The 57764-nt window shown below is 47.8% G+C and overlaps 1 protein-coding gene across 1 annotated transcript; it reads right to left on the reverse strand.

Annotated features, from left to right (window-relative positions):
- Positions 1-1356: 1356 nt before the first annotated feature.
- VSIG10 (V-set and immunoglobulin domain containing 10) lies at positions 1357-49577 on the reverse strand. Its single transcript, XM_025403664.1, has 9 exons — positions 49165-49577; positions 40662-40943; positions 20289-20591; positions 17677-17937; positions 11800-12093; positions 9737-9847; positions 9430-9445; positions 6475-6683; positions 1357-4445 (listed from the first exon to the last, which is right to left on the reverse strand). The coding sequence occupies exons 1-9, from the start codon at positions 49241-49243 to the stop codon at positions 4390-4392; spliced, it is 1611 nt and encodes a 536-aa protein (XP_025259449.1). The 5' UTR covers positions 49244-49577; the 3' UTR covers positions 1357-4389.
- Between the last annotated feature and the right edge of the window lie 8187 nt (positions 49578-57764).

Here is a 57764-nt window from a genome sequence, read left to right on the forward strand (position 1 = left end):
GCAGGAGTCATCATGGAGGCTTTTCCTGCCTGAAAGACCGCATTTCTTAGTTGTGCGGTCCCCAGTAGTGTCAGTGGCTTGGGGATTTCTTACTGAGCTCAGCTCATTGTCCTCAAAATGCTTCCCTTTAGCCCCGACTCGAGCGCTTCCCTTTCCTGCTTTGGGTCCAAGCTCTTCCCGCGGTTCTTGGTGTCAGCTTCATTCAAGTCACTCTGGCGCTTCGCATTCCTTTCTCCCCGCCTTTCTTCACTTCCCTCCAAGTGCCCTCTCCATTTCCCGGTCACTGGTCCCAGAGCTCCGGATCGCAGTGGTTCCATTTTAAACTTCTTTGCTTTCTAACGCAACCTATGTTTTCTGCGGTAACTGAGGTTCCCGGGTTCTTTTTCGCCATGGTCTCTCCGTTTTAATGTTTTGGGTTTTTTACCCAGGCCCCTGTTTTATGAGCCCTGGGTACTTCCTTCTTGTGTCCCGTTTGGCCTCCTGGGTTACACTCCTGTTCACCCCACTTGGCCGGTTTTTTTTTTTTTTTTAACCTGCCGATTTCTCAGTCTCCCCATTTTCCGCTGGCTACCTGTCCCTTCCTCGCCGCCCATTTTAACTTTAGCATGCCCCGTTCTCACCCTTCATTTTCCACTGGGTATTTTTTATGCTTCCTAATTTTAAAAACGGACCAGCACACCCCTTCCTCTGGGTCTCCACTTTTTATCTCTGGCACCAGTGTCGGCCTCCTCCACCTCTGCTCCCATTTGATCGCTAATTTCCTGCCTCCTGAGGACCCCCGTTTTATTGTCCAGCCTCCCCCCTCCCACTTTTCTCTAATTTTCTGAGTCTCCATTTTTTGTCTTCCAAATTCCTTCGATTCCTGGAGTCTTTACAGGCCTCATTTTTATGTACACATCATGGAAAAGAATAAAAGGGTAAGGGCGCAGGGCACGATGGCTTATGCCTGTAATCCCAGCACTTTGGGAGGCCTAGGCGGGCAGAACACCTGAGGTCAGGAGTTTGAGACCAGCCTGGCCGATATGGCCAAACCCAATCTCTACTAAAAATACAAAAATTAGCTGGGCATGGTGGCTGGCGCCTGTAAACCCAGCTATTTGGGAGACTGAGGCAGGAAAATCACTTGAACCCAGGAGGCGGAGGTTGCAGTGAGCTGAGATCTTGCCATTGCACTCCAGCCTGGGCGACAGAGCAAGACTCTGTCTCGAGGAAAAAAAAAAAAAAAGCGGGGCTGAGGTGAGAAGAAGAATATTGTTACCAATTTTTAAAAAGCTAGTAAAAAAAAATTTTTGTCAAGTTCGTTTTTCCAAGTCTTTCAATTTACTAAGCAGGTCTCAATCAAGATCACAAAAGCACTTACTTAAAAATAGCTTTATTCCATTATCTTTTAAAAAATGCATATGATAACCTCAGAATTAATTTCTCCCAATCTCCCCCCACCACATCTTAAAATGTAAATAATGGAGAAGGAGCTGCTTTTTTTTCTTTGCAGCAGTTCCTGGCCAGTCCCAACGTGAGAAATATCAGTTGGCCCTTATTGCATCATAATACATTTTACCTAGTAAGGATGATTTTCTAAGTCTCAGTGCATGGGTTATTGCAATTTTCCATCTTGTGTTTTCCTGCGGCAGTTATGGGGCTTGTATGTGCTTGTGAGAATTGGAGCCAATATCAAAGCCACAGAATTGTGGAGGCTCCCTTCCCGGGGTCCACCAGGTTTTGAGAAAAACAAGAAAAAGGTCAGTTGCAATGGACCTGAAGTGTTTATCTTCCTGGTCCTGATAAATAGATCTCACAGTCTCTACGTTAACAATACATGCAGATAAGATTTTTTTTTAAAAGCACAGTGTAACAACTCGGACTTTGCCACACAAACTGTAATCCACTGTCAACAAGCTTGTGGATTTGGGCACGGATCGTCTTAAAGAAGCCTGAATTCTTCAAAAATCCTTAAAACTTGAAGACCTGGATTTTACCTGATCCAGGATATTAATGTGCACACAGGACTCAGATATGTGACGGCAGTCACAGCTCAGCTGGTCAAAGGTTTATAGTGTTTGGCACCAGGACCATGAAGCTCCCATTTGATAGTGGAAAAACCCTCAAATATTTCCTATCAACAGATGTGTGTGCAAGAGAAGAGGAAGTTGTGGAAAATATCCCAGTGATCTTACAAAACATTCTCTGTGTTCCCAGTTAGGGTTTTTTTTTTTTTTTCACCTCAACAGTTTTTGTGTTTTCTTTTTTTAATCTTGTTGCCTCTGAGTAGTAGACTCTTCAATTCTGGAATTTGGTTGCCGAAGACTCTAAAGGAGAGACTCACTCAGTATTCAGGGACTTTGGAAGCAAGCTGAGTATCTCATTCTAAAATGACACTGATTTACACTGTTGAGAATGGTCAAGTATGTGGGTGCCTTGCAGCAAAAGACAAAAAGCCAAAAGCCAGTAGAACTGCAATTCACAGCTATTCCTGAGGGGTGCACATTGCAGCCCACTCTTGAGCTCCCCAATGTTCTGAGCAGGGGACAGGGCATACTTCTAGTGATTTGCTTAGTTTAGTCCCTTCATCCAAGAAAACAGACCTTCCCCAACCACACCTGCAGGGTTACTTCAGACAACCAGCTTCTCATTTTAGAGTCCCAGTTCCTAGAATTAGAGAAAGGAAGTTCCCCTTTAAGCCCTAGGTCCGGCCCACTAGAGCAGATACGCAACATTAAAGAGTGCAAATTCAAGTAAGTTCTTCATATTTAGCAAACATCCACTGCACCTTTATAAGATCCTTGACTAAGAAATTTATATGAAATCAGAAAACTTAAATATTGAAACTATACAAGGATCTACTGGAAGCATCAGCAGGCTAAACTCATCACATGGTATTTTCATTCCAAATTTAGTGTTATTGATCAGTGTACCCTCAGAATATCCTTAAGCAGCAGGAAGGAAACAAGTTTTCCTCTTCCCATTTCCAAGATTGAGAAACAGTCCAGATGAGCTGGTTTGCCCAAGCAGTTCTTATCACCAGATACTCCATTATTAAACATGTCTCCTGCCTTCTTTGAAAGCAACAGGAGAAATGAAGCATAGGAAAGTCTGCAAGCTAATAGTGTATCACCTAGGAGGCTTGTATATAAATATGAAGCTCTGCAAAATGTGGTTATAATGAAAGGCACTTGCTATTACCAGCTCCCTAACTCTTTTTAAAAGAATTCTATATCCAGGGAAATAAAAATGGTTAAGACAGTGCTGATTTGCTTAGTTTAGTTCCTTCATCCAAGAAAACAGACCTTCCCCAACCACACCTGCAGGGTTACTTCAGACAACCAGCTTCTCATTTTAGAGTCCCAGTTCCCAGAACTGGAGAAAGGAAGTTCCCCTTTAAGCCCTAGGTCCTGCCCACTAGAGCAGATACGCAATATTAAATAGTACAAATTCAAGTCAGATTTTCATATTTAGCAGGTGATCTTACAAAGATGTTTTTCAATAAATGGATTACGTTTTTCAATGAATGGATCTTACAAAGATGTTTTTCAATAAATGGAAGGAAAGATGTGTGTGCTTGGTTTTTTTGCTGAGACCCAAATGTTGCTAGTGCAAGCACCCACCAGGGGTACAGGTCGAGTCAAAGCTGAATGAAGAGCTCATCTTCAATGTAGCTTTCCAAGCTTTCCAAACGAGACAACAATAAGTGAGCAATTTCCTCATCTATTTTATAGGTGAGGAAATTGAGGCCAAGAGACAGGTAAAGAATTGTGCCCTAGCCCATGAAAGAAGGAAGCAACAGAGCCCAGATTCGACTTCAGGTGTTTCTAACTCCAAAGCCTGAACCAAACTGCCTTCCTCTGATTGGCATTGGTACCTGGAACTTCACCTGTTCCAAGGAATTGATATTTGCGTGGTGGCACGGCTGAGGCAGGAGAATCGGTTGAATACGGGAGGTGGAGGTTGTGGTGAGCCGAGATTGTGCCATTGCACTCCAGCCCGGGCAATAAAGGGAGACTCGGTCTCAAAAAAAAAAAAAAAAAGTGTTAAAAGGCACCAAGACCCAGCGCTTCCCTGACCTCTGCTCCCTCCAAATAAGCATCTATCACAGTAAATCAACCTGGATAAAGCCAGGATTCACAGCAGAAGTGGCACCTCAGACACCAAAGCAGCCTTCCTTCTCAAAGCTTTTAAACATCATTGGGAAAACTTAGAGCAAATCAAACCAACGTTTTTCAATAAATGGAAGGAAAGATGTGTGTGCTTGGTTTTGTTTTTTGCTGAGACCCAAATGTTGCTAGTGCAAGCCCCGGCCAGGGGTGCAGGTCGAGTCAAAGCTGAATGAAGAGCTCATCTTCAGTGTAGCTTTCCAAGCTTTCAGAGCAAGACAACCATGGACCATCCTCTTCTTCAGACTGGCCTGTCTTCTTCTTGAACAATGTCACTTTGCTCCTCACTGCTGTCATCTGCACAGGGGGGAAATAAACCCAATGCTTTGTAATCAGAGTGTGATTCTATTTCAACCATCAGTCATCAATCATCTCAGTGATTTCTAGTCCTTTCCTGGTGAGTCACAGAATGGGATCTCATGGAGAGGAAGGTGGGGTAGGGTGTGTTTTCCCCTTTTCACCTGTTTTCTACACTCAAAACCTCTAGGCATGCTTGATACCAGCCATCCTTCATGTCCTCTGCTCACGCCCCTGCCCTCACCTGAAACACCCTGTCTCCTTTCTGCTTATTCCAACTCAGCCGTCCTAAAGCCTTGCTTCATGTCCACCTCTTCCATAAAGCTTCCCCTGACCAGTGCACCCCTCCAGGCTCTTATCTTTCTCTGAGGTCCTATAATTTTTGGTTCAGTGGCACGATCTCAGCTCACTGCAGCCTCAACTTCCTAGGCTCAGGGGATTCTCCCACTTCAGCCTCCCAAGTAGCTGGGGCTACAGGTACATGCCACCATACCCAGCTAATTTTTTGTACTCTTAGTAGAGACCGGTTTTGCCATGTTGCTGAGGCTGGTCTCAAACTCCTGGGCTCCAGTGATCCGCCCACTTTGGCCTCCCAAAGTGCTAGGATTACAGGCATGAGCCACCGCGCCTATAATTTTTAAATATTGTCCATCAGGCAATTAATCAAATATCTTTCTGCAGCAGCTCTTCTACTGCTCTCTCAAAGTGCTGGTTCAGTCTTGCTCCTGTTTCCATTTCCCCTGTGCATTTTAGTTTGTTCACCTAAACTGGTTTTTTTTGTTTTGTTTTGTTTTGAGACAGAGTCTCACTCTATCACCCAGGCTGAAGTGCAGTGGCTCAATCTCGGCTCACTGCAGCCTCCGTTTCCCGGGTTCAAGTGATTCTCCTGCCTCGGCCTCCGAAGTAGCTGGGATTACATGCACCTACTATGCCCAGCTAATTTTTGTATTTTTAGTAGAGATGGGGGGGTCTCACCATGTTGGCCAGGCTGGTCTCAAACTCCTGACCTCAAATGATACACCTACCTCAGCCTCCCAAAATGTTGGGATTATAGGCGTGAGCCACTGCACCCAGCCTGAACTGGTCTTGTAAAGCCCCTGCATGAAGACGCTAACAGTTTCTCTTTTCTATTCTCCCACAATGCCAATATTGTGCCTACCCTAGACCAGGACCTTGATAAGAGTGTGTCAATTTGATTTTCATGTTGGTAGTTGACAGTAGTCTCAGGTTCTAGACTAAAGTTTAGCTATCTTCCCCAGCCTTTAAAAAACCAAACTCGGCCGGGCGCGGTGGCTCAAGCCTGTAATCCCAGCACTTTGGGAGGCCGAGACGGGTGGATCACGAGGTCAGGAGATCGAGACTATCCTGGCTAACACGGTGAAACCCCGTCTCTACTAAAAAATACAAAAAACTAGCCGGGCGATGTGGCGGACGCCTGTAGTCCCAGCTACTCGGGAGGCTGAGGCAGGAGAATGGCGTGAACCCGGGAGGTGGAGCTTGCAGTGAGCTGAGATCCGGCCACTGCACTCCAGCCTGGGCGACAGAGCGAGACTCCGTCTCAAAAAAAAAAAAAAAAAAAAAAAACCAAACTCACCCCTTAGAGATTTCCTGCTGAGAAGCTCACTGCAGTTCAGAGGTTTGTGGGCTTTTTTGTTTTGTTTTGTTTTTTTGTTTGTTTTTTGAGACAGGTGTCCCACTGCTGCCCAGACTGGAGTGCAGTGGCGTGATCATAGCTCACTGCAGCCTGGACCTCCTACGCTCAAGCAATCCTCCAGCCTCAGCCTCCCAAGTAGCTGGGATCACAAGTGCACACTACCATGCCTGGCTAATTTTTCTTTCTTTCTTTCTTTCTTTTTTTTTTTTTTTTTTTTTGTAGGGACAGAGTGTCACTATGTTGCCCAGGCTAGTCTCGAACTTCTGGGCTCAAGTGATCTTCCCACCTTGGCCTCCCAAAATGCTGGGATTATAGGCATGAGCCAACATGCCTTTGTTTGTTTTCTGTTTATTTGTTTAAGGAAAAAGAGCTTACCTTGTAGATCCTGGAATCCATTTCCCATCTGTTCTATGTTCCCATTCACCAAGGCGGTCACTCTGTGAATGTGGTCCTGCTTAGGTATTTCTTTTGGCAACTCCTCTCTCTCATGTGCTTCCTCCTGTTCCTCTACTGCAGCATCTTCCTCCTCCTCCTCCTCCTCTTCTGAATCCACCAAAACCATGACATCATCCATGTTTTGTCCCCTAATTTCCAAAGGGAAAAAATAATCAAGAAGATTTCCTATTTTTCCCAACTTTAGCCCTCACTGAATAGGAAACACTAGATTTTTTGCGACCCCATTAGTAATATGGAAAATTCCTCAGGCACTCAGCTTGGTGAAGTAATGAGATGATGGTGTGGTAACCAAAGAGAGAGATGCTGCCACAAATTGCTTCAGATGATGGTATCTCGTGCTGGGTTTGTTTTATTACTCCCTTGCTCCTCGGGCAGGTGACCATGTCCCAGGCATCTACCATTTCATGTCCCCTTACAGCAGGTAGACAAATGTTTTTCCTTTTCTGAAATGCCCTCATTCTGCTCTACTTACCAAAATCTGTCCCCCTCTTCATTTTGGAAGACACAGGTAAAGTCCTCTCTCTCCCGCTAAAGACCTAAATTAATGATTCCATTTAGAGTCCACACTGTAGCTTATTTACTGTCAGCTCACTAGCTCTGCCTACCCAGCCAGACTTTGCATTTCGGACTATACATTTCTTTTTCTTTTTTCTTTTTCAAGATGGAGTCTTGCTCTGTTGCCCAGGCTGGAGTGCAGTGGCGCGATATTGGCCCACTGCAACCTCCACCTCCTGGGTGCAAGCAATTCTCCTGCCTCTGCCACCCAAGTAGCTGAGACTAAAGGCGTGCGCCACCACATCTGGCTAATTTTTGTATTTTTAGTAGAGACGTGGTTTCAGCATGTTGGCTAGGCTAGTCTCTAATGCCTGGCCTCAAGTGATCCACCCACCTTGGCCTCCCAGAGTGCTGGGATTATAGGGCATGAGCCACTGTGCCCGGCCTGGACTGTGCATTTCTTCTTTTTTCTTTTTTTGAGACAGAGTTTCGTTCTTGTTGCCCAGGCTGAAGTGCAATGGCACAATCTTAGCTCACTGCAACCTCCGCCTCCCAGGTTCAAGTAATTCTCCTGCTTCAACCTCCCGAGTAGCTGGGATTACAGGCATGCGCCACCACACCTGGCTGATTTTTTGTATTTTTAATAGAGATGGGGTTTCTCCATGTTGGTCAGGCTGGTCTGGAACTCCCAACCTCAGGTGATCCACCCACCTCAGCCTCCCAAAGTGCTGGGATTACAGGCATGAGCCACCGCACCCGGCAAAACAAACTTTTTCTTTTTCAGACGGAGTTTCACTCTTGCTGCCCAGGCTAGAGTGCAGTGGCGCGATGTCGGCTCACCACAACCTCCGCCCCCTGGGTTCAAGTGATTTTCCTGCCTCAGCCTCCTGAGTAGCTGGGATTACAGGCATGTGCCACCATGCCCGGCTAATTTTGTATTTTTAGTAGAAACGGGGTTTCTCCATGTTGGTCAGGCTAGTCTCAAATTCCCGACCTCAGGTGATCTGCCCGCCTTGGCTTCCCAAAGTGCTGGGATTACAGGCGTGAGTCACTGTACCCAGCCTGGACTATGCATTTCTTAAGGAAGAAAGAATGAAAGTCACAGGTCAGTCACCTGCCCGAGGAGCTGTGTTACATTCTCATTTAATCTTCACAAACCCCTTGGTGAAACAGATCAGGAGACGAAGGCTCAGAGAGGGTCAGGGATTTTCTATCGGTACAGGGCTTGGGAATGGCACAGCTGTCATTTGAACCCAGGTCCAATGGTCTCAATGCCTTTTCCTCCTATACCACACTGATGCCTCCGGTGAGAAACAAGCCCAGGGAATGACAGACTTACTGAGAGAATGGCCCTCCAATACAGGGCAGTAAAGGTAATGTTTTGCTACGAAAGATGGTCCCAGAACAATAACACCCTGTTGTTATGAATAGGTAAAGAACTGTTTTTCCATAGGATCATAGAGAAGAGTACTCTGCTCCCACCCAGAATCTCCTTAGGAAATGTAATATACAAGTTCCATTTGGTTGCTTTGCCCCTACTGGGGTTTCCTTTTGGGAGGGGGTTCTAGGCATGCTCATAGTAGTCTTCCAAAACACTGTAAAACTGGCTGGGTGCAGTGGCTCACGCCTGCAATCCCAGCACTTTGGGAGGCCGAGGCGGGCGGATCACTTGAGGCCAGGAGTTCAAGACTAGCCTGGCCAACATGGTGAAACCCCGTCTCTACTAAAAATACAAAAATTAGCCAGGCGTGGTGGTGCGCACCTGTAATTCCAGCTACTCAGAAGGCTGAGGCAGAAGAATGGCCTCAACCCAGGAGGCAGGGACTGTGGTGAGCCGACATCGCGCCATCGCACTCCAGCCTGAGCAAGAGAGCAAGATTCTGTCTCAAAAAACAAAAAACAAACAAAACAAAACAAAAAACTCTAAGACCATGATTGATTCTTTCTTTTAGCTCTTTTTAGAAAATTAAATAAAACAAATGCATGAATGACTGGCTCAAAATGTACACATTGTCTTTCTGTCTCAATGACAGACCTGCAATGTGTCCAGCCCTGAGGTTTGGCGTCGTAAAAGAACACAGACTTTGGAATTGATTAGACCTGGACCTGAAGGAAGGCACTGCTGCTTTCTTCCAGAATGAGCTTGCAGAAATTACTTCATTGAGCCTCCATCCCCTTATCTGGAAAATGGAGACGTCACCACCACCGTGAGGAGATGATGATAGGGTTTATAAGAATACCTGATAAAACCCCTACACCAGTTCTAGTACATTGTAGGTCCTCAGTGGTAGTTGCTATTATTGTTCTTATGAAAGGAAGGGAATAAAACAGAAGTGAAGACAGATGGTGGGAATGGGTTTGAGTCTAGGGAACACTCACCTGAAAGTGTTTCCTACTGAAGAGAGAAAGGAAAAACCATTAATATCCAGTAACATCCACTTCAACCTCACAGGTTCTTATTCAGGCTAACATTTACTAGAGGAACGAATAAGAAAACTGACTCAATGTAACAGGTGATAGGGTGTCCCGGGATGGTACCTAGATGACTTATTACTGTACATCTCGACCCAACGAAGAAGCCCAGAGAACAGAACTTCAGGTGGGCACATGACAGGGGCCATCCTTCCCCAACCCGCACCTTTTCAAAAGCCTGGAAGAGAAGCTAAGGGACCCAGGGAGCTCTTACCTTTCCAGCAGAACACAGGGCTATAATACAACAGAAGCCCTGAGATAATGGCCAGTCCCAGCAGAAGGAGACTCACAATGGTTCCCACAATCCCCCCGATATTTACAGGTTCTGTAAAGACAAATCACACCGTTGATTCTTCCATCAGATATGTGTGCAATCAGAACACCACCTTCCTTTCTCTGCGTGGATCCAGTTCTTGTCTTATCTTGATTGCTGACCTTGGGTACGGCTGATGACCTGTCTGTCACGCCAGATAAATATTTTATCACCCAACCTCAGAGAGTTTGTGGGGATGAGATGGAGCAGGGAATGTGAAAAAACAATGGAAAGTTAAAATCTCTCTGTCTACCAAACATTGAGACTATTTATAAGGCCATGGTAAGTAAGAGTGTGAGAGTTATCAATGCCATGATAAACAGAGTGATCAATGGAACAGAACAGAGAATCCAGGAACAGGTCCACACGTAAATATACTTGATATATGACAGGGTATTGAGCAAAGGAAGCACTATTTAAGAATTGGTACTAGAGCCTGGGCATGGTGGCTCACGCCTGTAACCCCAGCACTTTGGGAGGCTGAGGAGGGCGGATCACCTGAAGTCAGGAGTTTGAGACCAGCCTGACCAACATGGTAAAACCCCATCTCTACTAAAAATACAAAATTAGCCAAGTGTGGTGGTGCATGCCTGTAATCCCAGCTCCTCGGGAGGCTGAGGCATGAGAATCGCATAAACCCGGTAGGTGGGGGTTGTGGTGAGCCAAGATTGCGCCATTGCACTCCAGCCTGGACAACAAGAGTGAAATTCCGTCTCAGAAAAAGAAAGAAAGGGGAGGGAAGGTGTGGGAAGGGAAGGGCAAGGAAAGAAAAGAAGGAAGGCAGGAAAGGGAAAAGGGAGATGAAAAGGGGAAAGGCAGAAGGGAAGGGAAGAAAGAAAGAGGCCAGGTGTGGTGGCTCATGCCTGTAATCTCAACACTTTGGGAGGCTGAGATGGGAGGATCACTTGAGCCCAGGAGTTCAAGGCCAACCTGGTCAACATGGAGAGACCCCCATCTCTATAAAAAATAAAATAAAAATAGACATCTATAGTAAAAATTAGAATTCAGGACCGTGGTTACCTTTCAAGAGGGGCCCAGGATGAGACTAGGCCTACAGGGAGGGTTCCCAGGTAAAATTCAGTATGCCCAGTGAAATTTGGATTTCAGATAAACAATGAATAGTTTTTCAGTGTAAGTATGTCCCATGAAATATCTGGAACACACTTATACTAAAAAAAAAAAAAAAAATTATTTTTCTAAACTCAAATTTAACCAGGCATCCTGTTTTTAAAGTTCTATTGTTATTTTCTTCTTTTCGAGATGGAGTCTTGCTCTGCCACCCAAGCTGGAGTGCAGTGGCACAATCTTGGCTCACTGCAGCCTTCACCTCCCAGAGTCCAGTGATTCTGCCTCAGCCTTCTGAGTAACTGGGATTATAGGCACCTGCCACCATGCCCAGTTAATGGTCTCTAACTCCCAACCTTAGGTGATCTGCCTATCTCAGCCTCCCAAGTAATTTTGTTTTTTTACTAGCGATGGGGTTTCACCATATTGGCCAGGCTGGTCTCGAACTCCTGGCCTTAACTGATCCACCCGCCTTGGCCTCCCAAAGTGCTGGGATTACAGGCGTGAGCCACCGCGCCCAGTCCTATTGTTGTTTCCAAATCTGGCCCTGAGACATACCAGTAACCTAATGCATGTTGGTACTATTCTATATCCTAAATGGGATGACAGTTTCTTAGGTGTTCCTTTTGCTGTTATGCTTCACAACTGATACACACTAGATATCTATTCTTTGGTGTGTATAGATAGTATGTAATTTTTGCTACCTATGTAAATATTAGTGAGTTTGGGGTTGGATAATAATGTATTCCAGCCACCTTGTCAAGTCATAAGCAAGCGGATATGCCTTCTCCCAGTTGGCAGTGACCCACGTGCAGGGAGGCACCAGGCTGTCCCCATGCTGGTGCTGGGTGCTCTGAAGCTCTGAACCCTCCTCCTTCAGGCTCAGTTCCACCACTCACCTTTCACACTCAGCCAGATTTCCACCTCCCTCACCCCTACAGGGCTGTCAGCCCGGCAGACGTAGTAGCCCTCATCCAGGTCCTGGGAACAGTTGTGGATGGTGAGGGTGGAGTCCTGGCCGTCCTGGGTAATGAGATGGCGGCTGCTGGGCTGGATGACCACCTCAGGCTGGGTAAGGTTCCTCAGCCACAGGATCTTGGCAGGGGGGTAGGCCCCAGACACCTGACAGGTAAGTGTCACATTGCCTCCAACGAAGCAAGTCTTCATGGGCTCAGAGAGAAGGGAGGGACCCCCTGGTGATCAGAAGGTAAAGAAAGACAAATGTTAGAGATTCAAGTCATGAACTGAGATCTGCAAGAAAAATACAGTAGTCTTCTTTTTTTTTTTTTGAGATGGAGTTTTTGCTCTGTTGCCCAGGCTGGAGGGCAGTGGCGCGATCTTAGCTCACTGAAACCTCTGCCTCCCTCTCGGGTTCAAGCAATTCTCCTGCCTCAGCCTCCCGAGCTGGGATTACAGGCGTGTGCCACCACACGTGGCTAATTTTTGTATTTTTAGTAGAGACAGGGTTTCACCATGTTGCCCAGGCTGGTCTCAAACTCTCAAGCTCAGGTGATCTGCCCATCTCAGCCTCTCCCAAAGTGCTGGGATTATAGGCGTGAGCCACCGCATCCGGCCCCAGTCCCCTTTATCCGTGATTTTACTTTCTGAGGTTTCAGTTACCATGGTCAACTACAGTGCAAAAATATTAAATGGAAAATTCCAGAAATAAACTTTTTTTTTTTTTTTTTTTTTTTTGAGATGGAGTCTCACTTTGTCACCCAGGCTGGAGTGCAGTGGCGCAATCTTGGCTCACTGCAATCTCTGCCTCCTGAGTTCAAGAGATTCTCCTGCCTCAGCCTCCCGAGTAGCTGGGATTACAGGCGTGAGCTACCACGCCCGGCTAATTTTTGTATTTTTAGTAGAGACGGGGTTTCACCATATTGGCCAGGCTAATTTCAAACACCTGCCTCAGCCTCCCAAAGTGTTGGGATTACAGGTGTGAGCCATCATGCCCGGCCAATTCATAAACTTTTTATCTTTTTCTTCTCTTGCAGTACTTTTAATATTCACAATTTCCTAAGTTTTAAACTGCACACTGTTCTGAGTCGTGTGATGAAATCTTGCACCATCCTGAATGAGCCTTTCTTCATCACAAGAAGAAGGCTGAGTAGATATTTTGAGAGAAAGATCACATTTGCATAATTTTTATTACCGTATATTGTTATACTTGTCTATTTTTTATTAGTTACTATTGTTAATCTCTTATTGTGCCTAATGTATAAATTAACCTTATCATAAGTATTTATGTATAGGAAAAAGCATAGTACATATAGGGTTCAGTGCTACCTATGGTTTCAGGCATCCACTGGGGATCTTGGAACATATCCCTTATAGATAAGGGAGGAACACTACCTTTCCTTCCTAATGAAGCAACTCCAGAAATTGTTTCTTTTTTCTTTTTTTTTCTGAGACAAGGTCTTGCTCTGTTGCCCAGGCTGGAGTGCAGTGGCATGATCTTGGCTCACTGCAACCTCCGCCTCCCAGATTCAAGCAATTCTCATGCCTCAGCCTCCCAAGTAGCTGGGATTACAGGTGCCCACCACCACGCCCAGCTAATTTTTGTACTTTTAGTAGAAACAGGGTTTCACCATGTTGGTCAGGCTGGTCTCGAACTCCTGACCTCAAATGATCTGTCCACCTTGGCCTCCCAAAGTGCTGGGATTACAGGCATAAGCCACCGCACCTGGCCAACTCCAGAAATTTCTGTACCACACCTGGTGTTACATAATAATAAGCCTAACATTAACTAAGCATTTACTGTGGGCAAGGCACTGTTACACATATTAACCCAATTCACTCTCACAGCAACCCTGTTATTATGCCCATTTTGCAGATAAGGAAACTGAGGCACAGAGAAAGTTAAGTAATTTGCTCAATGCTACAGAACTAAATAGGAAATGCAGCTATGATACAGAGTGATCAACTGTCTGCCCAGGATGTGGAGTTTTCCCAGGATGTGGAGTTTTCAGTCCTAAAACCAGGAGAGTTCTGGGCAAACCAGGATAAACGGGTTCCTGTATCCACAAGCTTTCCTTCTATGCTATATACTACTACATACAAAAACTGTACTGATCATATAAAAAATGGACACATATCTAACAAGGATTTCAAGGGGACAAGAGGGCAGCTGTATTTGTTTCCAATTGCTGATGTAACAGATTGTGACAAACTTAGTAGCTTGAAGCACATTTATTCTCTTACAGTTCTGGAGGTCAGGAGTCTGGAATGATCTTACATCAAGGTTAACATCAAGGTGTTGGCAGAGCTGGTTCCTTCTGGACGCTCTAGAGCAAGCTTGTGCGACCTGCAGCCTGTGGGCCAAATTCAGCCCAGGATGGCTTTGAATGTGAGGACATGTTTGCTTCTCTGTGGTGGTAGATATCATGAAAATTATGCACGGACCCTTTTTTTTTTTCCGCTCATCACCTGTCGTTAGTGTTAGTGTTTGTGTGAAATGCACTCCCATCATCCAATTACCTCCCACCAGGTCCCTCCGCCAATATTGGGAGTTACAATTCAACATGAGATTTGGGTGGGGACACAAAGCCAAACCATATCATGAGGTTTCGCTGTGTTGCCCAGGCTGGTCTCAAACTCCTAGGCCCAAGCAATCTGCCTGTCCTCGGCCTCCCAAAGTGCTGGGATTATAGGCATGAGCCACCATGCCTGACTGATCCTGGCGCTTCTCATCTCCCTTAACTTTGCCCATCCCCCCACTTTTTTTTGAGACAGAGTTTCACTCTGTCACCCAGGCCTGGAGTGCAGTGGCACAATATTGACTCACTGCAGCCTCAACCTCCTAGATCGGCCGCCCCAGTAGCTGGGATTATAGGTGCACACCACCATGCCCAGCTACCTTATTTATTTTTTATTTTTTGTAGAAACAAGGTCTGTGTTACCCAGGCTGGTCTCAAATTTGTAGCCTCAAGCTATCCTCCCACCTCTGACTCCCAAAGTGCTGGGATTACAGGCATGAGCCACCACGCTGGGCCTTCTCTCTTCTTACAAAGAAATACACCAGTCATTGAATTACAGCCCGCTCTAATCCAGTATGACCTTATCTTAACTTGATGCCATCTGCAAAGACTCTTTCCGAATAAAGTCATATCTACAGGTATTAGGGTTTGGACTTGAACATACCTATTTGGGGGACACAACTGAACCCCCAACCTCCATCCAGCTTTATCAGTATTTTACACACAACGCCCCGGTCACACGGGTCTTCTCTCGGGTCCTCAAATGCCAAATTTGTTTCCACCTCAGGGCCTCTGCGTTTGCTATTGCCTCTGCCAGGAACATTCAGACCACGGTCTTCACCTAGCCAGCTCCTTCTCATTCTAAGGATAGATTACCACCTCAAGGAGACCTCCCTGCCACCCTAGGAAAAGTGTCCCTCTTCTTATAAAGATCTCTCTTTTATACATACCATTTTATTATCCTCATAATTATTATCATATCTGGACCTATCTTACTTGTTTTTGTACTTTCTGTCTTCCTTCTACCTCCATGCCACCCAGGATATAAGCTCTGTGAAAGAGGAATGGTTATGGTTTTAAAAATATGTACAGACATTCTCTGACACTCCTCCCTTCAAAAAGTGGTGACTAATTCTCCCCAGTTCTCTTGAATGTGGGCTGGACTCATTTCTAATACACAGAGTGTGCAGAAGGGATCCCATGTAACTCCTGAGGCTAGGTCATAGAAAGGATAGCATCGGCTTGACTCACTCCGTCTTGAATCATTTGCTCTGGGGGAAGCCAGCCGCCATGTTGGCAGGAAATTCAAGGAGCCTTATGGAGAATCCCACATGGAGAAGAAATAGTTGCCAGGGATGGGAGTGAGGACTTCAAAAGTGATTTCAGCCCCCCAACCTTCAAATCTTCCGGCTGACACCCCAGACATATAGAGCCAAGACAAACCATCCCCAATGCCCACTGTCCCCTGTCTGAATTCCTGACCCACAGAAATCGTCAGATAATAAATGGTCATTCTTGTTTTAAGCCACTATGTTTGAGAGTAATTTGTTACACAACTAGATGCTATAGTTTGAATGTTTGTCCCCTCCAAATCTTATGTTTAAATTTGATCCTCAATGTTGGAGGTAAGGCCTAATGGAAGGTATTTGGATAAGTGAATTCTCATTCTATTAGCTTGGTGCAAAAGTAATTATAATTTTTGTCATTATTTCCTTTTATTTTTCTTTTATTTTTTTGAGATGGAGTCTTGTTCTGTCGCCCAGGCTGGGGTGCAGTGGTGTGATCTTGGCTCACTGAAAGCTCTGCCTCCTGGGTTCATGCCATTCTCCTGCCTCAGCCTCCTGCGTAGCTGGGACTACAGGCACCTGCCACCACGCCTAGCTATTTTTTTTTTTTTTTTTTTTTTTTGTATTTTTAGTAGAGACAGGGTTTCACTGTGTTGGACAGGATAGTCTCGATCTCCTGACCTCATGATCCGCCCGCTTCGGCCTCCCAAGGTGCTGGGATTACAGGCATGAGCCACCATGCCCGGCCTGTCATTACTTTCAATAGCAAAACCACAGTTACTTTTGCACCAATCTAATATTAGTGCTGGTTGTTTTTTTTTTTTTTTTTTTTTTTTTTTGAGATGGCATCTCACTCTGTCACCCAGGCTGGAGTGCAGTGGCACAATTTTGTTCACCGTAACCTCCGCTTCCTGGTTTCAAGCAATTCTCCTGCCTCAGCCTCCCGAGTAGCTGGGACTACAGGCACGCACCACCATGCCTGATTAATTTTTGTATTTTTAGTAGAGATGGGGTTTCATGATGTGGCCAGGCTGGTCTCAGACTCCTGACCTCAAGTGATCTACCAGCCTTGGCCTCCCAAAGTGCTAAGATTATAGGTGTGAGCTACTGCACCCAGCAAGCACTGGTTGTTAAAAAGAGCCTGGCACCTCCCTTCTCTCTTGGTTCCTCTCTCACTATGGATCTCTGCACAAGCTGGCTCCCCTTTTCCTTCTGTCATGAGCAGTAGCGGCCTGATGCTCTCACCAGAAGCCAAGCAGATGCTGGTGCCATGTTTCTTGCACAGCCTATGAAACTATGAGCAAATGAACTAATTTTCGGCGAGGCCCAGTGGCTCACACCTGCAATCCCAGCACTTTAGGAGGCTGAGGCAGGTGGATCACTTGAGGTCAGGAGTTCGAGACTAGCCTGGCCAACATGATGAAACCCCATTTCTACTAAAAATACAAAAATTAGCCAGGCATGGTGGTGCATGCCTTTAGTCCCAGCTACTCAGGTGGCTGAGGCAGGAGAATCACTTGAACCTGGGAGATGGAGGTTGCAGTGAGTCAAGATTGTGCCACCGCACTCCAGTCTGGGCAACAGAGCAAGACTCTGTCTCAAAAAAACAAAAACAAACAAACAAACAAACAAACAATTTTCTTTATAAACTACCCAGCCTCAGGTATTCCTTTACAGCAACAGTAAATGGACAGACACAAAAGATGATGAACCTCATCTGTCTTGTTCACTGCTCCACCCTCAGCACGTAGAAACTGTACCTGGCACATAGCACGTGCCCAATTAGTATTTGTCAAGCGGAAAATAGCTTGGACTAGAACGAAGAAGCTTGAGCAAAGCATCTCTAAAGTTTGAAAGGAATAAAACACAAAGAAAAAGAAAGGAAGAAAGGGAAGGAATTCAGTCCACTCTGACATCCTGGGATTTCTTCCTCAGAAGAACTCTCAAATGCTTCTCCCAGGAGAAAGGAAGGCAGGTGAACTCCCAACCCCAAGACAAAGCAAAACAGACTCACTGATCTGCACCACGCAGCTGGCGCCCGACTCTGGCCCGACTATGTGGCTTGTAACACACTTGAACTTCTTGCCATCCGACAGCTGGGACTCGCTCAGCATTTCCACCCCCAGCTTTGACTTGCCCACGATTACACCTCCTGGCTCTTCTATCCACAGGAAGTCAGGGTCAGGGTATCCCCCATCCCAGCGACAGGTGAGCTGCAGCATGAACGATCCTGATGCCATCTGTGCCCAGCACTGGGGAGCTGATGGAGGGGGGTCTGCAAAACACCAGAGGAGAGCATGGGCTGAATCACAGACTCTAGGATCAGCCACTTGGCTGACTCTAAGGATGGCAGAACCAGGGTCTCAGAGAGACATCAACCCCCGTTAGTGTCAGTGTCCAATAGCTCCTAGCACAAATTCATGCCTGACAACACTCAGGTTTCCTCTGTTGGGTGTTAAATCTCTGAGGACCTGGGTCTCATTCGCCTTTGTATTTCTTTCTTTTTTTTTTTTTTTGAGACAGAGTTTCACTCTTGTCGCCCAGGCTGGAGTGCAGTGGCACGATCTCGGCTCACTGCAACCTCTGCCTCCCAGGTTCAAGCAATTCTCCTGCCTCAGCCTCCCAAGTAGCTGGGATTACAGGCATGCGCCACTGTGCCCCGCTAATATTTGTATTTTTAGTAGAGACAGGGTTTTGCCATGTTGGTCAGGCTGTTCTTGAACTCCTGACTTCAGGTGATCCACCTGCCTCAGCCTTCCAAAGTGTTGGGATTACAGGCGTGAGCCACTGCGCCCAGCCTCGCCTTTGCATTTCTTATTTATTTTTTAATCTATTTTTTTTTTTAAATACAGACAGGGTTTTGCCATGTTGGCCAGGATGGTCTGAACTCCTGGCTGGCCTCAGATGATCCACCTGCCTCAGCCTCCCGAAGTGCTGAGATTACAGATGTGACTACCACGCCCAGCCCCACTCTGCATTTCTACAGTGGTTTTTGTCCAAGATATTTGTGTATGGGAGTGTTTGGTTGGTGTTTCCACCCCTGAGATAAAGGTTCATGGACCACTTGTTCACAACAGTGCTAGAGGGCCTGGTGCCTGTGACAGTCACACTGGGTCCACAAAAAGAATGTATATAGATGGATAGATGAACACATAAATTGTGGTCCATCCATGCAAGGAATGGACGATTATTCAGCCATTAAAAGGAATGCATTACTGATACATGCCTCAACATAGATGAACCTCAAAAACATGACGACAGGTGAAAGAAGTCAGACACAAAAAGCCCCACATTGCATGATCCATTCATATGAAGTGTCCAGAACAGGCCAACCCACAGGGACAGAATGCAGATTGGGGGTTCTCCAGGTCTGGGGAAAAGAGGGAATGAGGGTGACTGCTTATTGGGTACAGGATTTCCATTTGGGATGACAAAAATGCTTTGCAGGGCCAGCTGTGGTGGCTCACGCCAGTAATCCCAATACTTTAGGAGGCCGAGGTGAGCAGATCACTTGAGCTCAGGAGTTTGAGATTAGCCTGGGCAACATGGGAAGACCCTGTCTCTACCAAAAATACAAAAATTAGTCGGGTATGGTGGCACATGCCTGTGGTCCCAGCTGCTCTGGAGGCTGAGGTGGGAGAACTGAATGGCTTGAATCCGGAAGGTGCAGGCTGCAGTGAGCAGAGATCGCGCCACTGCACTCCAGCCTGGGCGACAGAACGAGACTCGGTCTCAAAAAAAAAAAAAAAAGAAAATGTTTTGGAACCTGACACAGGTGATGGTTGCATAAAAGCACTGAATGCCACTGAATTATACATTTTTCTTTTTACTTTTTTTTGAGACAGAGTCTCACCCTGTTGCCCAGGCTGAAGTGCAGTGGCACAATCTCGGCTCACTGCAACCTCTGTGTCCCAAGTTCAAGTGATTCACCTGCCTCAGCCTCCTAAGTAGCTGGGATTACAGGCATGAGCCATTGCACCCATTCAATTGTATGTTGTTAAATGGTTAATCCTATGTACTTTCACCTCAATTTAGGGGAAAGAAAAAAAAAGAATGCATTAGTGTCCTTCCATGGCTCCCAAGCACTGTCCTGCACCCCTGCATAGCAGCAAGCTTCTAGAAGGGATGATTCCCTCCCTGAGTGTAGCAGCCCCGGGTGTGTGTATTGGGGGAGCCACAGATATATGTTCAGAAGAACCATGTAGGAGGCATGCCTTTAAGGACAAACAGGAGGCCGGGCACAGTGGCTCACACCTGTAATCCCAGCACTTTGGGAGGCCAAGGCAGGCAGATCACCTGAGGTTGGGAGTTCGAGACCAGCCTGATCAACATGAAGAAACCCCGTCTCTACTGAAAACACAAAATTAGCCGGGTGTGGTAGAGCATGCCTGTAATCCCGGCTACCTCGGGAGGCTGAGGCAGGAGAATCGTTTGAACCCATGAGGTGGAGATCGCGGTGAGGTGAGATCACACCTTTGCACTCCAGCCTGGGCAACAAGAGCGAAACTCCATCTCAAAAAAAAAAAAAAAAAAAAAAAGACAAATGAGAGAGGCACAAATGCGCAGTTCGTAAGTTCATAAAGGGTTAAGGGGAAGAAGTAGGGCAGAGCAGTGCTGCTTACGCACAGTAGACCAGGAGCTCGGTGGTCACCTTTCGATGTCTCTTGCTGAGCAGATTCAAGGCCAAACAGGTGTAGTTCCCTTGGAGGTTTGGCGACATCAGTAACAGCGAGAAAGAGTTGACTGTCAGATTGTGGCCGAAGGACTCACTGCTGGAATTCAGGGCCTGGAACCACCATTCAACCATGGGTGGTGGCCTGGAGCTGCTGTTGCAACTGAAGTCCACCCCGGAGCCCCTGGCTGCGTAGAGGGTGCCGTTGGGGAGTGTGCCGGTGGCTGCGATGTGGACCTCAATCTGATAGGGGCCGCCTGGGAATGACAGAGGGAATAGGATGGCATTAATTATGTAAGAGTTCATTTGATTGTCACTGGGCGCGGTGGCTCACGCCTGTAATCCCAGCACTCTGGGAGGCCGAGGCAGGCGGATCACGAGGTCTGGAGTTCGAGACAAGGCTGACCAACATGGTGAAACCCCGTCTCTACTAAAACATTAAAACAAAATTAGCTGGGCATGGTGGCGCACACCTGTAATCCCAGCTACTCAGGAGGCAGAGGCAGCAGAATCGCTTGAAACCAAGAGGCAGAGGTTGCAGTGAGCCGAGATCGTGCCATTGCACTCCAGCCTGGGCGGGCGACAGAGGGAGATTCCGTCTCAAAAAAAAAAGAGTTCATTCGATTGCCTTACCAACTCTAATATATAAACGAACAGGAAACAGCCAATGAAGAGTATGGTATCTAATACTATGTGACAAATGCTATGCCAAGTGCCCTGATACATTATTTCATTTAATCCTGGGTGACTATGTGAGATTTTATTAGGGGCATAAATCTTTACAGAACAGCAAAAGTATATATTGCTCCTTAAAAAAAAAAAAAAAAACTGTAAGGGCTAGACACAGTAGCTTATGCCTATAATCCTAGCACTTTGGGAGGCTGAGATAGGAGGATCACTTGAGGCCAGGACTTCCAGACCAACCTGGGAAACATAGTAAGACCCCATTTCTATAAAAAAATAAAAATTAGGGCTGGCATGGTGGCTCATGCCTGAATTCCCAGCACTTTAGGAGGCTGAGGGAGGTGGACCACTTGAGGTCAGGAGTTCAACACCAGCCTGGTCAACATGACAAAACCCTGTCTCTACTAAAAATACAAAAACCATCTGGGCGTGGTCGCGCATGCCTGTAATCCCAGCTACTAGGGAGGCTGAGGCAGGAGAATCACTTGAACCTGGAAGGTGGATGTTGCAGTGAGCCGAGATTGCGCCACTGCACTCTAGCCTAAGCAACAGAGAAAGACTCCGTCTCAAAAAAAAAAAAAAAAAAACCCAACACTGCAAGGGCTAGGTACAGTAACTCATGCCTGTAATCCTAGCATTCTGGGAGGCTGAGGTAGGAGGATCACTTGAGGCCAGGAGTTCCAGACCAACCTAGGAAACATAGCTAGACCCAATCTCCACAAAAAATTTAAAAATTAATGCCGGCACGGTGGCTCATTCCTGAATTCCCAGCACTTTCGGAGGCCGAGGCAGGCAAATTACTTGAGGTCAGGAGTTCAAGACCAGCCTGGTCAACATGACTAAACCGTGTCTCTACAAAAAATACCAAAATTAGTTGGGCGTGGTGGCACACACCTGTAATCCCAGCTGCTTGGGAGGCTGAGGCAGAATTGCTTGAACTTGGGAGACAGAGGTTGCAGTGAGCCAAGATCGCATAACTACACTCCAGCCTGGGCAAGAGAGTGAGACTTCGTCTCAAAATAATAAATAAATAAATAAATAACCAGGTGTGGTATCACGTGCCTATAGTCCCAGCTACTCAGGAGGCCGAGGTGGGAATCTGGCTTTGGCCTGGAAGGTTGAGGTTGCAGTGAGCCATGATCTTGCCCCTGCACTCCAGCCTGGGTGACAGAGTGAGACCTTGTCTCAAAACAAAACAAAACGCTACAGAATGGAAAGTGTATCTGTGCAGCGAAGAATTAACACAGCAGTCCTGGGACTCTGGCTTTCCTAGAAAGACTTGCTTGCAAGGCTGGCCATTTGCTGCTATCCGGGAACTTGGATTTCAGGAGAATTCCCATCATTCCTAGAACTGAGAAGAGTGGCTTGCTGTGCCTAAACTATGCAAACAATCTGGTTTAAACTGGGCCTAGTATGGTGGCTCATGCCTGGAATCCCAGCACTTTGGGAGGCCAGGTGGGTGGATCACCTGAGGTCCGGAGTTCGAGACCAACCTGGCCAACATGGTGAAACCCTGTTTCTACTAAAAATGCAAAAAATTAGCCAGGCATGGTAGTGGACACCTGTAATCCCAGCTACTCAGGAGGCTGAGGCAGGAGAATCGCTTGAACCCAGGAGGTGGAGGGTGCAGTGAGCCGAGATCGTACCATTGCACTCCAGCCTGGGCAACAAAAGCAAAACTCTGTCTCAAAAAAAAAAAAAAAGTGGTTTAAACTGAACACCTGTTTTCCTTCTAGGAGTCAGGAATTCAGTAACTGCAAGGCAGAAGGTGCCCACATGATGAATCCCCAACAAAAAACCTTGAGCACTGAGTCTCCAATGAGTTTCCCTAGTAGACATTCGATGTGCGTAGCCACAACTCATTTCTGGAAGATTTCAGTGTATCCCATGTGACTCCGCTAGGAGAAAACTTGGAAACTTGCGCCTGATTACCCTGGGTTTATTCCCATGCGCCTCTTCCCTTTGCAGGTTTTGTTTTGTATCCTTTTGCTGAAATAAATCATCCTATGTGCTGAGTCCTGTGAGTCCTCTTAGCAGATCGTCAAACCTTGGGGACCCCCAGCACAGTATCACACTGAAAAGCAAGAAACGGGGCCGGAGGCCGGGCTCGGTGTCTCACGCCTGTAATCCCAGCACTTTGGGAGGCTGAGACGGACAGATCACAAGGTCAGGAGATCGAGACCATCCTGGCTAACACGGTAAAACCCCGTCTCTACTAAAAATACAAAAAAATTAGCTGAGCGTGGTGGTGGGCGCCTGTAGTCCCAGCTACTCGGGAGGCTGAGGAAGGAGAATGGTGTGAACCCGGGAGGCAGAGCTTGCAGTGAGCCAAGATCCGGGAACTGCACTCCAGCCTGGGCGACAGAGCGAGACTCCGTCTCAAAAAAAAAAAAAAAAAAAAAGAAACGGGGCTGGATGCAGTGTCTCACGCCTGTAATCCCAGCACTGTGGGAGGTCGAGGTGGGTGGGTCACCTTAGGTCATGAGTTTGAGACCAGCCTGTCAAACACGGTGAAACCTCATCTCTACTACAAATACAAAAACTAGCCGGGTGTGGTGGCACGTGCCTGTAATCCCAGCTACTCGGGAGACTGAGGCAGGAGAATTGCTTGAACCCAGGAGGGGGAGACTGCAGTGACCTGAGATCACGGCACTGCACTCCAGCCTGGACGACAGAGTGAGACTGTCTCAAAAAAAAAAAAAAGCAAGCAATGAACTAGTCTGACTTTGGCCAAATTACCCTCCTCAGCCTCCATGTCCTCATCTATAAAATGGGGTGATGACAGTTCCCACTTCCTGGGGTTGCGGTGACAACTACACGAGTGGGTGCAGTGAGGCACTGGGAACAGTGCAGGCATGTTGGAAACACCTGATGAATTGTTAGGCCTCATCTCAGTTCTTTTCATGTTTCCTTTTTTTTTTTTTTTTTTTATGAGACAGAGTTTCACTCTTGCTGTGCAGGCTGGAGTGCAGTGGGGCTATCTCAGATCACCGCAACCTCCGCCTCCCGGGTTCAAGCCATTCTCCTGCCTCAGCCTCCCAAGTAGAGTAGCTGGGACTCCAGGCACCCGCCACCACACCTGGCTAATTTTTGTATTTTCAGTAGAGACGGAGTTTTACCATGTTGGCCAGGCTGGTCTCGAACTCTTGACCTCAAATGATCTGCCCATCTCAGCCTCCCAAAGTGATGGGATTATGGGCATGAGCCACCGTGTCCAGTCTTCTCTTCACATTTCTGAACTTCCTTCTTGTCCCCTGAAATGCCTTCCACTGTTGGTACCCAGGACCTCTAAGATTCTGCATCCCCTTGAAGAATATATCTCCTCCCAAAATATATATAATTATTACTTGTCAATTCAAACGTTTCTATTTTAGTTCTTGTTACTTTTTAAAATTACGTATTTATGTATTTGAGATAGGGTCTCCCTCTATCACCCAGGCCGGAGTGCAGTGACACAATCACAGCTCACTGTGGCCTCAAACTCTCAGGCTTAAGCAATCCTCCCATCTTAGCCTCTCGAGTAGGTGGGACTACAAGCACGCAACAGCACACCAGCTAATTTTTAAATTTTTTATAGAGATAGGATCTCGCTATGTTGCCCTGGCTGGTCTCAAATCCCTGGGATCAAGCAATTCTCTCACCTCAGCCTCCCAAAGTGGTGGGATTACAGATGTGAGCCACTGCACCTGGACCAATTAAACATTTTTTAAAAGACTGTACCTAACAGCTGTTCATCCTTAAGTAATTCAGTGTCCTACCTCTCCCAGAGACTTCCTCTTTAAAAAAAATAAAAGTAGGCCAGGCATGCTGGCTCACGCCTGTAATCCCAGCAACTTGGGAGGCCAAGGCAGGTGGATCACTTGGGGTCAGGAGTACGAGACCAGCCTGAGCAACACGGCGAAAACCCATCTCTACCAAAAATACAAAAATTAGCTGGGCCTGGTGGCGGGCGCTTGTAATCCCAGCTACTCGGCAGGCTGAGGCAGGAGGTTTCCTTGAACCTGAGAGGCCGATGTTGTAATGAGCTGATATTGCACCACTGGACTCCAGCCTGGGCCATGGAGCGAGACCCTGTCTCAAAAACTAAACTAAAAAAAAATTAAAATTAAAATAAATCCAGGAAGCACAATGTTTAATCAAAAGAATAAATCTATGGCTGCAGATTTTTGAACAGAAATAGGCCAGCAACAAAAATTATTTGCAGCCGGGCGCAGTGGCTCACACGTGTAATCCCAGCACTTTGGGAGGCTGAGGCACACAAATCACCTGAGGTTGGGAGTTCTCAAGACCAGACTGACCAACATGGTGAAACCCCGTCTCTACTAAAAATACAAAATTAGCCCGGCGTGGTGGTGCATGCCTGAAATCCCAGCTACTCGGGAGGCTGAGGCAGAAGAATTGCTTGAAACCAGGAGGCAGAGGTTGTGGTGAGCCGAGATTGTGCCATTGCACTCTAGCCTGAGCAACAAAAGCGAAACTCGGTCTCAAAAAAAAAAAAAATTATTGGCTGGGCGTGGTGGCTCACACATGTAATCCCATCACTTTGGGAGGCCAAGGTGGGTGGACCACAAGGTCAGGAGTTCAAGACCAGCCTGGCCAACACAGTGAAACCCCATCTCTACTAAAAACACAAAAATTAGCCAGGCACAGTGGCATGCACCTGTAGTCCCAGTTGCTCGGGAGACTGAGAAGGAGAATTGCTTTAACCCGGGAGGCAGAGGTTGTGGCGAGCCGAGATCATGCCACTGCACTCCATCCTGGGCAACAGAGTAAGAGTCCGTCTCAAAAAAAAAAAAAAAAAATTATTTTGTGGGAGGAAACAGCTTTCGCAGATAGACCTCCTCTGCCTATGTCCAAACCCATTGTATAACTATAGAAATCATGGGTTTCAAAGGACAATGTTCTCATGAAGTTGCAGATGGCTCCTAACAGTTTCAGGGATCTGTTGGAATCACGTTGCCTCCAGGGGAAAACTCAGATCAAGGTTTGGGAGGTACTCAAATGTCCCATTCGCCATTGCTGGCTAGTTGGTTAGGTATGCGGATCAGCAGATCTCCGGGCACACCAACAGTTGGCACGCCAATCAAGCACTGGGCACGTCCAGGGTACTGGCAGCCAATGCCAGGTACTGTCTCAGCTCGGACAAGTCTGTGTCTTTCACACTGCGGCCCCAGAGGGGTCCCAGTCACCCGGCATGGACAGTGTGGACCCCCAGACACCAGCTGGAAGAGATTTTTGCCAAGCACAGTTCTCAGCAAGAAATGGAGCTGGTGTACAAGGACTGAATGAGAAGGAAACAGGTAGAAGAATTCAAAATTTAAAAAGAAAAACCAGCAAATGAGAAAGCCTAAAGGGGACTCCCGAATTGTTCAGTGTTCAAAATTAATAGCTCATCTCTAAACCCCTGGGGTTTGAGGCTTTTGTGTTTTTTTGAAACGGAGTCTCGCTTTGTCGCCCAGGCTGGAGTGCGATGGTGCAGTCTTGGCTCTTTGCAACCTCCCCCTCCCAGGTTCAAGTGATTCTCACACCTCAGCCTCCACTGTCCTTCCTACAAAATGAAAAGAGTGCTAATGACTTATATCACTGGGTTATTGAAGGATCCAATAAGGTAATATAAGCAGGGCACTTAGCCTGGTCAATATTCAGCAAGTGTTATCTGATATTGTTATCAGCATATACTTGTAGATTGATTCTAGCACAGGGGTCGGCAAATGCTAGCCCACCATCTGTTTTGTATAACCCAAGAGCTAAGGATGGATTTTAATGATGAGCACTTTTGATCAATCTGACGAGAGAACACTACCTGTGAATCCCAATTAAGTAAAATACTATCCTCCCCGAAAAAGGAATTCCATTCTTCTCATTAACAGATCTGTACTGCAAAAAAGTTATCAATTACTATTTTATGTATACAAATATATAAATTACATATTTTATATAAAATATTATATTAGTTATATGTAAATATATATTTATATACTACATATTATATTATTTTATTGATATAAAATATATTTAAATATTATATTATTTATATGTAATATATATTTTTTATAATATATAAAGACTATATATTTAGTATATAGTTTGTAATATATAAAGACTATATATTTAGTCTTTACTAAAAATACAAAAATTAGCTGGGCATGGTGGCACATGCCTGTAATCCCAGCTACTCAGGAGGCTGAAGCAAGAGAATCACTTGAATCCAGTGAGCTGAGATCGCGCCACTGCACTCCAGCCTGGGCAAGAGAGTGAGACTCCATCTCAAACAAACAAACAAACAAAGACAGATAAGCTTGGCAAGACCCAATTTTGGGCAAGACCCAAAATAAATAATATATATTTTATTGAGGTCAGGAGTTCAAGACTAGCCTGGCCAACATGGTGAAACCCCATCTCTACTAAAAATTCAAAAATTTGCTGGGTATGGTGGCACATGCCCGTAGTCCTAGTTACTCCAGAGGCTGAGGCAGGAGAATCACTTGAACCTGGGAGGCAGAGGTTGCAGTGAGCCAAGATCATGCCACTGTACTCTAGCCTGGGCGACAGCAGTAGACTCCATCTCAAAAACTAAATAAACAAAAATGAAAAATCAAATAATTAATTAAAAAGAAAATTTATTTTTAATTTTTTAATTTTTTATTTTTTGAGATAAGGTCTCATTCTGTCACCCAGGCTGGAGAGCAGTGACCTGATCACGGCTCACTGCAGCCTCAGCCTCCCAAGGTTCAGGTGATCCTCCTGCCTCAGGCCCCGCCAGCAGCTGGGACTATAGGCGTATTCCACCACACCCAGCTAATTTTTGTATTTTTAGTAAAGACGGGATTTTGCCACGTTGCCCAGGCTGGTCTTGAACTCCTGGGTTCAAACGATCCACTCACCTTGGCCTCCCAAAGTGCTGGGATTACAAGTATGCGCCATCACACCCAGCCAAAAAATTTTTTTAAAGTTTTGCTGGCCAGGCACGGTGGCTCACGCCTGTAATCCTAGCATTTTGGGAAGCTGAGGCAGAAGATCACATGAGTCCAGGAGTTCGAGACCAGCCTGGGCAACATGGCAAAACCCCATCTCAAAAAACACCAAAGAATTAGCCGGGTGTGGTGGTGCAGGCAGGTAGTCCCAGCTATTTGGGAGGCTGAAGTGGGAGGATCACTTCAGCCCAGGAGGTGGAGGTTGCAGTAAGCTGTGATTGCGCCAGTACACTCCAGCCTGGGTGACACAATGAGACCCTCCCTATCTCAAGAAAAAAAGGAAAGGAAAAGCTTTGCCGAATCCTGTTCTAGAACAATCTACGGCTGCTGCCTTCCTGTTCTCTGCTGTCCTCTTTGACATCAGAATTCACTTCTTTTCTTACCCACCACAAATATAGGTTGGCCAGTCAAGAGCTGCAAAAGGTTCACTTACATCTCAGTATCTTGAGTCCCTTGCTAACAGGAAAAGTTACCTTATCTTCAGCCATTTACTCTTCAGACCAGCAATCTTATTTGAAAATGACTTCAGGCCGGGCGCGGTGGCTCAAGCCTGTAATCCCAGCACTTTGGGAGGCCGAGATGGGCGGATCACGAGGTCAGGAGATCGAGACCATCCTGGCTAACGCAGTGAAACCCCATCTCTACTAAAAAATACAAAAAACTAGCCGGGCGAGGTGGCGGGCACCTGTAGTCCCAGCTACTCGGGAGGCTGAGGCAGGAGAATGTCGTAAACCCGGGAGGCGGAGCTTGCAGTGAGCTGAGATCCGGCCACTGCACCCCAGCCTGGGCGACAGAGCAAGACTCTGTCTCAAAAAAAAAAGAAAAAAGAAAATGACTTCATAATGCACCCCACAGTCTGTGCTAATCAGTTAATGTGTACTTCTCCAATAGGATGAGGTCTGTGGGAAAACTTAAAGACTGTGATATCACCTTTACAGGCAAAATCAACAACCCACTGCCTCTTGATCTCCCTAGTGACTGCCACTCAGAGCCCATCCCAGAGATCTGCAGGCTCCTGTAAGCACCAATCTCTGCCACAGATAAGCTTGGCAGGCCGGGCACGGTGGTTCACGCCTGGAATCCCAGAGCTGTGGGAGGCTGAGGTGGGTGGATCACTTGAGGTCAGGAGTTGGAGACCAGCCTGGCCAACATGGTGAAACCCTATCTCTACTAAAAATACAAAAATTAGCTGAGCGTGTGGCATGTGCCTATAATCCCAGCTACTCAGGAGGCTGAAGCAAGAGAATCACTTGAATCCAGGGAGCTGAGATCGCGCCACTGCACTCCAGCCTGGGCAACAGAGTGAGACTCCCTCTCGAACAAACAAAAAAAAAAACAGATAAGCTTGGCAAGACCCAAATTAATCAATCCTTGGGCAAGAATCACCCCACCTTCTGAGCAGGCACACACAAGTTTTCTTCGGTGTACCCAACATTCCCCTTCCCTAGGAGTCTACACTGTGAGAAGACATAGTGACACCACCACCAACACACAAAAGCACTGCTGGTGGGTCCATATCAGACAGGCCCATCAGCCAGGAAACATGCATCTTTCCTGAGATTCCCTTTCTTGGAAGTTTGGAGTGAAGGCCATATCACTGGCTAGAGAGGAGCTCCCCATCCCCCAAACCCAACTGAATCCTAAGCCTCTTGGAGGTCGACACAGACCAGCTTCCTCATTGCTCACATGCTAGCTGGTTCCATTGTTCCCTAAACACTTGCTTGGCCTAAGAAAAACAGACACAGGGAGAGCCTGGCACTGTGTACCATGAAATCTAACTGGGGTCTTTCATGGGCTGATCTATCTCTTGATATCTCAGCTCCTCAAATGCATACATAAGAGACAATATCTTTTTTAAAAAAAGAAAAACACAAAGTTGGCTGGGCACGATGGCTCACGCCTATAATCCCAATACTTTGGGAGGCCGAAGCAGGCGGATCACCTGAGGTCAGGAGTTCGAGACCAGCCTGGCCAACATGGTGAAACCCTGTCTTTACTAAAAATACAAATAATTAGCCAGGCGTGATGGCACATGTGTATAATACCAGCTACTTGGGAGGCGAGGCAAGAGAATCGCTTGAACCCGGGAGGCGGAGGTTGCAGTGAGCTGAGATTGCGCCATTGCACTTCAGTCTAGGCAACAAGAGCGAAACTTCATCTCAAAAAAAAAAAAAAAAAAAAAAAGCACAAAGTCAGCCGGGCACGGTGGCTCACACCCTGTAATCCCAGCACTTTGGAAGGTCGAGGCAGGCGGATCACTTGAGGTCAGGAGTTCGAGACCACCCCGGGCAATACGGCAAAACAAAACCCTGTTTCTACTAAAAACACAAAGATTATTCAGGCATGGTAGTGGGCGCCTGTAATCTCAGCTACTTCGGAGGCTGAGGCAGGAGAATAGCTTGAACTCAGGAGGCGGAGGTTGCCGTGAGCTGAGATCATGCCAGTGTGGGTAACCAAGTGAAACCATGTCTCAAAAAAAAGTATACCAAGATATGGGAAGGGCTATGACACCTTCCCTATCTGACCAGCCTGTCTGCAGGTAAACACATGGCTGTTCCAATATCATACCCACTCCAATCTGGAGGTAGCAGGGATGGGTCAATTGATGAAATAAACAGCTGTGTAGCCGGGTGAGGTGGCGTATGCCTGTAAGCTCAGCACTGTGGGAGGCTGACACGGGAGGATCGCTTGAACCCTGTAGTTCAGGATCAGCCTGAGCAACATAATGAGGCCCTGTCTCTGCAAAAATATTTGTTTAATTAATTAATTTATTTACTTGTGTATTTTTTTGAGATGGAGTCTCACTCTGTCGCCCAGGCTGGAGTGCAGTGGCGAAAACTCAGCTCACTGCAAACTCCGCTTCCTGGGTTCAAGTGATGCTCCCACCTCAGCCTCCAGAGTAGCTGGGATTACAGGTGTGTGTCACCACACCCAGATAATTTTTTTGTATTTTTAACAGAGATGGGGTTTCACTATGTTGGCCAAGGCAGTCTCAAACTTCTGACCTCAGGCGATCTGCCCATCTTGGTCTCCCAAAGCACTGGGATTACAGGCATGAGCCACCACTCCCAGCCTAAATTTAAAAATTGAAAAAAAAAAAAAAAAAAAGAGAAAGAAAAGAAAAGAATAGAAAAGAAAGAAAAACGGCCTTGGCAGCCCTTAACTGCTCTGGACCAAGGGATTTCTGTACATTTAGAAGCAGAGTTCCAATCCTGATGGCAAGACCCTTCAACCTCACCTTTCAATTAACAGGGAGCAGTGCACACTCTTGTTGTGGGATGAGTGATGAATGGACACCACAGGTACCCATTCCAGGCAGGTTGAATTGCCCTGGGCCTAAAGAAAACCTGACCTCCTACAAGACAGAGACACCAAATGCCCACGGATGGACAAGCAGAGGACCAGCGGGTAAGGAGGGAGAAATCTGGCAACCCCCTACTGCCATTTCCATGTTTCTACAGCATCTCTGTCCAGTCACACATCCCAGGCCACTTGCAGATAACAAACTGTCATACCTTGTTCCCCTTAGATTCCAACGCCATATTAGAATGTTTCCAAATCATTCTCCTTAAGAGAAGGAGGGGGCTGGGTGAGGTGGTTCACATCTGTAAGCCCAGCACTGTGGGAGGCCAAGGAGAGAGGACTGCTTGAGCCCAGGAGTTCAAAAACAGCCTGGGCAATATAGTGAGACCTTGTCTCTACAAAAAACTAAAAAGTTAGCCGAGTGTGGTGGCATACACCATTAGTCCCAGCTACTCGGGAAGGTGAGATAAGAGAATCACTTGAGCCTAGGATTTCAAGGCTGCTGTGAGCCGAAATCACACCACTGCACTCTAGCTTGGGTGACAGAGTGAGATCCTGTCTCAAAAAAAAAAAAAAAAAAGAGAGAGAGAAGGAGGTAATGTGACCCAGCTAGCAACCACATCAGTGAAAAGATCTGGGCACACAGAGTCCCCAACCCACAGCAAGACCTGTTCGAAAGACCCAGATGAGGCCGGGTGCAGCGGCTCATGTCTATAATCCCAGCAATTTGGGAGGCCAAGGCGGGCAGATCACGAGGTCAGGAGTTTGAGACCAGCCTGGCCAACATGGTGAAACCTCATCTCTACTAAAGATACAAAAAATTAGCCAGGCGTGGTGGCGCATGCCTGTAATCTCAGCTACTCGGGAGGCTGAGGCAGGAGAATCACTTGAACCCGGGAGGCGGAAGCTGCAGTGAGCTGAGATTACACCATTGCACTCCAGCCTGGGCGACAGGGTGAAACTCTGTCTCAAAAACAAAAAGAAAAAGGACCCAGATAGAAACTGGTTGATTGTTGAGAACTTGAGATGGACTGCCCCATGGGAGTCCCCTCACTGGCTTAACCACTGGATCCAGTTCAAGTGTGCTGAGGGCTACATGAGTTTGTCTCATTAGTGCATACCACAAATCTGTAACTCGTTCCGCATACCACAAATCTGTAACTCGTTCCACCGTTACCCTCGATTTCACAGACAATAAAACTAACATTGGAGTTCAAGGGAGTTTCCCAAGGTCACACAGACGACAACTAGTAGAACGTGGATTTGAACCTAGGTATCTGGACCACTCCACAATACCACTGCCATCCCAGAAAGACAGGCTGAATCAAACCTAATCTATTTTCCCAAATCTATGCAAAAATGAGGGCCAACTCCAATCAGAGATGTCATGCCCTTCCCGCTGGCCACTGTCGGGGGAGCAACACAGGGTTCCCTGAGGCAGAGAAGGGTCTGGTGTTTTGTCCAGGGACCTCCTAAGGTGAGAACCAGGAGACCAAGCCCAGAGGGCTCTGGTGTGTTTGAACTGAAAGGGATCTGTGTCTGGTTTTCACAAACAAGCTGTACATTAGTCAAGGACTCCATGTATTTCCAAGTGAAGAGATTTCCACGCTATGAATCACAGCACAGTAACGAAGACACGCACAGGACTTGCCTGGAGGGAGCGCAAAGTGCCACAGGAATTCAATGACGTTTTTATTTCTTTTCTTTTTTTTTTTTTTTTTTTTTTTGGTTGAGACAGAGTCTTGCTCTGTCACCCAGGCTGGAGTGCAGTGGTGCAATCTCAGCTCACTGCAACCTCCACCTCGCCGGTTGAAGCGATTCTTGTGCCTCAGCCTCCCAAATATCTAGGATCACAGGTGCGCATCACCAACCCTGACTAAGTTTTGTATTTTTAGTAGAGATGGAGTTTCACCATGTTGGCCAGGCTGGTCTCAAATTCCTGACCTCAAGTGATCCATCCGCCTCAGCCTCCCAAAGTGCTGGGATTACAGGCGTGAGCCGCTGCGCCCAGCCAAGAGTTCAGTGACATTTTTAAAGATGTAAGTTCACGTTCATTGTAACAAGACCTTGCCTTTATCTCCCTAAAGGGCAATAACAAAACTAGTCCATCCTCCAATAAACTTAGCCAATTATTAACAAATCAGTGTCCGTTCAAGTCATCACAAACTAAAGAGAGTGGCCGGGCGCGGTGGCTCACACCTGTAATCCCAGCACTTTGGGAGGCTGAGGCGGGCCGATCACGAGGTCAGGAGATCAAGACCATACGGGCTAACACGGTGAAACTCCGTCTCTACTAAAAATACAAAAAATTAGCCGGACGTGGTGGTGGGCACCTGTAGTCCCAGCTACTCGAGAGGCTGAGGCAGGAGAATTGGCATGAACTTGGGAGGTGGAGCTTGCAGTGAGCTGAGATGGTGCCACCGCACTCCAGCCTGGGCGACAGAGCAAGATCCCATCTCAAAAAAATTAAAAAATAAAAAATAAAAAACTAAAGAGAGTGATGATAAAGAAACAAAAAGTTGCAATGTCACCTTACTCCACTGTGGATAAAAGATAAAGTTATTGGGCCGGGCACGGTGGCTCAATCCTGTAATCCCAGCACTTTGGGAGGCTGAGACAGGTGGATCACGAAGTCAGGAGATCGAGACCATCCTGGCTAACACGGTGAAACCCCGTCTCTACTAAAAAATACAAAAAACTAGCCAGGCGACATGGCGGGCGCCTGTAGTCCCAGCTACTCGTGAGGCTGAGGCAGGAGAATGGCGTAAACCCGGGAGGCGGAGCTTGCAGTGAGCTGAGATCTGGCCACTGCACTCCAGCCTGGGCGACAGAGCGAGACTCCGTCTCAAAAAGAAAAAAAATAAAAAGATAAACTTATTCATTGATGAGATGGACAGGAAGGGATGACTAATTACTTTGGGCAGGAGGACTGAGGGAGACCAACCAGCAGTTGCCATGGGCTCACAGTAGGAAACAAACAGTGGGGCCAAGATGGGTGACATTTTTTATGCACCCCCTTCATTCCTGGCATCACCCAGGAATTTATCTACGGCATCTCCAGACACAGAAACACTGCCCTGATGGATGACGCCCTAATCTTTGAGAACTGGCAGAAACCTTAGACATCATCCAAAACCCGAGAGGTGTCCTGGAGGTCTCTCTTTCCTTTATCCTCCACTTCCGATCCACCAGCGAGTCCTGCTGGTCTCCTTCCAAAATATTTTCCAAACCTGTGCGTTTTCACCAAGGCTACTGTCGCCACCCTGGTTCTGGTCACCGACTTTGTATACCTCCGATTGTCTTCCCTATTTTATTTCATCAGCTCTACTTGATACCAAACACATACATTTTCCATGTGCTAATGAAAGGGTGCCACACCCCTGCGGGAAGCTCCAGGAGAATAAAATCACAACTCCTGGCCAGGCACAGTGGCTCACGCCTGTAATCCCAGCACTTTGGGAGGCTGAGGCAGGCAGATCACCTGAGGTCAGGAGTTCAAGACCAGACTGGCCAACATGGTGAAACCCCTTCTCTACTAAAAATACAAAAATTGGCCGTGCATGGTGGTGTGAGCCTGTAATCCCAGCTACTTGGGAGGCTGAGGCAGGAGAATCGCTTGAACACAGGGAATGGAGGTGGCAGTGAACCAAGATTACGCCACTGCATTCCAGCCTGGGCAACAGTGTAAGACTCTGTGTCAGAAATATAAAAAATAAAAAAATAAGGATGTCAGTCAACCTGGGCTAGTGCTCACCGTAATTATCTCCTCTTAACTTGATTGTATCTGCAAAGACCCTATTTCCAAATAAGCTCACATTCGTAGACACCAAAGGTTAGGATTTCAACATATCTTTTTGGGGGACGTAATTCAACCCATAGCACAGGTCCTACTTGGCCCCAGTCTGGCCTGGCCTCCCGTATTTCACACAGCCTGCCCTCTTATACACAAGGCCCCTGCCACACCAGCCTTCTCCCTATCTGTGAATGCATCATGCTCAGCTCAACCTGTCTTGTTCTGCCTGAAAAGAGAGCTGGCAGAATTCTTCTCCTTTTATTTTTTCAGAGACAGGGTCTCTGTCTGTCACCCAGGATGGAGCGCAGTGGCATGATCATGGTTTACTGCAGCTTTGATCTCCTGGGCTCAAGCAATCACCCCACCTCAGCCCCTCAAAGTGCTGGGATTACAGGCATAAGCCACTGTGCCCAGCCCTATTTACCTATCAGTTTAAATGTTACTATTTCCAGGCCAGGTGCAGTGGTTCATGTCTGTAATCCCAGCTTTTTGGGGGATCAAAGCAGGTGGATCACTTGAGGTCAGGAGTTCAAGACACGCCTGGCCAACATGGAGAAACCCCATCTCTACTGAAAATACAATAGCCGGCCAGGCGCGGTGGCTCAAGCCTGTAATCCTAGCACTTTGGGAGGCCGAGATGGGCAGATCACGAGGTCAGGAGATCGAGACCATCCTGGCTAACACGGTGAAACCCCGTCTCTACTAAAAAATACAAAAAAACTAGCCGGGCGAGGTAGCGGGCGCCTGTAGTCCCAGCTACTCGGGAGGCTGAGGCAGGAGAATGGCGTGAACCCGGGAGGCGGAGCTTGCAGTGAGGTGAGATCCAGCCACTGCACTCTAGCCTGGGTGACAGAGCAAGACTCCGTCTCAAAAAAAAAAAAAAAGAAAGAAAGAAAATACAATAGCCAGGTGTGGTGGTGCACATCTGTAATCCCAGCTACACAGGTAGCTGAGGTGTGAGAATCGCTTGAACCCGGGAGGCAGAGGTTGCAGTAAGCCAAGGTGGCACCACTGTACCTCAGCCTGGGTGACAGAGGGAGACTCTGTCCCCAAAAAAAAAAAAAAAAGTCACTACTTCCCAAATCTGCCCTGTGGCCTCCCAATTTAAAATGTTTCAGAAAAATCACATTAACTTGTTTCTCATCTGTCCACCCCACTGGGCTGCTCACACCTGTGGCCCAGTGCCCAGACCAGTGTCTGGCATCAAGCTCTCAATGAATCTATGCTGAATAAAGGAATTAGTAGGTTCTTTGTTTTACAGACGAGGAATCTTGGATCCAGAACAGTGAAGTGATTACATGGGTATTTCTCTATTTTTTTATTATTATTATTATTTGAGACAGTGTTTCATTCTTGTTGCCCGGGCTGGAGTGCAGTGGTGCAATCTCGGCTCACTGCAACCTCCACCTCCCAGGTTCAAGCGATTCTCTTGCCTCAGCCTCCCGAGTAGCTGGGAATACAGGTGTGCACCACCATGCCTGGCTAATTTTTGGTATTTTCAGTAGAAACGGGGTTTCACCATGTTAGCCAGGCTGGTCGTGAGCTCCTGACCTCAGGTGATCTGCCTGCCTCAGCCCCGCAAAGTGCTGGGATTACAGGCGTGAGCCACCACACCTGGCCTATTATTTTTATTTTGAGGCAGGATCTCACTCTGGAGCCCAGGATGGAGTACAGTGGCACCATCTTGGCACACTGCAACCTCTGTCTCCCATGCTCAAGCAATCCTCTCCACTCAGCCTCCTGAATAGCTGGGACTACAGGTGCATGAAACCATGCCCAGCTAATTACTATTTTCTATACTTTTTGTAGAGCTGGGGTCTCACTACGTTGCCCAGGCTGGTCTCAGACTCCTGGGCTCAAGCAATCATCCCACCTCAGCCTCCCAAAATGCTAGGATTATGGGCATGAGCCACCATTCCTGGCCTCTCATGGATATGTCTACTACATGCCCCGAATCTAGAGCATGGATGTCCTTCTAATCCAGTGACCAGCAAACTCTGTTAAGGGCCAGAGAGCAAATAAATTTGGCTTTGAAGCCCATAGGATCTATGTCACAGCCACTCACCTCTGCCATAGTTAGTAACAAAGATAGAGATAATATGTAAATGAATGAATGTGGCTATATTCCAATAAAACTTTATTTACGAACACCAACATTTGAATTTCATATTTTTTTTTTCTTTTCTTTTCTTTTTTTTTGAGACAGGGTCTTGCTCTGTCACCCAGGCTGGAATGCAGTGGCATGATCACAGCTCACTGCAGCCTCGACCTCCATGGGCTCAAGCAATCCTCCCACCTCAGCCTCCTGAGTAGCAGGATCTACAGGCACACACCATCATACCCAGCTAATTTTTTCACTTTTTGTAGAAGCGGGGTCTCGCTATGTTGCCAGGGCTGGTCTCAAACTCCTGGGCTCAAGTCATCCATCCGCCTCAGCCTCCCAAAGTGCTGGGATTACAGACGTGACCCACTGCACCTGGCTTCATATGATTTTCATGTCACAAATATCCTTTTTATTTCAATCATTTAAAAATATAAAAAATATTCACAATTGACTGGGCATGGTGGCTCACGCCTGTAATCTCAGCACTTTGGGAGCCCAAGGCGGGCAGATCACAAGGTCAGGAGATTGAGACCATCCTGGCTGACACAATGAAACCCCGTCTCTACTAAAAATACAAAAAAAAAAAAATCAGCTGGGCGTGGTGGCAGGCACCTGCAGTTCCAGCTACTCGGGCGGCTGAGGCAGGAGAATGGCGTGAACCTGGGAGGCGGAGCTTATAGTGAGCCAAGATCGTGCCACTGCACTCTAGCCTGGGTGACAGAGTGAGACTCCATCTCAAAAAAAAAAAAAAAAATTCATAATCTGCAGGCCATACAACAGCAGGCTGTAGTTTACAACCTCCCACTCTAAATTTTTTTTTTAATAATTTTTTGTAATGTGGAGTCTCACTATGTTAACCAAGCTGGTCCCAAACTCTTGGCTCAAGTGATTCTCCCGCCTCAGCCTCCCAAAGTGCTGGGATTACAGGCATGAGCCACAACACCCGGCCTGCTGTAAATTCATACGTGTATATCAGCAGATATGATAGACTGTTTTAGGAAAGTGCAATAGGAAGGGTGGCTCGTGCCAAGCCCTGTACTTAGCACCACAGTATAAGAGTGCTCGCTATAGCCAGACTTGGTGGCTCACGCTTGTAATTCCAGCATTTCGGGAGGCCAAAGGGCGCACATCACGAGGTCAGGAGTTCGAGATCAGCCTGACCGACATGGTGAAACCTCATCTCTACTAAAGACACAAAAATTAGCTGGGTGACGTGGCGGGCACCTGTAATCCCAGCTACTTGGGAGGCTGAGGCAGGCGGATTGCTTGAACCCGGGAGGCGGAGGTTGTGGTGAGCTGAGATTGCATCCAGCTGCACTCCAGCTTGGGCAACAGAGTGAGACTACGTCTCAAAAAATAATAATAATAAAATAAAATAAAAATAAATAAGAGTGCTCACTACACCCGACAAAGCAGGCAATGTATTATTCCCCATTAAGAAATGAGGAAAACTGGAGCTCAGAGATATGAAGCTACTTACTCAAGGTGACACAGAACTCAGTGACAGCCTTTGCATTGGGATTCAGGCAGTCTGACTTGACTCTGTATGTTTTTTTTAGAGGCAGGGCTCCCTGTGTTGCCCAGGCTGAAGTGCGGTAGCTATTCATAGGTGCAATTATGGTACATTGCAGCCTGGAGCTCTGGGACTCAAGCAATCCTGAGTAGCCAGGACTACAGTCCCACACCACTGCACCTGGCTTTGATTATGATATACTGTAACTTTGTTACATAATAAAATGATATTAATAGCAAAGATGATATTAACAACAAGCTAAAAATAAAAGCTTATTAATATGCCAGGAGCCTTTTAAAGCACTTTATTTGTTTTTCTTTTTTTCTGAGACAGAGTCTAGTTCTGTCGCCCAGGCTGGAGCGCAGTGGCATGATCTCGGATCTCCGCAACCTCCACCACCTGGGTTTAAGTGATTCCCTTGCCTCAGCCTCCCGAGTAGCTGGTATTAGAGGCACCCACCACCATGCCTGGCTAATTTTTGTATTTTTATTAGAGATGGGGTTTCACCATGTTGGCCAGGCTGGTCTCAAACTTCTGGCCTCAGGTGATCTGCCCGCTCAGCCTCCCAAAATGCTGGGATTACAGGCATGAGCCACCATGCCTGGCCTAAAGCACTTTATAAACTGGTATCTATTCTTCACAGCAATTCTAAGAAGTAAGAAGTTTTTATATTTTTTTTATTTTTATTTTTTTGAGACAGAGTCTCGCTCTGTTGCCCAAGCTGGAGTGTGGTGGCATGATCTTGGCTCACTGCAACTTCTGCCTCCCAGGTTCAAGCGATTCTCCTGCCTCAGCCTCTCAAGTAGCAGGGATTACAGGCATGCACCACCATGCCCGGCTGATTTTTTTTTTTTTTTGAGACGGAGTCTCGCTCTTCGCCCAGGCTGGAGTACAGTGGTGCAATCTTGGCTCATTGCAAGTTCCACCTCCCAGGTTCACTCCATTCTCCTGCCTGAGCCTCCCAAGTAGCTGGGATTATAGGCGCCGGACTCCATGCCTGGCTAATTTTTTGTATTCTTTTTTTTTTTTTTTTTTTTGAGACGGAGTCTTGCTCTGTCGCCCAGGCTGAAGTGCAGTGGCCGGATCTCAGCTCACTGCAAGCTCCGCCTCCCGGGTTTACGCCATTCTCCTACCTCAGCCTCCTGAGTAGCTGGGACTACAGGCGCCCGCCAACTCGCCCGGCTAGTTTTTTTGCATTTTTTAGTAGAGACGGGGTTTCACTGTGTTAGCCAGATGGTCTCGATCTCCTGACCTTGTGATCCGCCCGTCTCGGCCTCCCAAAGTGCTGGGATTACAGGCGTGAGCCACTGTGCCCGCGGTTTTCTTTTGTTTTGAGACGAGTCTCGTTTTGTTGCCAGGCTGGAGTACAGTGGTGCAATCTCAGCTCACTGTAACCTCGGCTCACTGCAACCTCCAGGCCTCACGGGTTCTAGTGATTCTCCTGCCTCAGACTCCCAAGTAGCTGGGACTACAGGTGCATGCCATCACGCCCAGCTAATTTTTCGTATTTTTAATAGAGACGGGGTTTCACCATCTTGGCCAGGATGGTTTCCATGTCTTGACCTTGTGATCCACCTGCCTCGGCCTCCCAAAGTGCTGGGATTATAGGTGTAAGCCACTGCACCCGGCAGGCATTTTTTGTATTTTTAACGGAGATGGGGTTTCACCATGTTGGCCAGGCTGGTCTCGAACTCCTGACCTCAAATGATGACCGCCCGCCTTGGCCTCCCAAAGTGCTGGGATTATAGGCATCAGCCACTGCGCAAAGCCACAGGAATTATCCCCATTTTACAGGTGAGGAAATAGAGGTGTGAGAGGTCCCTCAGCTTGCAAGTGGCAGGGCCCAGAAAGAATTCCAGGCCATCGGAACCCAAAACCCACATTCCTGACCATGGTCTCCTCCTTTCCAAGGCTCTGAGCACCTCTCCAGCCCCGGTCCCTGCCAGCCCCACTTACTGGCCACCTGCAGCCACACTTGGAACCACTGAGTCACATTCAGGATCTCCTGGCAGGTGTAATTCCCCTCATCTCCCAGGCCCAGCGATTTGATGTGCAGGGAGCTGGCATCCACTAGAGAGAAGCGAGGCTCAGCTGGCGGGAGGCTAGAGTTGGATGAGAGAAGGAAGACAGGCTCCGAGTCATTCCGGTACCAGGTCACCAGGCCCCTCGGTCCCGAGATGTTGCCACAGTGCAGAGTAACATTCTCATGAACTTCTCCAATGACAACAGCCTCCAATCCTGTACAAGGCAAGATCAAGCTGTTACTACCCTTCTTAATTTCTAAACAATGTCCCTTTTTGGACAGTCCTCCTGTATTAGGATTTTTTTTTTTTTTCAACAGGTATATGTTCTTTTTTTTTTTTTTGAGACGGAATCCCACTCTGTCGCCCAGGCTGGAGTGCAATAGCACGATCTCGGCTGACTGAAACCTCCGCCTCTCGGGCAGCCTCCCAAGTAGCTAGGATTATAGGCACGCGCCACCATGCCCGGCTAGTTTTTGTATTTTTAGTAGAGACAGGGTTTCACCACCACATTGGCCAGGCTGGTCTGGAACTCTTGACCTCAGGAAAGGTCAGGCTCATGCCCCCAGCACTTTGGGAGACCGAGGCGGGCAGATCACAAGGTCAAAACATTGAGACCATCCTGGCCAACATGGTGAAACCCCATCTCTATTAAAAATACAAAAAATTGTGGCTGGGCGCGGTGCCTCACGCCTGTAATCCCAGCACTTTGGGAGGCCGAGGCGGGTGTTTCACCTGAGGTCAGGAGTTCGAGACCAGCCTGACCAACATGGAGAAACCCTGCCTCTACTCAAAATACAAAATTAGCTGGGCATGGTGGCACATGCCTGTAATCCCAGCTACTAGGGAGGCTGAGGCAGGAAAATCACTTGAAACTATGAGGCGGAGGTTGTGGTGAGCTGAGATCGCGCCATTGCACTCCAGCCTGGGCAACAAGAGGGAAACTCTGTCTCAAAAACAAAAACTAAAACTAAACATTAGCTGGGCATGGTGGCGTGCACCTGTAGTCCCGGCTATTTGGGAGTCTGAGGCAGGAGAATTGCTTGATCCGCCCGCCTCGGCCTCCCAAAGTGCTGGGATTACAGGCATGAGCCACCACACCTGACCGTATGTGTTCTTAAGATGCAGTAACACATACAGAGCAGCTGGGCATAGCGGCTCACACCTGTAATCCCAGTACTTTGGGAGTACAAGACAGGCAGATCTCCTGAGGTGAGGAGTTCCAGACCAGCCTGGCCAACACGGCAAAACCCCGTTTCTACTAAAAATACAAAAATCAGCCGGGCGTGGTGGTGCATGCTTGTAATCCCAGCTACTCGGGAAGCTACGGTGGGAGAATTGTTTCAACCTGGGAGGTGGAGGTTGCAGTGAGCCGAGATTGTGCCACTGCACTCCAGGCTGGGTGACAAAGCGAGACTCTGTCTCAAAACAAAAACAAACAAACAAAAAACACATACAGAACCTCTGGTATGTTGAGACTCTTGGCCAGTCACTGACCATAATGAACTTGTAGTAGGTAACAAACATAGCCCCAGTTGCCCAGCCAGCCTGCCCATCATCCATGCCCCTCACCATCCATGCCCCACATCACCAGGGGGCCATCCCATTCTTAGTGAGGACTCAGCCATGAGACCTGTTTTGGCCAATGGGATGTTGGGGAATGTGACACAAGCAGAGGCTTTAAAGCGCTTGTCTATAATCACTAGAGAAATGCAAATCAAAACTACAATGAGGCCGGGAGCAGTGGCTCATGCCTGTAATTCCAGCACTCTGGGAAGCCGAGGGAGACGGTTTCACTTGAGGCTAGAAATTTGAGACTAGCCTGGTCAACATGGTGAAACCTCGTCTCTGCTAAAAATGCAAAAATTAGCCAGGCATGGTGGTGCACACCTGTAGTCCCAGCTACTCAGGAGGCTGAGGCACGAGAATCACTTGAACCCAGGAGGCAGAGATTACGGTGAGCCAAGATTGTCCACTGCACTGCAGCCTGGTTGACAGGGCAAGACTGTCTCAAAAACAAGAAAAAAACAACAACAAAAGGCCAGGCTCCATGCCTGTAATCCCAGCACTATGGGAGGCCGAGGCAGGCAGATCACCTGAGCTCAGGAGTTTGAGACCAGCCTGGCCAACGTGGTGAAACCTCGTCTCTACTAAAAATACAAAAACTTAGCTGGGTGTGGTGGCAGGTACCTGTAATCCAGCTACTTGGAAGGCTGAGGCAGGGGAATCACTTGAACCCAGGAGACAGAGGTTGCAGTGAGCTGGTATTGTGCCACTGCACTCCAGCCTGGGCGACAAGAGCGAAACTCTGTCTCAAATAAATAAATAAATAAATAAACTACATGGTACAGACCCAAGTTGTCTCAACGGCTCCAGCTTGGCCCATTCTAGATCAGCCTTCAGCTAGTCATCGATCCCCAGGCGGGTCAGCAGAGCCACCTAACCAACCACCCAGGCCTGTGGGTAATAAGCACTACTGTCATTTTGGGGTTGCTTCTTACACAGCATTACTGTGGCGATCAATAATTCATAGAGAACCCAAGTGGCTTTATTTGCCTAGAAACCCAGAAGGGGTAGAAAGAAGAGGGCTTTGGCTTTGCTTCCACTGTCCTGCTGCTCTCTCTGCCTCTCCCTCTCCCCCCATCTCAAACGGCCCTAGAGTTCAAGTTCTCTCAGAAGCTCCACGCAAGAATGGGCTGGCAGTAGGGACTGTGTGCCCACATTGGGCAAGGCACTGGGAACCCCATGGTGGACACAACACACAGAAACCTCCAAGAGTTCACAGTCTAGTGAAGAAAAGAGACAATAAACTGGCAATTACAATGCAGTGTGATAAACACCAAGATAAGGCCTCAGAGAAAGGGCTCCTAAGTCCAACTAGGGCAAATGTCAGGAAACACTTCCCCCAGGAAGCCAAACTGAGATCTGATGGACAAGTAGAATCAGCCAAGGAAAGGTGAGGATGGGTTCCCAGGCAAACGGAACACGTTCAAAAGCCCAGATCAGCGGCCGCAGAGTGTTAGAAACACAAATTATCAAACCTCACCCCAAAACACCCAAATCAGAAACTGGGAGAGCAGCAGCCCTTTTTGTTTTATTTATTTGTTTATTTTGAACAAATCAGCAATTATTTAACTTTTTTTTTTTTTAAAGAGATGGGGGGTGGGGTGGGTCTCACTCTGCTGTCCTGGACAGTCCTGAACTCCTGACTTCAAGCAATCCTCCCACCTCAGCCTCCCAAAGTGCTGGGATTACAGGAGTGATCCACTACACCTGGTCCAGCATCTGTGGTTTAACAAGCCCTCCAGGTGATTCTGATGACCACTCAAGACTGACAGGTGTCCAGGTGTGGTGGCTCAGGCCTATAATCCCAGGGCTTTGGGAGGCTGAGGTGGGAGGATCACTTGAATCCAGGAGACTGAAGCTGCAGTGAGCCACGATCGTGACACTGCACTCCAGCCTGGGCAACAGAGAGATACCCTGTCTCTTTTTTTGTTTGTTTAATGTAAATAATTTTTTTTTCTTTTTTAGAGATGCGGCAGGGGGTCGGGGGGGAGGTCTCACTATGTTGCCCAGGCTGGTCTTGAACCCCTGAACTCAAGCATTCCACTCAGACCCACTTCGGGCTCCCAAAGTGCTGGGATTACAGGCGTGAGCCACCGCATCCAGCCGACCCTGTCTCATAAAAAAGACTGACAGGTGCTAACGGGCATTAGACTGTCACTAGGTAACAAGAAGCAAATGCAACCCATTTTGCTGAGAAGTTTCACAATTGTCCAGCCCCCTCCACAATCAAGACCCAAATACAAAGAGGCTGCAGGAATAGGAAGACGGGCAGAACCTGTTGGGGTGATAAAAATGATGAATTAGTGGTGATGGCTATGTAACCCTGGAATACACTAAAATTCCCTGAGTCGTACACTTTAAAAGGGTGAATTTTGTGGCATGTAAATTGTATCTGAATACAGCTGTTATAGAAAAAATAAACTGCCACCTGCCCCTGGCAATCCTTCCCGTTTAAGTGAAAGAGTGATCATTATCTGTATTTGGCCTCTTGTCTGGTTAGAAGGGCTCCCTTTGAGAGATCTGAAGCCAGCCTGGACCCCAAGAAGTTCTGATTCTCTCACCATTTTGGCCACACCATTCCCAAAAGACTTTTGAGCCAAGTCAGGATGGAGGAAAAAAACCAAATTTTAAAAACTAAGCCACTTGCTGAAAGGTGGAGAATGTCATCTAATGATAGAGATTCCAAAACAGCAAGAAATGCTTCTGAACAATCACTTTAAAAAGCAGGTGAGGGGCCGGGCGCGGTGGCTCAAGCCTGTAATCCCAGCACTTTGGGAGGCCGAGACGGGCGGATCACGAGGTCAGGAGATCGAGACCATCCTGGTTAATATGGTGAAACCCCGTCTCTACTAAAAAGTACAAAAAAAAAAACTAGCCGGGCGTGGTGACGGGCGCCTGTAGTCCCAGCTACTTGGGAGGCTGAGGCAGGAGAATGGCGTGAACCCAGGAGGCAGAGCTTGCAGTGAGCTGAGATCTGGCCACTGCACTCCAGCCTGGGCGATAGAGCGAAACTCCGTCTCAAAAAAAAAAAAAAAAAAAAAGCAGGTGAGGGCCGGGGGCGATGGCTCACACCTGTAATCCCAGCGCTTTGGGAGGCCGAGGCAGGTGGATCATTTGAGGTCAAGAGTTTGAGACCGGCCTGGCCAACATGGTGAAACCTTGTCGCTACTTAAAAACACAAATATTAGCGGAATGGCCGAGTGCGGTGGCTCCCGCCTATAATCCCAGCACTTTGGGAGGCCGAGGCGGCAGATCACCTGAGGTCAGGAGCTCGAGACCAGCCTGGCTAACATGGTGAAACCCAGTTTCTACTAAAAATACAAAAAATTAGCCAGGCGTGGTGGCACATGCCTGTAATCCCACCTACTCAGGAGGCTGAGGCAGGAGAATCACTTGTACCTGGGAGGTGGAGGTTGCAATGAGCCAAGATCACCCCACTGCATTCCAGCCTGGGTAACAGAAAAAGACTCTGTCTCGGGAAAAAAAAAAAAAAAAGAGCAGGTAAGAATTCTTTCTATGTCTTCATTTATTTTTTGAGATGAAGTCTCACTCTGTTGCTCAGGCTGGAGTGCAATGGCTCAATCTCAGCTTACTACAACCTCTGCCTTCCGGGTTCAAGCAATTCTCCCGCCTCAGTCTCCTGAGTAGCTGGGATTACAGGCACCTGCCATCATGTCCCGCTAATTTTTTGAATTTTTGTAGAGATGGGTTTCACCATGTTGGCCAGGCCGGTCTTGAACTCCTGACCTCAGGTAATCCGCCCGCCTCGGCCTCCCGAAGTGCTGGGATTACAGGCGGGAGCCACCGCGCCCGGCCAAGAATTCTTTTTAAATTATTAGGACTGGCCGGGCGCGGTGGCTCAAGCCTGTAATCCCAGCACTTTGGGAGGCCGAGACGGGCGGATCACGAGGTCAGGAGATCGAGACCATCCTGGCTAACACGGTGAAACCCCGTCTCTACTAAAAAATACAAAAAACTAGCCGGGCGAAGTGGCTGGCGCCTGTGGTCCCAGCAACTCGGGAGGCTGAGGCAGGAGAATGGCGTGAACCCGGGAGGCGGAGCTTGCAGTGAGCTGAGATCCGGCCACCGCACTCCAGCCTGGGCGACAGAGCCAGACTCAGTCTCAAAAAAAAAAAAAAAAAAAAAAAAAAATTATTAGGACTGAGAACCCAAATTGTCCAGTGGCAACCCCCACGATAGAAAGGAAGATGAACTTTAGAGTTACAGATGCAACATGCGACCTGCAGACCTGCCCCTTGCCTAACTCCTTGGCAAGGAAATACAGGAACAGTGGCTTGGAAAAAAGCCCTGGTGAAACTTCAGCTAACATTGTCTTCTCCTCCAACGCATAGAATGACATGATCACAAAAGAAACCATTTGAAGGCTTCTCCTGGCTTGGCTTACTCCATTCTTTTTTAAACCACCGTATCTGAAGGTGCCTTTGGAGATCATCTAGTCCAGATCTGTGACTGCCCTATGGGCTGGGTTGACGATGAGTTTGAGTCCTGGCTCAGTGGAAAAGAACACAGTCATCGATTAGTGATGTCTGACATAGACATGGAAGGGGTAGTTCTTGCCTGGCAATCCTATACCTCCTCACTTTACTATTGAGAAAATTGAGATTTAGGAAGATTAAATTATTCACTTAAAGTCCCAAGCAAATCACTGGGAGATGTGGGATTGTCACTCAGGTCACTTTACTCTGGTCTCCAGACAGGATGCAATGATAAAATATAGTAACAATTTTAGAGATCATTTATATGGTGTCCAGAGGGTCCTTCTTGCCCCCAACCTTAAATGCATAATAGGGAACAGAAGAGGGAGTAATATAAACTCCCTGATGCTGCCCATGTATTATTATTTACAGAGTAAGAGTTATACCCAAACATTTATTTATTTTTTTAAGCAACTTTTCCCAAGAATAACCTAGGATTTACAATCCAAGGTAGCTAGTGGATGCATATAAGTTGTCTGGCGTTGAATGTCAGGAGAAAGACAATTTCCCCCCCGCAAACAACTCCCAACTTAAAAAACAAACACACAACAAAAATACACCAAGCTCAGGAAGCCCCCTGGCACCATACACAAAGGTGAAGCAGGTCTGGGCATCAAAATAGCTGGGCAAAGGCCCAACACAGTGGCTCACATCCGTAATCCTAACACTTTGGGAGGCTGAGACAGGAGGTTCGCCTGAGTCCAGGAGCTTAAGACCAGCCTGGGCTCAAGCAATTGTAGAGACCCTATCTCTACAAAAAAAATTTAGAAATTAGCTAGGCACGGTGGCACATGCCTGTAGTCCCAGCTACTTCTAGGCTGAGGTGGGAGGATCAGTGCAGTGATTGCGCCACTGCACTCCAGCCTGGGCAACAGAGCTAGAGCCTGGCTCGAAAAAAATAGCTGGCCATAGCAGTGGAGATAGGTTCCCCATGGGGCGGGCGGCAGTCAGCCTGAATGCCGGGTCATTCCAGCAGGATGACTTCATCCCAGGGTTCTTCTGTCTTCCCAGGTTCCTGGTGTTCATCTTGCAGGAAACAGTGCCAACAGCTGGGGAGATGGGAATACTTGACGACCACCTTTCACGTCCAGAAACTGTCCTTCTCCCCCGCCACACACACCCCAGCACAGTGATTACTCAGCCAAATGCCTGGAGGGCCAGCAGGTAACACCCATGACTGAAGGTAGGGGGGCAAATATTACAACAGGGAGAGGTGGAACAAATTTGGGCTCACGTGCCCTAGATAAAAGGATGACCACTGCCCAGTTCCAACTGGGAAAGCAGGCCCCGTGTTGCCAGACCTTCAGATTTTTCCAGATAAACTGGAAACCTAGAGATGTTATTGTTTTTAAACGGTTGGTTTAAAAAAAAAAAAAAGCAAAATAAAATTGTAGGAGCCTAACAATTAGGAACTTTTGGTACTTGCTGCTAGGAAGCTCCAGCATAATTTACAACTCATCTCCAGAAACGTGCAAGAGGAGACCAGCTGGGTAGAGCATACCCGGGAACACAAAAAGTAGGGCTCTGCCTGCATCCTGGCAAACTTCACTACCTCCTGGCTCCACCTCCTCTCCCTGCACCCCAGCTACCTCCCAGCTTGTCACACTCCCAGCGCACAGTAGGCACGCACAGTAGGCATGCTGGTGAATTAAATTCATATATATATATTCATATATATATTATATATATTTCAATCTTTTTACATTCTACATATTTTTGTAAGCACCCCCCAATTCTTTTTTCGTAGCAAAGCAGACCATAGATGAAGCATTTCAGACCTTTTATCAATCATGTCAAGTGTGAGGGGAAGTCTTTTGTAAGTCTGCCAAGTATTTCAAAATAAAAAGCTTTTCCAAAAGTAAAGGCGGAAGACCCCGCTTTGAAGGCGCTGGTCAGCACAGGAAGACTTGCAAAGGTGTGTAGGGAAGTCCACCGGTTACAGGTGTAAGGCGAGTTCAACCTTGGGCAGAGGGAGGAGAAAAATAAAGTGGGAGTCTCGAGTTTGAGCACCAGCGTATCAGGTATTAATAAAACCAGAAAGCGAATTTACATCCGACGCTTAAAAAAAAAAATCACTTTCCCGGCACACGTGCCTCTTTATTTTCCCCTGCACCTCGGCTCGGGTCCTCTGCAGCCTCACCGGCTGCCCACCCCAGGAGGCTAGGGGTATCTCGCCCCGCACCGGGCGCCCGGGAAAATTCCTTCCTGCAAAGACTGCCGAGCTGCAAGCAGGAAACCAAGACCCTCCTGGGGCGGCTTCTAGGCTGCGGCCACCACGGATCCAAGCGGAGTCGGAGGGAATTTGGTCCCTCGCTGTCCCCTCCCCACCGCTGACTGGGAAAACTCAACTTTTCCCTCCAGATCGCGGCCCCTTACCTAAGGCGACCCAGCCGGCCAGGAGCGCCCCGAGGCAGACGAGGACGCGGGGCTCGGGCGCACCGCCGCCTGCGGCCATCTCGCCCCAGATCCCGGCTCAGGAAATGCAGGCTCAGGCTGGGCTGGACGTGTGCGCCCCAGGGCACCGGGGCCCGGGGGACCAAGGGCTCCTCTCAGGTCCTCGGAACGGCAGAGTGGCCCCACTTTCTCGGCCCCCAGGAAGGATGCTTGGCTGAGCCGGGTGTCCGGGGCTGGGAGCGGCGCTCGGCTGCAGGCTCGGGTCCCGGCTCCCGAGCGCCCTGGCCGCGGAGGGAGGGCGCACCCCGCCCCCTGCGCCTGCCTGCCCACTCCCGCCGGCGGAAAACAACAGGAGCGGGCTCCCTCCCGCCTCCCAGCCAGGCGGGAGCCCAACTTCCTCTACCTTGGCCGGGGAGGAGGGCTTTCTGCCGAGGGCGCGCCGAGCCGGGTCCTGCCGGGCCAGGGGCGGAGCACGGAGGCTGGGCCCTCCCCGAGTCCACTCCGCCTGGGACAGCAGTACGGAGTCGCGGGGACAGCGGGCGGGACGGAGCCCTGCAGCTGCCGCAGGACGCACCCCCCGCCGCTGCCCCGAGCTGCAGAACACGGAGGAGGCGGTTGCCAAGCTGCAGAACGCAGGACCCCCCCGGCAGTCCCCGCTGAGGGTCTCGAGGGATTCCCGTCTGTGTCCCTGGGCGCGGGGCGGGCGCCAAGGCCGCCATCGCTTCCTTTCCCTACCCTTTGCAAAAGGGAGCCGGAGAAAGATGATCCCCTGACCTTCAGCCAAAGCAGCCACGAGACGCCGGTTCTCCAGTGAACTGGCTGGGGCCACACAGTGAGAGCGAGCGCCAAGGAGTCCCCAGGACCTGTTTCTCAAGAGTTTTGTTTTTGCTTTTCCCCTTTTCGTTCGCCCATCCCCTACCCAGTCAGATTCCCAGGCTAAGCTCTTCTCTTCCCTGCCATGCCCACATCCCATTCTGTCCTGGGGAAAATGCGGCTTTGATATCTTCAGGAAGAGCCATCCATAAAACAGCCCTAGGAGAAACTTACTGTTTAAAATAATAATAACATGGCCGAGCATGGTGGCTCACGCCTGTAATCCCAGCACTTTGGGAGGCCCAAGTGGGCGGATCACGAGGTCAGGAGTTCGAGACCAGCCTAGCCAAGATGGTGAAACCCGGTCTCTACTAAAAATACAAAAATTAGCTGGGCATGATGGCTGGCGCCTGCAATCCCAGCTACTGGGTAGGCTGAGGCATGAGAATCTCTTGAACTCGACAGGCAGAGGTTGCAGTGAGCCGAGATCCCGCCATTGCACTCCAGCCTGGGCGACTGAGCGAGACTTGTCTCAAAATAAATATTAAAATTAAAATAATAAAATAAAATCATTATCTCCTGACCTCGTGATCCGCCCGTCTCGGCCTCCCAAAGTGCTGGGATTACAGGCTTGAGCCACCGCGCCCGGCCCTTTTTTTTTTTTTTTTTTTTTTTTTTTTGAGACAGGGTATCACTCCAGTTGCCCAGGTTGGAGTGCAGTGGCACAACCATACCTCGCTGCAGCCTCAAACTACCAGGCTCAAGTGATCCTCCCACCTCAGCCTCCTGAGTAGCTGGGACTACAGGTGTGCACCACCACGCCCAGCTGATTTTTATATTTTTAGTAAAGACAGCGTTTCGCTATGTTACCCAGGCTGGTCTCGAGCTCCTGACCTCAAGTGATCCACCCGCCTTGGCCTGCCAAAGTGTTGGGATTACAGGTGTGAGCCACTGCACCCAGCCCTTTTTTATTCTTTGCTCAAATATTTTAAAATAACTGTTCATTGGCTGGGCACGGTGGCTCACGCCTGTAATCCCAGCACTTTGGGAGGCCGAGACAGGCGGATCACCTGAGGTAAGGAGTTCGAGACTAGCCTGGCTAACATGGTGAAACCCTGTCTCTACTAAAAATACAAAAATTAGCCGGGTGTGGTGGCAAGCGCCTGTAATCCCAGCTACTCAGGAGGCTGAGGCAGGAGAATCACTTGAACCCGGGAGGCGGCGGTTGCAGTGAGCCGAGATCGCGCCACTGCACTCCAGCCTCGGGGAGAAGAGCGAGACTTACTCTCAAAAATAAATAAATAAAAATAAAATAACTGTTCATCAGATTCTTGACAGGATTTTTTTTTTTGAGACAGAGTTTGCCTATATCACCCAGGCTGAAGTGCAGTGGTGCAGTCGTACCTCACTGCAGCCTCGACCTCCTAGGGTTAAGTCGATCCTCCCAGAGTGCTGGAATTACAGGCATGAGCCACTGCACCCAGCTTGGTTCTTGCTTTTCATGTTTGACCTTGCGGCAGATCGTATACTTACCAGACCTGTTTCCTATATCCTCAGTACCTGCCAGCTAGTTGCCATTCTAATATACATTTGTTGAGTAAACAAATGAGTTAATTGGTTTTGATATTGTAGTTCCTCAGCTTTTCTGGCAAACACCTTACATCCTCACCTGCAATAAACAAGCTATAAACAAAATCAGTAACTGGGCCAGGCAAGGTGGCTCATTCCTGTAATCCCAGCACTCAGGAAGGCCAAGGTGGGCGGATCCCTTGAGGTCAGGAGTTCGAGAGCAGCCTAGCCAACACAGTGAACCTCCATTTCTACTAAAAATGAAAAATTAGCTGGGCGTGGTGGCACACATAATCCCAGCTCGTAATCCCAGCTTCTTGAAAGGCTGAGGCAGGAGGGTTGCTGGAACCCGGGAGGCGGAGGTTGTAGTGAGCTGAGATTGTGCCACTGCACTCCAGCCTGGACAACACAGAGAGACCCTGCTCTAAATAAATAAATAAATAAATATTTTTAATTTAAAAAAAAACCCAATAACTGGCCAGTTTTTAGCAGAGGGCCTGGAATTCTCCATGGCCTCATGGTGGATTGCACAGGCCAGCCTTCCTGACATATTGGCCAAGTCCACTCATAGTTCTAATCTCGCTGGACCCTCCCTGCAATCCTTGGATCTAAGGTGCAGTGCCACATACCATCCAGTTTGATTTATTTATTTATTTTTGAGATGGAGTCTTGCTCTGTCCCCCAGGCTGGAGTGCAGTGGCATGATTCCAGCTCACTGCAACTTCCGCCTCCCGGGTTCAAGCTATTCTCCTGCCTCCGCCTCCCAAGTAGCTGGGATTACAGGCTTATGCCACCACACCTGCCTAATTTTTGTATTTTTAGTAGAGATGGGGTTTCACCATGTTGGCCACATTGGTCTTGAACTCCTGACCTCAAGTGATCCGCCTGCCTCAGCCTCCCAAAGTGCTGGGATTACAGGTATGAGCCACCACGCCTGGCCCTAAAACAATTTTTAATTGTGGTAACATTAACATAACACAAAATCTATCATCTAAATGATTTTTTTTTTTTTTGAGACTGAATCTCGCTCTGTCACCCAGGCTGCAGTGCAATGGCATGATCTCGGCTCACGGCAACCTCTGCCTCCCAGGTTCAATGATTCTCCCTGTCTCAGCCTCCCAAGTAGCTGGGATGACAGGCGTACCCCGCCACACCACAGCTGGTTAATTTTTGTATTTTTAGTAGAGATGGAGTTTTGCCATGTTAGCCAGACTGGTCTCGAACTCCTGACCTCAGGTGACCCACCCACCTCAGCCTCCCAAAGTGCTGAGATTACCGGTGGGAGCCACTGCGTCCAGCCAAGCCCACTTCTTAAAGAGGAGGAGAACAAAGAATTGGTGGGAAAATGTATGTCTGTAAAAGAATTAATGTAGGCTGGGCACATTGGCTAATGCCTGTAATCTCAGCACTTCAGGAAACTGAGGCAGTCATCAGGAGTTCAAAACCAGCCTGGGCAACACGACTAAACCCTGTCTACTTTAAAAAAAAAAGGGGGGGACCAGACGCGGTGGCTCACGCCTGTAATCCCAGCACTTTGGGAGGCCAAGGCGGGTGGATCATGAGGTCAGGAGTTCAAGACCAGCCTGGCCAACATAGTAAAACCTTGTCTCTACTAAAAATAAAAAAATTAGTGGGGCACAGTGGCATGTGCCTATAGTCCCAGCTACTCAGGAGGCTGAGGCAGGAGAATTACTTGAACCCAGGAGGCAGAGGTTGCAGTGAGCCGAGATCATGCCACTGCACTCCAGCCTGGGTGACAGAGCGAGACTCCATCTCAAAAAAATCAATAGTCCAGGTGCAGTGGCTCACGCCTGTAATCCCAGCCCTTTGGGAGGCTGAGGCGGGCGGATCACCTGGGTCAGGAGTTCGACACCAGCCTGGCCAACATGGTGAAACCCCATCTCTACTAAGAGTACACAAAGTAGCCAGGCATGGTAGTGGGCACCTGTAATCCCAGTTACTTAGGAGGCTGAGGCAGGAGAATAGCTTGAACGCAGGAAGTGGAGGCTGCAGTGAGCCGAGATTGCGCCATTGCACTCCAGCCTGGCAACAAGAGCAAGACGCCGTCTCAAAAAATAAATAAATAAATAAATATTTTTTTATTAGATGATTACTTCTCTGTCCTGTCTAAGAAACTTTTGCCCACCTGCAGGTCATAGAGATATGCTCCTGTGTTTTTCTAAAATTTGTATGGCTTAAGTTTTTTTTTTTTTTTTTTTTTGTGACAGATTAGTCTGTCGCCAGGCTGGAGTGCAGCGCACGATTTTGGCTCACTACAACCTCCACCTTCCGGTTTCAAGCAATTCTCCTGCCTCAGCTTCCCGAGTAGCTGGGACTACAGGCACATGCCACCACGCCCAGCTAATTTTTGTATTTTTAGTAGAGACGGGGTTTCACCATGTTGGCCAGGATGGTCTTGATCTCTTGACCTCGTGATCCACCTACCTTGGCCTCCCAAAGTGCTGGGATTACAGGCGCGAGCCACTGTGCCCGACCATATGGCTTAAGTTTTATCATTAGGTATGTAATCCTATATTTAAAAAAAATTTTTTTTGAGATGGAGTTTCATTCTTGTTGCCCAGGCTGGAGTATGGTAGCACAATCTCAGCTCAGTGCAACCTCCACCTCCTGGGTTCAAGTGATTCTCCTGCCTCAGCCTGCTGAGTAGCTGGGATTACAGGCATGTGCCACCACCCCCAGCTATTTTTTTTTTTTTTTTTGAGAAGGAGTCTTGCTCTGTCACCTAGGCTGGAGTGCAATGGCGCGATCTCGGCTCACTGCAACCTCTGCCTCCTAGGTTCAAGTGATTTTCCTGCCTCACCCTCCCAAGTAGCTGGGATTACAGGCCCCCGCCACCATGTACAGCTAATTTTTGTATTTTTAGTAGAGATGGGGTTTCACCATGTTGGCCAGGCTGGTCTCGAACTCCTGACCCCAGGTGATCCACCCGCCTCGGCCTCCCAAAGTGCTGGGATTACAGGCGTTAGCCACCGTGCCCGGCCTAATTTTGTATTTTTAATAGAGGTGGGGTTTCACCATGTTGGTCAGGTTAGTCTCAAACTCTTGAACTCAGGTGATCCACCTGCCTCGGTCTCCCAAAGTGCTGGGATTACAGTCATGAGCCACCACACCCAGCCAAATTATTTTTTGTGTATGGTGTTATGGTCTGAATATTTGTGTCCTCTCAAAACTCATATGTTGAAATTCAAATCCCCAAGTTAATGGTATTAGCTAGAGGGGCCTTTGGAAGGGGATAAGGTCATGAGTGTGGAACCCTCATGAATGGGATTAGTGCCTTTATAAAAGATGCCCAAAGGAGCTTGTTCACTTCTTCCATCACGTGAAGACACAGCGAAAAGACAGCCATCTGTGAACCAGAGAGTGGACCCCCACCAGACACCAAGTTTGCCAGTGCCTTGATCTTGGACTTCCCAGCCTCCGGAACTGTAAGAAATACATTTATGTTGTTCATAAGCCAATAAATAAATAGATTATTAAAAAATTTAAAAATTAGCCAGGCATGGTGGTGCATGCTTGTAGCCCTGACTACTCTGGAAGCTGAATCAGGAGGCTCACTTGAGCCCACGAGTTCAAGGCTTCAGTGAGCCATGATCATACTACCACACTCCAGCCTAGGCAATAGAGTGAGACTCTGTCTCGAAAGACAAAAAACAGTAATTGAAGCAAACAAACAAACAAACAAACAAAATCCAAGCAATGTATAGTGAAATTCTCCTTGAAAGAAAGCCTTTTGGCTGGGCGCAGTGGCTCACACCTGTAATCCCAGCACTTTGGGAGACTGAGGTGGGAGGATCACCTGAGGTACAGGAGTTTGAAACCAGCCTGGCCAACATGGTGAAATGCCGTCTCTACTAAAAATACAAAAAAATTAGCTGGGCATGGTGGCGGGTGCCTGTAATCCCAGCTACTCGGGAGGGTGAGGCAGGAGAGTCGCTTGAACCTGAGAGGCGGAGGTTGCAGTGAGCCAAGAATGTGCCATTGCACTTGAGCCTGGGCGACAAGAGTGAAACTGTCTCAAAAAGAAAAAGAAAAAAAAAAAAGAGAGAGAGAGAAAGAAACCCTTTTGCCCACCCCAGATCCCTAGTCTTCTTCCCCAGGGACGAGCTGTCTCACCAACTTCTGTAGACTACAGTCTTTACTGGTTGCCTAATATGCCCTCGTCAGAATATTATACAGCCATTAACACTGGGTTTTCCTTTTTTTTTTTTTTTTTTTTTTTAGAGAGATGGGTCTCACTCTGTTGCCTAGGCTGGAGTGCCATGGCACACTTATCAAACTCCTGGGCTCAAATGATCTTCCCACGTCAGCCTCCTGAGTACCTGAGACTACAGACCATCACCACAATGCCTGGCCATTTTTTTAAATTTGTAGAGATGGAGTCTCAGTATGTTGCCCAGGCTGGTCTCAAACTCCTGGGTCAAGTAATAATCCTACCTCAGCCTCCCAAACTGTTGGGATTACAGGGATGAGACACTGCGCCTGGCAACTTGTATTTTTAAAGTTTATATAAGAATAAAAATCCCTCTATTGTGATTATTCAGATTTGTAACATTCCGTAAAAGTTTTTTTAATAGCAGCTTTATTTTTATTTTGAGACAGAGTCTTGCTTCGTAGCCCAGGCTGGAGTGCAGTGGCTCGATCTTGGCTTACTGCAACCTCTGCTTCCCAGGTTCAAGTGATTATCCTGCCTCAGCCTCTCGAGTAGCTGGGATTACAGATGCCCAACACCACACCTGACTAATTTTTGTATTTTTTTAATTAGAGACAGGGTTTCGCCATATTGGCCAGGCTGGCCTTGAACTCCTGACCTCAGGTGATCAACCTGCCTTGGCCTCCCAAAGTGCTGGGATTACAGGCATGAGCCATCACACCCCCGCTGATAACAGCTTTATTGAGATATAATTCATACCATAGAATTATCTCAAAGTGTACAATTCAATGGCTTTTAGTATAGTCACAAGGTTGTACAACCATTACTACCATCAATTTTAGATTTTCATCACTCCAAAAAGACACCCCACACCCTTTAGCTATCACCTTGCTATGGTTTGAATGTGTCCTCCAAAATTCATGTGTTGGAAACTCAGTCCCTCTACCCTCAAGAATGGATTAATGTTGCCATTGTGGGAGTGGTTTTGTTATAAAAGCAAGCAGCCTCTGGCTCTCTTGCTTTTGTCCTCTTGCCATGTGATGTCCTCTGCTATGTTATGATATGTCAAGAAGGTCCTCACCAGATGCTTGTTCCATGCTCTTGGACTTCTCAGTCTCCAGAACCATGAGCTAAATATACTTTTTTTTCTTTAGAAATTACCCTACCCAGTCTGTGGTATATATGCAACAGAAAACGGACTAAGACACATTCCCAATTTCCTTATCCCCTCCAACCCCCAGCAATCATCAATCTACTTTCTGTCTCTATGGTTTTGCCTATTCCAGACATTTCATATTAACAGAAGCAAACAATATATGTTGTAACTGGCTTCTTTCACGTAGCACAATGTTCTCAAGGTTCATCTACATTGTAGCTTGTATCAGTACTTCATTTCATTTTATGGCCAAATTAGATTCCGTCGTATGGAGATGTTGGTAGCAGTGAATCCATATGGGTCTGCGGCAACCTGAATCCTTGCCTCCTCAGAAGAGAGAATTCAACCAAGGGGCATGAGGCAGAGTGAGAAACTAAGGCAAGTTTCACAGCAGGAGTGAAAGTTTATTAAAAAGTTTTTTTTTGTTTTGTTTTTTTTTTTGAGACGGAGTCTTGCTCTGTCACCCAGGCTGGAGTGCAGTGGCAGGATCTCAGCTCACTGCAAGCTCCGCCTCCCAGGTTTACGCCATTCTCCTGTCTCAGCCTCCGGAGTAGCTGGGACTACAGGCGCCCGCCACCTCGCCCGGCTAGTTTTTTGTATTTTTTAGTAGAGACGGGGTTTCACCGTGCTAGCCAGGATGGTCTCGATCTCCTGACCTCGTGATCCGCCCGTCTCGGCCTCCCAAAGTGCTGGGATTACAGGCTTGAGCCACCGCGCCCGGCCTAAAAAGTTTTAGAGCAGGAATGCAAGGAAATAAAGTACACTTGGAAGAGGGCCAATAGGGAACTTGAGAGATTCAAGAACGCATATAGCTTCGGTAAACATTCACATGCAGCCCCTCCCGAGTGCTGGCAGGCCATTGTACATGCAGAC

The sequence above is a fragment of the Theropithecus gelada genome, chromosome 11, assembly GCF_003255815.1.
Source record: "Theropithecus gelada isolate Dixy chromosome 11, Tgel_1.0, whole genome shotgun sequence".
NCBI lineage: Eukaryota > Metazoa > Chordata > Mammalia > Primates > Cercopithecidae > Theropithecus > Theropithecus gelada.

Coding starts and splice junctions, on each gene's coding strand:
- VSIG10 (XM_025403664.1), bottom strand. CDS start 49,243: ATGGCCGCAGGCGGCGGTGCGCCCGAGCCCCGCGTCCTCGTCTGCCTC. Junction 20,592..40,661: donor AGTGTGGCTGCAGGTGGCCA/GTAAGTGGGGCT, acceptor TGTCATTCCCAG/GCGGCCCCTATCAGATTGAG. Junction 9,848..11,799: donor AATCTGGCTGAGTGTGAAAG/GTGAGTGGTGGA, acceptor TTGTCTTTACAG/AACCTGTAAATATCGGGGGG.